This window comes from Ailuropoda melanoleuca, chromosome 7, assembly GCF_002007445.2.
Source record: "Ailuropoda melanoleuca isolate Jingjing chromosome 7, ASM200744v2, whole genome shotgun sequence".
Lineage (NCBI taxonomy): Eukaryota > Metazoa > Chordata > Mammalia > Carnivora > Ursidae > Ailuropoda > Ailuropoda melanoleuca.
The window spans coordinates 93,946,359-94,018,447 of NC_048224.1; positions in this window are offsets into that span (position 1 = coordinate 93,946,359).

The window sequence follows — 72,089 nt, forward strand, 5'->3', positions numbered from 1 at the left end:
GGATATTAGTTTCTTAATGCTCCTATAGCAAATGATTATACTCTTAGGAGCTTAAAACAACACAAACTTATTATCTTTCAGTTCTTGAGGTCAGTTATCTGAAATGGGTCTCACAGAAATGTTCATCCCAGTACTTCCACAGTAACACCAAAATGAAAACCACCTAAATATCATTAAATAGATAGTAAGTTATGAGATGTTCATGCAATCAGATGTTATGTTGTAATGAAAAAAAAATCTACAACTCTACAAAGGAATATGATGACTTTCACACATACACAAAATGTAACACAAAGATGACCAGACATAAAAGAATTGCGTACTGTGTGATTCTAATTACGTAATGTTCTGAAAAAGCAAACTATGTGCAATGACGGCAGTCAAAGTCATGATAGTGACTATTGGGAGCATGGAAAGACAGGAAGGGGATACAAGGTTGCTTCTATGGTTCTGTGAATGTTGTTTTTCCTCATCTATGTGCTAGTAAAATTGATCTGTAAACCTTACGATTTGTGGGTATTTCTATTTACAGTTCTATCTCAATCTAAAATGTATAGCGCATTTTAGTCACTGTATAGTTTATAATCTCAACTTCAGTATTTACTTTCCTTTCTGGATTTATTTTTTTCTTCTTACCATTCTCTTTCTGTCATCAGAGGACTGCCTCCATCCAGCACTTGTTTTTATAATCTAATTACGAAGTAGAAGGCATTTCAGTAGAATTACGAATTTGCATGCATTTTTTTTTTCTGATACAGAGACAGTTAAACACATCTTGAGTATCATTGATTAGATGAATGGTTAAACGCGATGTTCCAATCTATGCGAATAGCAAGTATTAAGGTTGAGAGGCAAAAGGAAGTGCAGAGATTTTTGAAAATTCCTGAAAGTTCAGTCACTGGAATACAGATATCAGAGGTAAAAAAAACGAGCGGTAAGAGCAAATTCTCACATTATTTATTGCCAGGAAAAAAAAAATCACGCAGGAGATGGAACACATACTAAGCCGTTTCTATATATTCTAAGAGTAATAAAGGGCTGTGAAATACCAAAAAGAACTAAAAATTCCTATTTTCATCCGTTCTTAATTATTTTCACATACATTTTACTACATCTTCATATGTATCTCCTACTATCATAGTTTCAGTTTCTATTTTATTTTGTTAATGAAATACAAGTGAAAATGTCATTTCTGAGTGGAAGTTGCAAGAGCCATTGCTTACTTTGTCACAGCTTGTCTTCTGGGTAGTGACTGCTCAGTCTGTCTGGCTGTCAGAGTAGGGGTAACAATTCGGTTGCAGAGCCCAGCGGACTGGAACAGGTCCTTACACTGCCAAGGCGTTTCAGCACTTGCAAGATGCCTGTTGAATGTATGTATGATGACAGGCATTTGCAATCTGTATACCACTTGGAAAAATGTGTGCTTCTTGTTTGAGTTAGGCCTCTGGGATTTAGTAAACCCAGCCTTAAGCAATGGGATTAGCGTGACCAAAGTTCATTGTAGAGCAAAGGGAGATCTGCTTCAAACAAGCAAAGGCTCATTATGTGCAGTTATCAGACATTAGCAGCTGTAAAAAAATTTTTATTTATCATAGTTTGTCCCCCCTCTGCATATCCTGTCTCTAAGCTAGTATTGTAAGCCATAAATTTACATAGCAAAACTTGACTAAGCTCCAAATTTAGTACAGAGCACTCCTATGTGAGGTTTGTCTTTGTCTTTTGTTTTGGTCACCTGAATATTCTTAGATCAGTACTGATCCAGAATCCCTCACTTCTTTCCCTACCCCTCAAATTCACTCTCTGTCTCAGGATAAATTGATCCAAGTTTAGAGTGGAAATGAGCAAGTAATTCTTGGTGCTTGTAGATAATTTGAATCTACAAGCTCTATCATCTCTCCAAAATAAAACTGGTGTTGGTTGTAACATAATCCCCGTATGAGGGTTCTCCATAGAAACAGAACCCAAGGATAAATAGATACATACATAAGGAGATTTATTATAAGAATTGGCTCACACAGTTACAGAGGCAAATAAATCCCACAATCTGCTGCCTCAAAGCTAGAGAACCAGGGAAGCTGGAGGTATAATTCAGTCCAAGCCCAAAAGCCTGAGAATCAAGGGGCCCCTGGTGTGAGTCCCAAATTGTTAAGACCTGAGGACCAGGAGCTCAGATGTTCAAGGGCAGGAGAAGATGATTCCAAGTTTAGGAAGAGAGAGAGAAAAAAAAAGAATTTACCCTTCGTGTGTCTCTTTGTTCTACTCAGGTCTTCCACAGATTAGATAATGCCCGTGAGCACAGGAGAGGGCAAATTTTACTCAGTCTGCTAATTCAAATGGCAATCTCTTCTGGAAACACCCTCACAGACACACCCAGAAATCATGTTTTATCAGTTCTCTGATAGGATCTGGAAGTAGTTTATTATCTATAAAGATAGGAGTGGTTAAAAAAACAAAACAAAAAACAGTCCAGTGAGAAGGATGTCAGATTTGATCCTCAAGAAAAAAATTGCAACATGATAGGACTTCACATAACAGAGTGTTAAAAAAGTTAAGAAAGAACTTTCAGCTCCCTGTCTTAGCATGTTCAGGCTGCTTTAACAAAATACCATAGACTAGGGGGCTTATAAACAACAGAAATTTATTTCTCACAGTTCTCGCGCCTGAGAAGTGCAAGATCAAGGCACTAAGGCACTGGTAGATACAGTATCTGGTGAGAGCCCACTTCCTGGTTGATGGAAGCACCTTCGTGCTGTGTCCTCACATGACCAAGGGCTGAGGGATTTGTTTGGGGCTCCTTCGTACGGGCACTAATTTCACTCATGAAGGCTCTACTTTCATGACCTAATCATTTCTCAAAGTCCCCCACTTACAAATATGATCCTCCTATATGTTAGAATTTCAGCATATGAATTTGGAGGGGACACAGACATTCAGATCTTAGCAGCTACCAATGAAGAACATAAATTAGAATGAGACAACTCTTGAGAAGATAATGTTATATGTATTATATATATAGTGACATTGGAGAAAAACAATGAAAGACTGAACTTCAAAGCTGTGATAGAGAAGGGATGGAGTGTCACATTTGTGAAGGAGTGTTGAGAGAATATGCTTATCTCTTAGGATGCTGATTAAGTGAGAGGAAAGGCCCAGAAGAGCCTCTCATTTTTTACTTCATTAATTCAAAGAATGGTGGTTGCCGTGCCTGGGTGGCTCTGTCAGTTTAGTGTCCGTCCGCCTTCGGCTCAGGTCATGATCCCATGGTCCTGGGATTGAGCCCCGCATTCGGGCTCTCTGCTCAGCAGGGAGCCTGCTTCTCCCTCCCTCTCTGCATGCTGCTCTGCCTACTTGTGATGCCTCTCTCTCTCTCTCTCTCTCTCTGTGTCGGATAAATAAATAAAAATAAAATCTTAAAAAAAAAAGTTCAGTGAATGGTGGAACCATCCTCAGTGGAGAACAGCAACAAATGGTGAAGTGAAAGAGAGGAGAGTGATGTCTCCCAATTTAAGCATGTTAAGCACCTTTTCATTTTCTTCCATTCACTATATTTGCAAAATGAGCCTGTTACTTTTTAATTGGAAAAAACAATTCTCATATTTGAGTTTATTTTAAGAGATCTAAATTGGGAGCATATAATTTTTAAAACGGGGGAAAATTATTTTAGAGTTTGAGGAGACTTTGACATTAAATTGAAGATTAACATTCCATGGCATTTCCATGTTCAGAAGTCCAGTCTAGAGATTGAGCTTGAGGCATCAGGTTGCAGGTGGTGAGTGAAGCTAGGTGAGGACGCCATCACTCATTCATTCTCTTCTCTTGGTTTCTTCATTCATGCCATGAATATTTTATGCCATTCATTACAGCATACATTTCAAGTCCTGTGATGGATACCAGAGAAGGCACTGTGCAGAAACAGAGAGAGCGTAGAATAAGAAACAAAATAGCAAAGTGTGTTACTTGAAGGTGAACTGTCCTTTGAATACCAAATAGGAAGAAAAACTGAAGTAGATACAAAGGAGAGGGTAAAGGCATAAGCACAAAAACTAGGGGGGAATTATGTTCCATCTGACAAGAAAATATCAAGACAAAGGAGGGATACTTTTATCTGACTTTGTATTGTTAAAAAAAAAAAACAAAAAACCTCATTTCTTCTTCATTCTCTAAATCAGTGATGCTCAAATTGGTATTAGATATGGAAATATTCCTTAACAATTGCTTAAATGGGAACCTAAGGAACTTACAGGTCAGTGAGCCCTTTCCACTAGCCCAGCCCCATTACTCCCTTATCCCATATTCCCTCAGGCTAATCTGAGGGAACTGAAGAATGGCTAGAAAAAATACTACTCAAACATCATGTCTTAGATAATGCAAATTAATATCCAGTATGTTATTAATAAAATGGTAAGATTTAAAAAGACAGGAAATTACCAGGTACTCTCGGGGGCATGGAACAACTGAGTCTCTAATACTACAAGGGGCCAGTTAAATCAGTATAACTCCGTTAGGAAAACTGATGATATCCACTGAAGCTACATCCATCCATAAAATGGACAGCAAATCTTCTTTAGGTATAAACCTATAAGGAATTTGTCAATATGCTCATCCAAGATATGTGCTAGAATGATTTTGGCAGTACCCTTTGCAATATCTCAAACTGGGAACAACACAAGTGCCAAAAAATAGATGAGAAAAATAATTTTGGGTGTGTTCATTGCAAGGGAGCACTATACAACGCTGAGACTGAAAAATCTAGATCTGAATGCAATGATATATCTAATCTCATAAACTGTGTGTTAAAGTTAACGACTCCAGGTACAAGTGACTCTATGCTGCGTGATTCTATTTACATAACAAATTCAGGCAAATAATAGACAGCGATAAAGGTCATGATAGTGAATATGTTGAGGAATTAATGACGGGAAAGAGACATGAATGAGGATGATGCCTGGTGGGCTGGTAACTCTTCATATGCATGCTGATAATCAGAATGTCTTTAGTTTGTAATAATTAATCTAATTATATGCTTATAATAGGTGTACTTTTTGGCATGGATATTTTGCGTCAATAAAAAGTTTTAAAAATTAAACAGGGGCGCCTGGGTAGTGCAGTCGTTAAGCGTCTGCCTTCGGCTCAGGGCGTGATCCAAGTGTTCTGGGATCGAGCCCCACATCAGGCTCCTCCGCTGGGAGCCTGCTTCTTCCTCTCCCACTCTCCGTGCTTGTATTCCCTCTCTTGCTGGCTCTCTCTCTCTAGCAAATAAATAAATAAAATCTTTTAAAAAAATTAAAAATTAGGCATGTACAAAATTTTCAACACTTACACCAGATTAGATGTTTACTGAGACAAAAGATACATCATTTTCTATTCCATGTCTATCTCCAAACTGTCAGTAGAACTCTTACACTTAGTTCTCAATGAATTCTTATTTAGTACATTTTACTATTGCATATGAATGGAGTCTTGAAAATAACAGATGTGTTTGTTGCTTTTTGAGCAAATAATTATAAATTATTGTGATAAACTTGGAAAATAAATACTTATAATGTAATTGCCGTTTTCTGCTTAGAAAAAAAATACTAGCCATCATCTCTTTTGGTCACTCTTTTGATTTAAACTCTCAACAAATACCTCTTAAGTATTGCAAATGGATGAAACTGGAGACTAGAAATCCTTGCTTAGCACATGCGTCTAATATTTCTTCTTTTAAGAGAGATTTCCATTCTTGTCAAAAGAGGATGTAACATAAAATAACCTTGATAAAGTTCATCTGCCTCTAAAATTGCTTCTCATCTGTGAATTAATACAAATGAAATTGGATGCTTATCATTTCAAGGATCTAGCATGAGCTATCTTGATTCCAGTGATTTACTCAAAAACATACTGCAAATGTTTTGAAAATATTTGTTTTGTCATGGTAGTGTTGCAGATGATATTATCCACCTAAGCAGCATTCCCATATTTAGGCCTTTGTATTGGATCAATAATTATGCTTCGATTATTTTATTCCCATAGCCTTTAAGTAGCATTTTAAAGTGTCACTATTATTAAATAAAATCAGTGAAAATTCTTTATATTTCATATTGTAAAAGGATTATAAAAGAAAACATTTGACTTCGCTGTTAGTTCTAAGTTTATAACTTTTTCCCATTATGTGCACACTTCCTGTCCTTTCTCTCTTTATTTATCCTCAGCATTTATCACTACTTATGGTTCTCTACATTTTATTTTTTATTTCTTATCTCCTTTATTATATAGACATCAGATCATTTAAAGCAATGATTGTTATCTATTTTGTTCTCTGCTGTATACCTGGCATTTTGGAATAATACATGATACATAGTAGATGCTCAACAAATACTTTTGAATGAATGGATGAACTGCATATAATTTAAGTGTTTCAAGATTAAATATTAGAGTAGGCTGAATTCTCAGAAGATACCAAAGCTTTCAGCAAGCTCTGGTTTTTGCTGATGGCTTCTGAAAGAATATGGAAAAGAAGTTATGTTTTAACTCTGAAGCTCTCCTTAGGTGGATATGAAAGCAGTGCAACTCCTTAGATCTCAGGTTTTTAATTCGTACTGGTTATGTTAGAATTAAGAATAACCCTAGTAGGAGGAGGGACCAAAGATCTTCCAGGCCTCTACCCAGCGTTCTTGGATTAACTTTTGCTGATCATTAGTTAAAATACTTTTTGTTAACTGCTTGAAATACTCCATGTAATTGCCGTGTCTTCAAGGGAATATGATAGTCTGGTGATCAGCCCATCTTCTTCTGACTTATCCTAGGCCCAAGCACAAGATTTACTTTATAAAAGGTGCTCCATAATATTTCTAGAATCAGTAAACATGGTATCTCTGCCTTAGAAAGGGTTTAAATATTCTGTGTAACCATTGTTAAGCTCTTGTTCCATGACTAAATATATACTAATATCTAGGCTTAAGGGGGGTCCACAATGCATAGTAGAGGCTCTGTCATTCTGTTAGGAATATACAGATCTGTTGAAGCTGTGGAAAAGCTATGGGAAGGAAGAAACTTGACTCCAAGAATAGATTTTCATTGAGATTTATCATGCCTGTACTTTGAATCCTAGCTCTAAAATATGTTTTCTAAATATGTATTAATATACATTTTTTCTAGGAACTTGAATTTTATCTTTTTTATATGCAGTATAAACAAAGATTCTTAGGTTGTTTATATGCTATCAAGGAAAAACAATAATCAATAAATCTATTAAGTATGAATTTTAATAAAAAGTAGTAAGTGATTTGATAATAGAAAAGACAAGATGAGTGTAGTGAGTTGAATAGCGGCCCCAATATGTTATGTCCCAGTCCTAATCCAGGAACCTGTGAACATGACCTTCTTTGCAAAGAGTCTTTTTTGATGTAATTAAGTAAAGGATCTCAGGAAAAAGTCATCCTGGACTTAGGTTGGGCCCTAACAATAACAGGTGTCCTTGGAGGAGAAGGGCAGAGGGAGATTCGAGACCCAGAGATACACAGAGAAGAAAGCCATGTGAAGACGGACAGATCGGTGCTCTGCAGCCACAAGCCAGTGACCCTCTGGAGTCCCTATAAACTAACAGCCAAAGAAAGGTATTTCCTGCAAGCTCTAGAGGGAGCATACCCCACAAACCCTTTTTTTCCAAATTTGTAGCCTTCACTCCTCTGATAATTTAAATTTCTGTTGTTTTTAAGCCACCGCATCTGTGGTAATTTGTTATGGCAGCTCTCGGGAATAAACAGAGCGAGTAAAGGGGACTGCCGGATTGCCAGAGGTGGGAGGTGCTGGGGCCACATTGAGGAGGTGATGTCCGGGCAAGGCTTCATACTAACACACAGGTTTAATTAAGAGACCAACTTTTTAAGCACAGCCTGCGTATAAATTTAAATTTTGGAGAGGATTATGAAATCAGTTATCCCTTTGGAATCAATTTAACATACATTAGCATGGGCAGGGCAAACATGAGGTGAATAATGAAGAGGCTTTCAGCACTGGCAAAATCTGTCCAAACTCCCAAAGACAAACATACAGTTAGCATGATACAGTGATGATGATAACATACTGCAGGTTCTAAATGGCCTGACTTTGAGTCCGAGTCCCTCATTTACTCTCGATGTGATTTTAGGCATGTTACCCTGGCCCTCAGTTTTCTCATCTGTAATCCAGAAGTAATAAGGTCCTTGTGGAGATGACATGAGTTAAAATACAATTTAAAACAACATGTAACAAACTCCAAATATTAGCTGTTATTTTATAGGGAAGAGAAGTTTCTCAAAAAGTGGTAGCAATTACTGCTTCTCTCTCTCTCCCCCTCTCTTTCTTTCTCTCTCCCCCTCCCCACTGCTCGTTCTCTCTCTCAAATAAATAAATACAATCTTTAAAAAAAAAAGTTGTAGCAATCGGTAATTATCAGAGTAGTCACCTAAGGGAATTAGATCCTTCTGGGGACACGGTCAGAGAAAGGAGAGCTATTTTATACACCATGACTCTTTAGACATAGATCTGGATATTTATCTTATTAGAAAAAAAAAAAAACTGTGGCCTGAGGTAGAAGGAAAGTTTTCATTTTGGGATAAACCAGTATTGCTCAGATTATATTTAATAAGGCAGACAATAGAGATTCAATTTTGTTTATTAATTGAGCATGGCACCTCCTTTAGCTGCAGTTTCTTCCACTGTGTCAGCGATCATATTAATACCTCCTAACAAAAGGTGGAGAATTGAGTGAAGTGGTAAGGCAAATTCTCCCACAGGCTAGTTGTAAATTAGGTATTTCCGAAACCAGATTATGTCTCCTAATACTGGTGTATTAATTTCTGTGGACTGCACAGGACTCTGAGGGAGAAAGAAGAGGGAGTGATTAACACATCTTTGGTAATTGCTCCATGCCAGGCTGTTCTAATCTGCTTATCGACACCCCCTGCTGCTTTCTCCTGCCAGCTCTCATCAGTGTCCCATCAGGGTACAGCTCTGTGGAACAACCCGCTGCCGACTAGGCTTCTGGGCTACAAGTTCTGTCTGTCTGCTACTCTTCAAGAATGACAAGCCTTCCTTAGAACCCTGTTAAAGTCCAGGGGAGAAGCTAAATAGTGACATTGCGCACCCGGCCTTTGCAGTTGCTTCGTGATTCTTTAATGAAGTCTTCATATCCCTCTGTTCCTACCGTGTGGAAATATATTGCATTCCAAGCAACTCTCTACCAACGTGAACTATCAGAATTACCTTTGACAGATTCTTCATCTTTTTGAAGTAAAGATCTCCGTGTTCCCATTCATTTCAATTGACATTGTTTCTGTCTTTAGGTGGAGGTTTTAAATAGGCTTCTCAAGTGTTTGCATATGAGGTAGAGAAAAATGGGATAATTTTCTGGTCTATCCCGTTGTTCGTCTGCCAGTCTTTGTCAAATCACTTGAGAATGTAAAGGAGGAAATTATTCTCACTCTAAGGAAAATAGGCTTCACTGTCAAATTAATTATCCAGGTACAAACTTTTTTACTTACAAATGGTTTCTAGGGCCAATTAATTAATTATGCTCACTTTATTTTACAATGTGTCAAGAGAAAAAAGGATTAGAAAACAATGACCAAGACCAAATTATTTTCCTTGAACAGAGGTCACGTTAGGAGTGTTATTAGATTTCTCTGTGACAAGATCTTGATTATGATTTGTTTATATAAATAAATTGCCACTAATTATATAATCAATTTAAATATTCTAATATATAATTCTATACACCATTATCATCATACTGTTGCCTTATTTCCTATTACTTATTATGTGAAGTCAGATACAATCAAGATGAAGAATATAGTACAATTAGAACATTTTGTTCACCAAAGAACTTTCATCATCATAATCATCACATGCTACAAAATAAAAATTACAATAAGAGTAATTCCTAATATCCTTGTTAGAAACATAGTTTATAAAGTGATATATATACATAAATATATATCCACAGTCCCAATTCCTATATGTGTGTATATACATATACACAATATATATATATATATGTGAATTATTTTAGAGCTATCACGTTCAAAAAATGTAATGGGGGCTTTCTATTAGGTATCACAGTGATTCACTACGCAGTGTCATTTAAAAGGTAATCAATGAACTTTGGGTTCAGATAGTTCTAAACTATCTCCACCACTTAGTTGCTCTTTGACTTGGAATAAGACATTTAGCTTCATTTAGCCACAGTTTTCTTACAAAAAAGTGAGTACGATTAATATGAACCTTTGGGATTACTCGTGGGATTAATTATGATAATTAAATGCAAAATATGTACAGAGGCTACTCCATATGTGCTTGATGCGTAAGTTAACCTTTGTTTAACTAATTAAACCTTGCCCATTATAAAATGGCATATTTTTCAATGAGCATATATATATTTGCAACTGTATTTAACAGTTACACAATATTTTATAGTATACATTATTATTTATTCCTATTATAAGAAAAAAAGTTGATATGAGATACTTTTTCTTTTTTGAAGATTGGAGGAAGTGAGTTCATAGAAAGAATGGAAAGACATCGGTTTCTTTTTCTTTCTTTTTTTTTTTAGAGAGAGAGAGTGTGTGTGTGAGTGGAGGTAGGGGCAAAGGGAGAGGGAGAGGGTGAGACAGAATCTCAAGCAGACTCCCCAGTGAGCATGGAGGTTGACTCGGGGCTTGATCTCAGGACCCCGAGATCATGACCTGAGCGGAAACTAAGGGTCCCACATTCAACCGACTCTGCCATCCAGGCACCCCTGAGATATTTTTAATATTTTAATTAAATATACTAATTGCTGTTCAAGTTATTACCCAGTACCTACCTTATTTCCCAAGAGGAATACCAACCACAAAAAATCTCAGCATAATTACTAAAGCATTTTCAAATAGTTTCAGATATGACAGTGTATGGGAGGAATTGATGTGCTTCTAAAAGTCCTGACTTACTCTAGGAAATTAGTTGAAACAATGGGAAAAAATCTGACTAACAAACAACTAAAATGGTGGATTTCCTCTGCTCAAACTGAATCTGTTGCTTCTCTATATTTGTATTCAGTGAATCTCTTCTTTTCACCTTTGAAAACCCTAGACTAAACCATAGTTCAAGCTCTCCATCCATTCTTTTCCTCACAGGGTGAAGCTGTCCTTTCCCAGCATGAAAGTGTTGGACCATATGTTGCTCTGTTCCTCTTCTACTGTGAAGTTAAGCTCCTACTGTCTCATGGAAAATTGTATCACTAGGAGACCACACATGCGGCATAACAATTTTCTATACTGAACATATAGAAATAAAAATAAAAGTAGAATGACAGAGAAAAATAAAAATAGTGTATTGTAAAATTATTTTGGTACAATTTGTGTATGCAGGTTTCCATAGGAACAGTAACATATATGAAGGGTAGTTTTGTAAACAAACAAAATAATTATATACCTAAAAGAGATATTTGTGCTTTTTAATATAGTAAATAAAACTATTAAAATATAGTTGCTACATCAAGGGATATTGATTAGTTACCTTCAGTTATTTCTAGAGCAAGCAGAATTTATTGAATTAAAGCAGAAATAGATTATTAATATATCCCGAATGCTAATGTTTGAGTAAGACGAAAGATTTTTAAGAAAAGGGGATGGATGGATGTTTTAGAAAATATTCTCAAAAAGGCTTTAAACTAACAAAAATTTTACAGATTTATTATTATTTTCAATTTTGCATGACAATATGTGGGTTTTCTTCTTTCTGAATATACTGCTTTTCCTCATACTACTCTTACACTAATCAGCCATAATTAAGTAAGTTTTTGGCTCATTATTATCCTGAGGGCAAGATAGAGAAATAATGAGAAGTTTAGAAAAGACAACAAAATGAGTACCTGAGGTAAATTTATTCAACTGTCAGCAATGAATAAAATCACATTGGAAACAGTGTTTGTCCAGGAAGTTTGTTAGGGAAGCAAATGAGCAAGGGATGTTTAGCTGTTGTTCATCTTTGTCCAGTTGCTCCTGAGTGTCATTTATCAGAATGCTTTTGTTGCTGTTCAAAGCTAATGTTGGGGCTGGATGGGCAGGATATGTTCAATGTGGTTGAGGGAAAGGAATCTTTTACATGTAGCTAGATATTAGCAGACGTGCTCAAAACTCATCGCTTCATGTATTCAAAACACAATGAAGACTTTGCAGTTTATTTTGTATTGTTCTGTTTTACTGTATTTTTATAATGCCCATGATGACCTACCAATAGCTCATCATCTTTGGTTTGAAGAAAGTTTCGCCCCTGAGTTGTGTAACCTCTCCAGTTTCCCCCAAGGAAACATGCCAATGAGGAGCCATCATAGTTTCGTGTCCAGAGAGCACAGTATCCCTGATGTCCAAGCGAATATTCTACTCTGCCCCTTCCTTGAGAATTCACAGGGGAAAGAAAACCTATCTGATGTCTCTATTTTATAATTTTATCACTTCTTCATATTCTTCACTTTTCTAGTATATGTAGCCAGTTTTTCACTTCCTCCTACTTTTTAAAGGGTTTTCTCCTTTGTCCTGACATCATTTTTCCTGGGCACTGCCATTTTTCCTGAGAGCTTTGCCTGAATATGGAAGGGGCATTCACTCCACACTCTTAATGAAACTTGACAGCATTGATCCAAACCTTTGCTATCACCCCATTGAGAGACAGAATACCCTCCTAACTAATCTTTGTGCTTGTTTGTGTCAATTGCCCACGTTCTGTGCAGAGGTCAGACTGCTCTTTTTGAACTGTCAATCAGATCATGTTATTCACCATGTTCAAATCCACCCCTTGGAACTTAGACCTACCAACCAGTAAGGTTAGGGTAAACAGTGTTCTCATCATTTGGCCCTTCATTATCTCATCTTATAATCCCCAACCCCATGCTCACTGTGCTCCAGCCATATAGGAAGAAGATTGTTCCCACCATAATGCCTTTGTTCTAGATGGTTCCTCTGCAATTTTTAAACCTACATTGTGTGACTCTCTATAGCTTAAATGTAATACTTGTTTCTTCACTACTTCAAATTATTTTAAACTTTGTTTATCCATGAAAATATTTCTCTAACCACGATTTAAATGGAAATCTAATAAACTGCCATGAGAGAGGAAGCCCTTTTCAAGACCACATGCCTCTAATCACTATCTTATCCCGTATTGCCATATTCCCTCAGATGACCTGAAATGGGCTTGTACAACCATTAGAAAAATGCCTTTTTAAAATTTTTTTTAAAGATTTTATTTATTTATATGACAGAGAGACAGCCAGCGAGAGAGGGAACACAGCAGGGAAGTGGGAGAGGAAGAAGCAGGCTCCCAGCAGAAGAGCCCGATGTGGGACTTGATCCCGAAACACCGGGTTCACGCCCTGAGCCGAAGGCAGACGCTTAACGACTGCGCCACCCAGGTGCCCCAGAAAAATGCCTTTTTAAACATTATGCCATAGTGTTTATTATACTATGTCATAATTTCACCACATGTTTATGATACAGTCATTTTATAGGCTAATATTTTGTCTTGAACTCTTCCTCCATTGCCAAGAAATGAATTCATAGTATTAACATATCATTGACCTATGATTAAAATTAGCTTGCTGAAGTTGAGAGCAGAATGGTTCTCAAGTGGATGGAGTTTACTTTGAGCCATTAACTTTTTTCAGATCCTTTTCTTGGGGTTGATATAAGCTTCATCATTAAAGACTTAAATACTAATTTTTGCTTTGTTCTCCTCAGATACTATAAGCTCAGTCACTGGGAAATGTGTTTCTCTCTCATACAGATATACCTGTCTGAATTATAATAAAATCAGACAAAATTGTTGAGTTGAAGGATATGCCTTCTAGTATAACTTTCCTTCCTTGAAAGATTTTTATTGAAATGGTTATCTATATATGCTATCTCATTTTTCATCTTATTGAAATGGTTATCTATATATGCTATCTCATTTCTCATCTTACATTATTTGTTTTGTTTCTCTAAGGAACTTTTTCCTTCCTTTTTAAAAAATTTTTAATTTTAAATTTTTAATTTGTTTTTTAAAGACATTTATTTATTTATTTATTTGAGAAAGAACATGAGAGAGAGCATGTGAGTGGCCATGAGTGAAAAAGGGCAGAGGGAGAGGTAGAATCAGACTCCCTGCTGAGCAAGGAGCCCAATGTGGGGCTCCATCCTAGGGCCCTGGGATCATGACCTGGGCCAAAGGCAAACGCTTAACTGACTGAGCCACCCAGGTACCCCAATTTTTTCTTTAAAAAGATTTATTTATTTATTTATTTATTTATTTATTTGAGAAAGAGAGCCTGGTCAAAGGGGCAGAGGGAGAGAATGTCAAAGCAGACTCCCTCTGAGCAGGGTACCTGATGTGGAATTCAGTCTCACGAGCCATGAGATCAGGACCTAAGTCAAATCCAAGAGTTGGATGCTTAAACTACTGAGCCACCAAGGCACCCCTCACTTCCATTTCTACATCAAAACTATTCTTATCAATATCTCAACACCTCCATATTATTAAATCTAATGATCATATTTCAAAATTCATATTGTTTGACCTATCAATAGTTATTTGAGATAACTGGTCACCTTCTTCCCTAAAATATGTGGTTTTCAGGTCACATGCCTGACTTCTACCACTCAGGCAACTGGTTTTCAATCTCTTTTGCTGGTCTCTTATATCCTAACCACTAAGTATCAGAGTGACTCAGGGCTCTGTCCTTCGGCCTCTCCTCTAGTTATATTTAGTCTTTAGTGGATTACATTCAGCCAGATTTTAATACATGTGAATGATGATGGTTTACAAATTTATATTTTAAAACAAGGCCTTTTACATCAACTGTACTTGGATGTCTAAGAGACAACACAATATTAACAAAATTGAGCCTAGAAAAAAAAATGCTTAGCCAACAGCAGATGCTCAACAAATAACTGCTAAATGAATGAATATGAATTAATAGCTCCCTCTTTTCTCTTAATGTAATCTTTAAAGAATATATATATCTGAATAAAGGGCAAATAGACTCTTCTAACTGCTCAGGCCAAAAAGCATAAGGTTAAAACTGGCGTTTTCTCTTGTACTCCACATCCAATTTGTCAGCAAATATCCTTTGATCTACTCTCAAAATAGATCCATATTCATAACCTGACAAGAAGTCCTCCTTAGACTATAGATGCCTAGAGACTAGTTACTTGTTTCACATATATGCACAATAAAGTGTATCCTATTATTGAGACCCAATGGCTTATACAGAGCCTGGATGGAAAAATTATCAGATTAGAATCAGCCATCTAATCAATAATAGTGAATTTATTATTCACTATGGTGATGAAAAATTTTCAAATTTGAGACAAAAATGTTTTGAACATATACTTTCTTTACCTTGCCAGTCTAATAAAAAGCTGTAACACTAAAATAAAAAAAACATAAGAGATCAGAACACTTACATCTTACCAACTCTTTATGGGGAAGAAAAAAAAAGTATCATTTGAGGACATAATCTGGCACAATGGAAAAGAACCACAAAAAAACAAAATAAGGTGAGCAATCCAACACATCATATACCTGCTCTATATGCTGAATAGAAATTCCAGAATGACAGCTGGACATCAGGTAAGAGTAACAAGCACAACAACAAAGGTTCAAATTGAACAAAGAACTTAAGTGTATTTTATGAAAAATTTATTCAAGAGGTAAGTGTATTCCATTTTAAATATGCTACACCTTTTTTTTTTAAGATTTTATTTATTTATTCGACAGAGATAGAGACAGCCAGCGAGAGAGGGAACACAAGCAGGGGGAGTGGGAGAGGAAGAAGCAGGCTCATAGTGGAGGAGCCTGATGTGGGGCTCGATCCCATAACGCTGGGATCACGCCCTGAGCCGAAGGCAGACGCTTAACTGCTGTGCCACCCAGGTGCCCCATAAATATGCTACAACTTTGAACCTGGAAGATAATGGTATGATGAAGTCCTATACCTTTCCTATGCACAAAAAGAAAAAACATTTAGAAAAATGTGAGAAAGATAACAAAAATATAAAAAAGAAAAAGTTCTCAAGTAATAAAGCAAACTAAAATGTGGTAAAGTTTTGTTGACTAAGAAAAGAAAATCCATTCAACTTTGTGATTTGGATCATTTTTTACCCTACATAGAAATAGTGACTAACATTGAATTTGCTTCCTATTGGTCCAAACAATTGACTTGTTTCTGCAAAAATATCATAAATCCCACTATTGATTTTCAATTTTCAGAAGCAACCTATAAACAAACTTGAAAAATTAAAATTAAAAAAATGACAATATTTGAACGTGCATATCTAAAAATAATAATTAGGGGGTGCCTGGGTGGTTTAGTCATTTGAGCCATCGGACTCTTGATTTCCTCTTAGGTCATGATGTCAGAGTTGTGAGATCGAGCCCCACTTTGGCTTCCATGCCGGGCCTGGAGCCTGCTTGGGATTCTGTCCCTCTCCCTCCGACCTCCCAAGCACATACACTCTCTCTCTCTCTCAAAAATAATAATTAGATTTTTAAAAGTTAAAGTATACAATCATGGCCCAGCTGATAAGCCTTTTAAGGGAAAAAGCATGAAATTAAAGTTTCTAAGAAGGTGATAATTTCCTCATCATACATAGTAGATGAATACTGTACTTTTATTTCTTTTCTATGTTTGCTTATGTAACAAGGTGAAATTCTTAAATATGATTACAATTAGAGACAGCAAAGTAGAAAATATCTAATTATATTCTATATCTTTATATTTAATTTTAATCATATTATAATTCTATAATTGAAAATAGTGTAACTACCATTTCTAGAGTGGTATTTAATAAAATGCTAATTAACATTAGATGATAGAACTACAGATAAATTTCTTCTTTATACTTTTTCATTTTTTAATTAGATTTTTCCATTAGATGGTGTTATTTTAAAATCAGAATAATTAGTAGGGTAAAAAGTAATCTTAATTATATTTTGTTTTCCTCATGTTTCATGTCAAGCCTCCAAAGAAAAATAATTTGAAAATAACTAAGCCCAAGATAGCAACTTCCTTCTTTGTTTTTGCACCTGCTCAGTACTAGGAAATCTTGTAACAGGGTAACCTGTAATTCCTTCCAATTCCGTACACACATGTCACCACTTAGATCAAGTGGCAGAGTCTGAGCCAGCCTTATGTTCAAGAAAATGAAACTAAAGTGATGTTTTGGAATAGCTGAGTTCAAGATTTAAGAGAACTGTGAGCTTCCACCCCTCCATCTTGAAGCCTAGGCATCATGCAGTGAGAAAGTCCATGCCAGGACTAAACTGTTAAGAGGCCACATGGAGCAAGGTGGACATTCCAGCCTCAGCTGGGAATCCAGCTGATTCAATCAAAGTAATCTCATCCTATACAATGTGGAGCAGAAAATCAGACAACCTGAGCTCATTCAGCTCACAGAATCATAAAAAATAGTCACTGTCAATTTAAGTTACTGAGTTTGGGCATGATTTATTATGCAGCCATAGATAACAGATACACTCACTAAAGTATATGTTGTGTTCAAAATATTTGATTGGCTTCCCTTCTCATAATAAAACCTGAAAGTTAGTAAAATAAGATAGTGTTGGGGAGATCATCAAGACAGCTGTGACCATAGGTTGACCCATGAGCTGGACCCCAGCAGTTGGAGGCCCCTTCCTTCCCCATCTTTGAAAATGCATTCTGCTTGCCTTCCCTGCTCCCAGAGGCTGCTCCAAGGACATAGCCTTAAGATAATGCTGTGGTATTGCATCACTTGAGACCTTGAAACTATCCAGACAGTATACATGACTGAACCCAGTTACGGCCACAATGTAAACTTTTAAGATTAAGTGGGTGAGTAGGAGACCTACTCATCTTGTGGCCGCTGTAGCAAACCTCGTATGTAAGTTTTGTTCCTTATTAAATCTGCCACTTACCAATCTCCTTCTTGTCTCTTTCTATCCTCCACCTACAAGGGCTGATTGCAAATTATACCTGGGAGGTTCCTAATGAACTTGCAAACCAACAGATAGATTTTGTTCTGCCTAGAATTCTTTAGGTGATACGCTTATTTTAAACCAAGGAATAAGTTTCATGACCTCTTGAAAAACACTGACCTAACAGAGTTGTGACATATTATCAAACAAACTAGAGCAAATGGTGGTCAAACAATATCTCGAAATCAAGAAATTTTAAATTCTCTAACTGTTGTAGGCAAGGCATATGCAGTAGAATAGCTTCTATGAACACGGACAGATTTTAATTCCTTCCCAGCCTATTAAGGTATCATTTAGTATTCTTCCAGATATAAACCATTCTGGAGAATTGTGTTCTGCTTTCCAAGATGGCCCACTTCAGCAATGGCTTTGCAATATATCTCCAGGGCATCCACTACTTGGGGAGGGTGGAGGAATGTTTTGATTTTGTAATGGCTTAAAGTCATTTGAAGATATCATATAATTTTTTCATCACCTTTATACATAAAAAATTAGATTGACCTAAGTTTAGCTCTTTGGAGAATTGGCTTTCAGATTTAACCTTGACCAGTTATACATTCAAATGATTTTATCTTTTTCACTCCATGCAAAATGTTTTCCCCCCTAGTTCGGGAAGCAAATTTCACCTTTTTTCCTGACAGTGTCATATGTCATTCATGGAAAAAGTCATCTAAAGCATCTGTTCTGCCATTTAACGGTGTTTCCATATCATAACAAATTGTCAACATATTTCACCAACATATCTTGAAATCCTTAATAACTAATTGTTGTAAAGGTTATAATTATATTTATTTTGCCTCTCACCATGACCTTCAGATAGTTTTTATTTATATAATCAATCAATAAGTATAATGTATATATAAATGATTTTGGTTATTCTTATTACATTAAGGTATAAGTATTTTAATGTATAATAACTTAAAAGTATAATTTGCTCCTGTTTGCATTATATGTAAGAATAAGAAAAATCTATCAATCTAATATTCTAAAAGCCAGCAATTTATTCTTGTTCATTATCTGATTCACTTTTAAATAGAAACATGAAAAATAAACACATCACCACACTTAGCCCTATTGATATTTTAGCATACCATGGTCTTGCCTATATTTAACAGCTTTTTTATGCTATTGACTGATAAATTAATAATTAATTTTTAAATATGCATTCTAGTGGTCCTACTGAAATTCATAATATTATAAACCCAGTAAGCACTAACCTAATGGTCACAATACATTATGAAGTAGGAATTATTATTTTGGAGATGAGAAAAATAAAACCCAGAAAGAGTATGCACTAAAATATCTAAAGGCCATTTGTTTTGTATGTTGTTTTGGTTTACTACAATATTAGAATTATACTTAATACTTAACTCACTTTATAATTTTGGGCATTAATCTTTAAAACATTCTAAAAATAAAGCAATTGGTCAGCTTTGGTTATGACCACTATTTTCTTCATACAAAATTGTCTTTTCATGGTTTTAATTTATACTATTTTACATTGCTTTTTCCTTTAAGCATTTATTTAAAAATTTTAAATCACCATTAATATTGAAGTATTGTTTTTAAAAATATTAAAACCTATTCCTTGGTAATATTTTTTTTTCAGTTCGGTGAATTCTGGTCAAAGAAAAATATTTACCCCCTGATATTTACATTCAAGTATATAATACTAAAAATAATAATAAATAATAATGACCAACTTTTTAAACATTAGAAATAAAATTCTAAGTTGAATGGTTATATAAATGCAAATACTATTGACTTGAAATGGCAAAGAAAATATTTAACTTTGTATTCACCCATTTTTGCTCAAAATAATCTATAAAATTACTTTTACTGAATAGCTTCATGAGATATAAAGAAAAAATAAAGACTTAAGGTTATGTTTTATGAATCTGAACTTTTTCATTATACTGGCTAAGAGATCTTGAGCAAGTCACTTTAATTTTCTGAGCCATAGTTTGCCTGTCTATGAATTATGAAAAAATACATTTCCACTATTATTAGTATTTAATATAATTATCCATAAATGCTTTTATAGTTCTTGATAAAATGGGAGCTATTTCATAAAAATACTTAAGAGAGTAAAAACTAGATTGCATAATCCCTTTGAAAGTCTTTTGACATTATAATGCCATATTATAATAGATTTAATGTTTTGTGTAACGGTAAGAAAGGTGGTTGGTTGTCCTTGTATACAATGAACATTATGCTAAAGTCTCAAAGAGATAGATCTAAGGAATTTATTCACTATAGAAAATGGAATAAGAGATTAGCAAGAATATTTGACAGTTTCTATAGGAATAAGAAAATTGAGTTCCAAGAATGAATACTAGAAAAACAGAGAGACAGACAAAAATGAAAAGAAATTGAATCAGAAAAGTATAAAGTACAAAGAAACTTAAGTGAATAAATAGAAAGGAAATTGGTGTTTTCATTAGTGAAGAGTAGAACCAGTAAAAGAGAAAATCAAATAATTGTTATGATGGTTTAACTTGAGTTACTGTCCCAGAAAGGAAAGAAAACAAAACACAAGAAAAAAGTAATTAAAATGGATTAGTAAATGTAAGAAATTTATGGATGATAAAAATTGCAAAATCTAAACCAGAATAATAAGATCCTTCTATAGTTGAAATTAGGACATTGAAGCAGAGAAAATTACCCAGATCAAAATCTATTAAAATGTATCTAAGCTGGAAGATATCCCAAATTTGCAAATTAAAAGAATTAACTCTTTCAGGTGAAAGTAATTAAATCCCCTCAATTCATCACTTTAAATGAAGAGATAAAAATACATGTAATTTATGGAGAAATAAATAAGACCCAACACAGGGACAAAAATAATATCAGCACACTTTTTTCTGATAAACTGAACACCAAAAAGTTAATGTTGCAGTAGCTAAAGAATTGTGAAGGTAAAAAAAAATGTGATTCCAAGCTACTCTGAGAGTAAAATTTTCATTTATGTATGAAGAACACTTACAAAAACACAGATGTCAGAAGTATTTAACATTCTCAGTTAAATGCATCCAACCACAGTTCAAAGGTCAAAATAAATTAAAAGCAGTTGAATTCCAACATCAATAAAAACCCAAGGTTCTGTGCATGAACTATATTCAAATATTAAAAAAAGAAAAGATAAGAAAGAATACAAAATATTATAATAATAAGAATATACTACTGATAGGAAGTTAAATAAATTATAACAGAATTGGATGTACAACTTTAGGGCAACTTTAAGAATCTAGACAAATGGGCAACCCACTTAAAAAAATATTTTACTAAGTTTGTTTCAACTAGGGAGAAGAAAATGTGAATAATTCAATAACCATAAAAGAAATTAAAAATAACCTAGCTTAAAAAAAAATAACTCAAGAGGTCCAGAGTGTCTAAGGGCATATGGCCAATCTCCAAGTGACTCAGATAAAAATTCTATGTTATATTAAAAAAAAGTTTCAGAGGATGGCATAACAGAAACCTGAAAACTCATGAGGTTCATGAGGTTACAGTAACTCAGAATAAAACCAGACAAAGATTTACTTAGCGGATATGCAACCCAGCATTGCTTTGTTTATAATGCTAAGAATAAAAGCTTCTTAAATCTCATCAATATGACAGTGGTTGAATAAAATATGGTATATCCAATCTATGGAAAACTATCACAAGGTTTAGCAGAATGATAGAGACCTATAAATAATAACATGTAACAATTCTCAGGCATATTTTTAAGAGATAAAAGAAAGTCCAAGAACAGCACAGGTAGAATCACAGCATTTATATAAAGAAAAATAATTGTAAGCATCTGTAATATATATATATATATATATATATACACACACACACACATACATACACAGTAAGAGAACTGGAAGGAAGAAGATGACTGGAAAAGGAATGAAGGAGGAATTTCATTTTTTGTTTTGAATTATTATGTATAGCTTGATTCTTTTATAATGACAATATATGTGTTATGTGTACACAAAAGTTGCTGAAAACCAAAGCAAAAGTACCAGTTCTACGTAGAACTATATTACTTATATCAACTTTTCTCAACTGCAATATCTTGGTTTATCCTAATCAGTTTTGAAGTTTATCACAAGATGTTGGTATTATTAAAGAAGAATAATTTTGAATAATCTATTTGTAAAAAAATGAGATTAGGGTCTGGATTTCCTCTGTTGGAACGTTCCTCTTCCTCACACGGATTCAATATTTGTTTTTGAACATGAAAGGAAGTGGTAGAATTATAGCTAGTACATTTAAATGTTGTATGGAATTGGATATGTAAATGGAGTGTGTTTCTAACATCAAAATAGGCTACAGGAGAAAAACCCTCAAAAATATTAGTGGCTTATAATAAGCTCTTTTCCTTTTTTTTTTTTTTTAAAGATTTTATTTATTTATTTAACGCACAGAGAGAGACAGAGAGAGACAGCCAGGGAGAGAGGGAGCACAAGCAGGGGGAGTGGGAGAGGAAGAAGCAGGCTCCCAGCAGAGGAGCCTGATGCGGGGCTCAATCCCAGAATGCCGGGATCACACCCTGAGCCAAAGGCAGACGCCTAACGACTGAGCCACCCAGGCGCCCCTAATAAGCTCTTTTCCTAACTCATGCTAAACTCCTTATGAGGTTTAGAGAGGTTTCTGTTCCATTGCAGTCCCTGTGAAACATGAGCTGATGAAGAAACTATCATCTTGAATGTTGTCAGTCTTGTCTGAAGAGAGCAGCTTACAATGGCACATAAATACTGTAGCCTGGAAATTACTGTTTTTCACAACCACTTGGACATGATTCCATTCAACCATTAAGAGGCCAGGAAGTGCAATTTTATTATGTGCCCAGAAGGAAAATTAGGGATACTTGGCAAATAGCAATAATGACTGCCACAGTGTTGTACTTGGATATTATAATTAGAAGTTGAAAACTGCTGATCTCTGCAATCCATGGATATTCAACAAAATATTTATTGTATATATTTATAGATATAATATTCAATTTAATTATCATATTATGGAATTAGAGATCACAGATATGGAGATTGGCAGATCGTGTTTAGAATCCGTTAGATTAATTTTGTGACCTTGGACATTTTACTTGAACACTATAAATGTAATTATTTCTTCTTTAAAGAGAGGTGATAGTAAGTAAAACAACTGGTTTTTCCTATATGAACTTGATATGATTATCTTTATGAGGTGCTTGTCTGAAGTTGAGCCTTCACTATTAGTGCTAATAGTGACAATGGCATTATTATATGCACAAGTTTTATGACCATCTAATGGTCATGTATATTTTATATTTAGAAAGTTCTTCAAAATATTTTAATTCAGTACTTACCCTCCTGTGAGGTTAAAAACAGATTAGATTACCTACTTTTTATGTATAAGACAATTGAATCTACGGCAAAATTACTCCAGGTCACTTACAGTGACTTCTTCAATGTCTCTAGTCAAGGAAATTGAAGAGCCCAGAATCAAAACCTGACCAACAGACTCTACTACAGATTAAAAAAGGAAGAAGAAAAGGAAAAGGAACCTATGTAAAGCATATATAGCATGTAGCTGAATCTTAAAAGAGGTTGAGGGGCGCCTGGGTGGCACAGCGGTTAAGCATCTGCCTTCGGCTCAGGGCGTGATCCCGGCGTTATGGGATCGAGCCCCACATCAGGCTCCTCCGCTATGAGCCTGTTTCTTCCTCTCCCACTCCCCCTGCTTGTGTTCCCTCTCTCACTGGCTGTCTCTATCTCTGTCAAATAAATAAATAAAATCTTTAGAAAAAAAAAAAAAAAGAGGTTGAAAACACATTTTATTAATCAATATTGAATCAAACAACATTCTTATTCCGTATCAGTAATGCTGTGAAGACAACTAATTGTTTAAGATATGAATTGAGAGGATTCAATATTAACCTTGATTTACATGCAATGCCAAGTGCATTGTCGAGGAAACTTGTCAAAAATAATTAGAAATATCTTAATAAGCAGATAATAATCATAACCCCGTATTTTGCTTATTTTCCTGACTTTCCACATTATAAAAGTATTTCTTAGTACATCAGTTCAACTCTACTTGCATGGTTAATTACACCTCTTCTCAAATAGGCGCTGATAGCTCTTTTTTCAATGCTATTCCTGGACTCGATAACCTTACCCACAAATTGCCTACAGAAATTGCTCTCCACTATGATTTTCTTGGACATAATGGGTCCCAGTGTGCCCACTGCTCATCTCACTAGCTTCCAGAGACGCCCAGAATACGTGTGCCTTCCTTTCTTTAAGGACCCAATGTTCTTGACATGTCACTGTCAGTACTCTCATTTAGATCTCCTGTTACTGCTTCCTTGCCATTTCCTAAGAACATCTTATTAAAGAGACGGTACTCAAAGTTATATGCAGGTTGTTGATCCCAAACCACTGTTGCATGGCATTTCTAGCCTGAGGCAAACGTTCAATCTATTTTTGAATAGCTACCATGTAGCTTCAGGTGGATTCTATATCCATGCATCCCAAACTGAAAATGTAATAATTGAATATTTTAAATGAGTAAGAGTTTGAAGCATATTTAATTAGATCATAGGAAAGACTTATTTAAATAAAATGTTCTGAAGACAGTTAAAAAATTTTATGATAAGAATCAAGACCATGAGATGTCCATGTAGATTTGCAGTTCAGTATAAATTCCGGGTTAATGCAGCTTCACCACAATCAATACTTACAACGCATTTCAGGTAGAACATTCTTACCTCAAACTACGAGAGACGTGCAGCTCTGGGATCCTGTTTCATAGGGAAGGAAAATAAAGCTTATAACATTATGTCATTTCTCCGACATGTGACAAGTTGCAGTCAGGCGGTGTATCTTCAGAGGCACTGATGGTTACTCTCTCAATAGACCATGTTCTTCCTTATATCACAAAATGCTGTAAGATGCAAAATACTATGACTGTGTCTTAGTGGGCTCTAAAGTTTCCTAGCCAAAGCACTATCGACATTTTAGATCAAACATTTGTTCAGGGTTGGGGATCTGCATCTCGGGACATTTAGCAGCATATTTGGCAACTATCCACTGGATGCCAGGAGCACCCTACCCCCAGCTGCGACAACTAACAATATCTACAGACAAAATTGCACTTGGTTGAGAACCACTGGCACTGGTTTAATAAAATCTATTATATCTATTATATTTGCTATTTATATTTATATTAAATATAGATATTTATATTATTTATATTTATATTAAAATCTATTATAATTCAATCCAGACTGGAAATAGTCTATTTCAAGTAAACTATTATTCTTTAAAAGCAATACTATTGTTTAAGGAGGCAATATAACAAAACATTAACAAACGAGTACAGGTACAACCTTTCTGTATGTATTTAAGAGGAATATATAAAGAGAAGAAACTGTGACTCATATTTATTATATATACAAAATAACTTATCAGTTTGTTGCTCCTTTTATTTATTTATTTGAGAGGAAGAGAAAGAGACCGGGGTGGGGAGGGGCCAAGGGAGAGGAGAGAGATAGTCTCAAGCAGACTCCGTGTTGAGCAAGGAGCCCATCTCAGGGCTCCATTCCTAACCTGAGACCAGGGCCCTGAGACCACTACCCGAGCGGAAACCTAGAGTCAGACGCCCAACCAACTGCGCCACTCAGGCACCCCTGTTCCTTTTATTATCGTAGGCAGTGCTAGTGAGTAACCAACTCTTTGACATCTTTTTATTATGGATAACTTTTTTTGTGTGTTAAGATATGTGATTTTGTCAGATTGTTTGTGACCCAGAATCCCTTTGACTTTTGCACATATTATGTGTACAGACCTAGATAACAAAAATAATTATGTTGTATTTATATGTAGTTTATTGAAATTGATACAAACTTAAAATTTTTCTGCTCTAAGTTTTGGTTTCTGAAGATTTTGGTATTTTTTTTAACACACAGGCAAAGTTTTTAGGGAAACAACTGTTTAATAAAAGTTTAACACTGGAGAGCACTATATCACTAGATGTAAAAATTGAAAACTTTTTTTTTTTTACCCTTTGCCACCTGGCAAGTCAACACATTAACATATTTTTGTTTTACACAGATTCCTTCTCATATCTATTTAGAAGTAGTTATTTCAGGTCTTTTCTGAATAGGGATAGAAATATATATAGACATGTGAGTGTTAAACATATACAGAAAAATTGTTGTATGGTTTAAAAAAACTAGAAATGTGGGCAAAATAAGAATGAGAAAATAGAGAAGATAGTCTGAATTCAAACTCCAAACTCTTTGTCTTTCAATTGCTAGCAGCTGGAATCTCTGTATAATTCTTACACCTGTAGCTGGGCTGCTTGGAGCCTACGGCCCACACAGGAGGGTCCAGATTCAGCCAGATATTTGAGTCTATACACAGTTTATATCCTGTCTTTACACAGATGATCAACTCCCTTTCTTGGCTCAGTGCTTTGAAGTTTTTCTACCCTCACTGTCTAAAGACTGTGGGAGCCCTGAACTCTGTATTCCGGTTCAAGATAATAAGACTGTAAGTTTCTTCCTAAATTTTAGTGCTCATGATATCAACTGGCACCTTCAGTCAGGGAAAAACCATAAAAAAGAAAAGAAAAAAACAAAAAACTCACTCAGTGCCTTCACTTCTGCCAGTTTCTACTTATTTGGGTTGCTTTCCATTTCCTTTAAGTACTTTTTGTTTCTGTGTTTTCTTTTTACATGTTTTTCAGTTTCTAGTTGCTATCCAGTGAGGACTAGTCCCATCAAAGTGGTCTGTCCACGGTCGGGAGCCAGTGTGCCAACACCTTCAGGATTCAAGGTGAAGCACAGGCTCCAAATCGGAAGTTTTATAGTTTTCTTCTTCTTCTTTTTTAATCTTGCTGATTTAAGAGCATATTTAACTCTCTTAAATGTACCTACTTTTGACTAATGGAATTGCATGCTTTACTGATCATAAGTTGTAGAGTGTATTTTATTTGTGCTAATTTACATAATTTGCTGATTAAACTACATATTTAATCTATTGACCTTTACACATATCTTACTTACACAGGCTTATAATCAAAGCATATACTTAGCTGGATGGTGTTTATATCTTATAAATTTATTTATCCCTTATCAACCTCTGAATTACTAGAGACAAGGGCCACATGGTCTCGGGTAAGCAGGAGTCTAATATTTTCTTCTTTCGAAACGCATACTTTTTGTTGTATTTGGTAAATACCTCTGCTCTTTTCCTTAAGTTCTATTGCATTAATTTGCCTTTTTATGTTACTATTTTTTCTCCCTTCTGTTTTCATTGGCTTTATTTCTTTATGGCTGTCTCTATGCCACATTCTGATCAATCATAAATATATTCTTGATAAGCTCCAAGATACATGGAGCTAAAATTTTGCCCCCGGAAATTTTAATGAAAACACGATCTTGCATAGATTGGTTGTCTTGCTTTGTCCAGTCTTTCCTCTGAGAACTGCCTTTTAAAATATATTTTTATATTCACTAAACATTCTTGAATTTGGTACATGTTCTAGTAGGGGAAGAGAGGGAAGGAAAGAAACAATTGTAGTATGGTAAACTAAATGCTATGCGCTTAATGTGCTGTGGTTTGCACATAGGAGGGACAATTAACCCCTAGTTGCATGGGAAAAATATATTTAAAAAAAAAACAACCTGAAGTTGACTTTATAGCTGACTCTTGAAAGATATCTGGTTGTCTTAATAATATAACTTTATTGATATAGCATTTTGGTACTTGACATTTTCTACTGTGGGCTATTCTTTTAAAAAAGAACTGGTAACTAAGTAAAACATAAACTAAAGTAATGTTAAGGGCCTCAGCCATTAGCACATTTTCTTAAAAGATTAAAGATGTGAAATCCAAAGAAGTTAATTGATTGCCCAATGCCAAGAGCTAGGTACTGGCAGATTTGGACTTGGTTTTGAGAATGCATTATTAGACTTTGATGTGACTACACAGAGTTTGTTGCCTAAGAATAAAAATGAAAAATAAATTTCAGAGGCACCTGGCTGGCTCAGTTGGTTAAGCAGCCGACTCTTGCTTTCACCTCAGGTCATGATCTCAGGGTCATGAGATCGAGTCTCATGCATGGCTCTGTGCTTCGTGGGGAGTCTGCTTGAGATTCTTTCCCTCTGCCCATAGCCCTGCTGGTCCACACACATGTTCTCTCTCTTTCTAAAATAAATAAATCTTTTAAAAAATAAATAAGTAAATAAATTTCAAAGATAGATGATGCATTATTAGATGAAACAGCACAAAAAAGAGAAAGGAAGACAAGAGTTGCAAAGTTCTAAATGGGTAAATAGAATTCAAGCACAGAACCTCTGAATGAATCGTGTATTAATTCATGTCAGTGTGCCATGCTGTCAAGCCTATTTTGAAAATCTATTTCTTCACAAACCACAAATCCCCATAATAGTACACTATTTGATGTTTGTATTGTATATCTATTTTTAATAAACTTAGTTTAGCATATTAATCTATTTACAGAACAATTTTGAAGATGGTACACAGTTCCTCGAGCACCGCACACCCAATTTCCACTATTATTAACATCTTACATTAGTATGGTACATTTTTTATAATAATTAACCAATAATTATATATTATTATTAACTAAACTCCTTACTTTACTCAAGTTTTCTTAGTTTTTACTTGTTATCTTTTTCTCTTCTGGGATCCCATCCAGAATACTACATTACATTTAGTCAGCATGTTTCCTTACGCTCCTATACCTATGATAATTTCTCAGATCTTCCTTGTTTTTGATGACTTTTATAGTTTTGAGGAGTATTGGTCCTATCTTTTTTAGAATGTTTCTTAATTAAGATTTGTCTGATAGATTTCTCATGATTGGACATTGAGTGTGTTCTGGGGAGGCAGAGCACCGTAGTGATGTGCCATTATCATCACATCAAGTGTACATACTATCAGCGTAACTTAATCACTGTTAATGTTGCCTTGATGACCTGGCTGAGACGGTGTTTATACGATTTCTCCACTGTAATGTTACTCCTTTCTCCCCCTTTCAGTATTGCACTTATTGAAAGGAAGTTATTATGTGCATTCCACACTCAAACAATGGGGAGTTATATTTCCCCTCCTTGAGGAATGAAGACCTGCATAAATTATTTGAAATTCTCTTGCATAGGTGATTTGTCTAGAATCTTCATTTTATGTTATTAATTCACTTGTTTCTATCAGTATAGACTCATGGATGTTTATTTTATATTTTAGAAAATAAGCTGATACTACGTTATTTATTTTGTTGCTCAAATTGTTCCAGCTTTGGCTATCATGAACTCTTCCAGGGGCTCCTGTATCCCATTTAAAATATCCCCATCATTTGTGTGTGTGTGTGTGTGTGTGTGTGTGTGTGTGTATTGAGCACCTCCTTGCTTTTTGATACCACAAGATGCCCCAGGGTCATCTTGTATATTTCTTGCTTCTGTCCTAGAACAAGCCATTTTTCCAGGGATCCCCACTTTCTTTTACTCAAGAATGATATTATAAACCAATATCTGGATGCTATGTTAGGTATACTTGTTCCTACCAGGCTGTTATTGCTTCTAGGCATAGTCAGCTGATTTAGCAAGGAAGGATATGTGAGTATACTGATCCACGTGTATATACATATCTATAATATTTCTATATGTAACGGTCTGTATCTGCATTAAGCAAAATATGAGTTAATACTGATGTCTTCACTCTGATCCTTTAACATGTAGGTCGCTTTAGCCTCCTCCTTTTATTATCTATATGCCACAACTGTAATAGTTAGAAACTTGGCTCCCACCATCTGCCATCCATTTAATTAATTGTTTGATTCCACTACACATGTATAGCAGTATCAAAATTGTTAACCAAAGTGCATACCCCTGTGGAAACAACTGTATCAACTATGGTTCAGTGCTTATGTTCAGCATAATGTTCACCACTGAAAATATACGGATGACAAATTGCACTTGATCTGCCCTCATGGAAAGATTATTTGCAAAGTACATATCTGATACAGAGAAAGCAGAAACTGACTCATACGGTCATCTGACCTTTTAAAGATGCAAAGGCATCTTTAAATTGAATGTGGAAAGGCTAGCCTTTTCAACAAATGGTGCTATAACTCTTGGTCATCCTCATGTAAAAAAGTAAACGTAGACATAGAACTTTCATAAGACATCCTTTATTATGTATTATAAGTTTATTTCTCTTAGACTTTTTTAAAAATATGAAAATGTATTTATTTTATTTTGAAAGGCACTTTTGTTGGATATAAGATTATTGATAGGGTTTTTGTTTGGGGGTTTGTTTTGCTTTTTACTTTCAACACTTCGAGTATTCTATCTCACTGCTTCATGACTCTAGTTTTCAGATAAGAAGTCAGCTGTTAATTTTATTGTGCTCCTTTTGTACATAAGTCATTTTTCTTTTGCTTTTTTCAAGATTTTGTGTTTGGTTTTTAGTATATTGACCATAATGTCTCTGAGTATGGATCTCTCTGCAACTATCCAATTTGGACTTTCTGGTGGCTTTTTTAGATTAATGTTTTTAACTGTTTGGGAAAGTATTCAGTCATTGTATCTTCAAATAATTTTCTTCTATTTTCTCTTCTCCTGAACTTCCATTACGTATATATTGGAGTACTTAGGGAGTCCCACATTTTTCTGAAAGCTCTGTTCATTTTTCCTCATTCGTTTATTTCTCTGTTCTTCAGATTGCACAGTATGTTTTGATATATCTTCAGGCTCGCTGTATCTCTTCTGTGAACCTAAATGTACTGTTGAGATGTACTGTTGTGAATTTTTCACTTCAGGAATTGTACTTTTCAACTCCAGAATATCTATTTGATTATTTTATAATTTCTATTTCTTTATGGATTTTTTTAAATTTAATGCAACATTGTCATAATACCTTCCTTTAATATTTTAGGGATAGTTTCCTTCAGTTCTTTGAACATATTTATGGAATCTGCTTTACATTCTGTCTGCTAAGTTCACCATCTGGGCTCCTTCAAAGATAGTTTCTAATGCTTGTTTTTTTCTTGTATAAGGATCACACTTTTATGTGACTATATACATCTCATAGTTTTGTAACTTTAATTAAAAACTGGGCATTTTGATAATAATTATAGTAACTGTGTATAATGGTTTTACCTGGTCCTCTTGTTACCTGTGGGAGAGTTTGACTTGTGTGAATGGAAATGTTGGTCCTTGGATTCCCCGCAAGAAGGTTTAGGTGAGGATGGGCATTGTAATGAAGACAGGCAGAAGAAAAGTAGCAAGCACAAAGCAGTTAATAAACATGAAAGTACACTCTCAAGGTGGAAGAGCAGGGCAGGTTCCTGGAGGTGGAACCAGCTCTAGGTTGTTTTGGGATTGGATATTTGTTGCATCTCCCTAGGGTGGGAGGAGCTGTGACATACGGTGGGGTGCTAAAGGAAGCTCCTTCCAATCATTTGGAGAACTCCTCTGACAGTTGGGAAGGCAGAGTTTTTGACCCTACAAGGTATGTACCAGAACTGTCATGGCAGCCTTTTTCTGTGGGGTTGGGATTGGGATGTGGGTAGGGTTTGGGGTGTGTGTAGGAGGCTGTACCTGCAATGCAAATGCATTATAATGAATCTATAAGTCACCCTGGGGCAGAGGCAGAAGAGGCAAACAGTATGTTCTGCACTGGTGGTTCTTGATCTGTCAGCCCCAAGGTCTTGGAAGCCACAAGGTTGGGATGTTGTGCTTTCAGGCTTCTAATATGTAACCCATTTATCACCCATCCTTGTCTCCAGCTCACATCTCTATCATTCTCCTGCAAAGACCTGGGGCCCTTGTCTAGCTTCTACCTAACTCTTTATTTATTTAGTTATTTGGATGATCTAATTCTGTGAAATCTACTTACCTCTGCATTGTACAGCCTCCAGTGTTCTACTAAAGTTCGTTTCTCCTTTCTTTTTTTCTTGCTTTCTTTTTCATTTATTTATTTATGTTTCTTTGTTTGTTAGACTGGATTTCTACAGCTTGCCCCTCAACCAACATAAGACACTTACTGTCAGAAGTTTTGATTAAGGTCTCTTCATCAGTCATATTTTTTCCTTTACCATTTGATTTCTGTAACCCAGAGGCTGCTATATCAGTTTATGGCCATAACTGACAAAAGTAAACACACCTTCTTTTCTGAAAATATTCTGTCTGTATTGTTGATGACTATAGCCTAGATTAGGGAACTGCTGTTCTTAAGCTACAGATGAGAATTTATTTCTTTAGTCCAAGTACTAATGATCTTTATCTATTTCCTATCATTGAATTATAAATATACAGAGAAATGGTATTTTTTTTTCACTATTGTGTCCTCAGGAACTAGGAGACTGTTAGATTCATAACAGATGTTTAATTGTTGTTGAATGACTGGATTAGCATTCTTCACTATCCCTTTCTACACTATTTTAATATTTGGTGACTGTCTCCTTCAATGAAGCCACTTAGTGAAAATTATGATAAAAATTCAGATATTAGTGTGAAATTCTAAATATTAGACTTCAATGTCTTTACCAAGTATAGTTAAAGTATATCATATTTCTGTGACTGCAACGTTTTTTAACTTTTAAAGAAAAGTAACTTGTTATCAAAGGAATCACTTTTTTTAAAATTTTCTTTAAGGTTCTATAAACATGTGAATGTCTTAGCTCTTGCATGGTTGCTTTTTATGTCTTGGAGCTACTGCCACTTGGACTAATATGAGATAAATGTGACAAGGGGTGTAAACTGGTGTAAACTGTGATTTGCCATCTAGAGTCCCCTCTAGGAATGACTGCCTTTAACCTTTACAGAGATTTATTGTACTGAAGAAAATTATCTCAACCAAAGTCATACTTCCTTTCAAGGGGCAACCCACATTCAATAACTGATGAATGTGGGGGTGAAAGTCCTGCTCTCTAACTCCAGGTCAGGACTATTCAGAAGTGCCATTGACTCCCCAAATGTCTCTGTGGGTTTAGGTGAGAACTTCATTTAAAGCACATCACAACTAAGCTTCTCCCTCTCCTAGTCCTGCCCCTTTCTATTACATTCTGTTGGCATTGACTAAGGGAGTCCAAACCTATAAACATCCTGCATATGCATCTGGACCTCAGAGTGTTCAGGGTAACCCAACTCTAACAATGCCCATTTCTATAGTTAAAATTGGTTAGATAAATTTTTATACTTTTACACAATGGAATAGTATGGAAAATTTTAATTATCTGTTTCCCATCTCTATCGCTATATTTATCTATATATCTATATATAATACCTATATCTATATATGTATATATGTGTATTATTTATATCTATATATCAATATTTATTGTCTATAAAAGATAATTCTGGTAAAAAAGGGAAACATTTAGTATGATTATAACATAAATTATGGAACCATTTGTTTAAAGAGAAGGATATGTCAGAATAAATATCAAATAGGTACTGCTGACATTGAGGAATGATATAACATGGAGGTTGTTCTTTTTACATATCTTTTGTTTAACATTTTGTAATGATTATATGCTATTTTAGAATAAGAAAAAAGAGATTCATAAGGCCATAATAATTTTTTAAATGATGATGATGATGATTGTTATGCACTGAAGTGTTGCCCCTCGCCCCCCCCCAACATTCATAAGTTGAAGCCTTAAGCCCCAGTCTAACTGTATTTGGAGATAAGTCCTTTAAGGTGATATAAGGCTAAATGGCATCAAAAGGGTAGAACCTGAATCCAAAAGGACTAGTGTCCTTATAAGAAGAGGAAGAGTACCAGGAGAGTGCATATACTGAGAAAAGGGCCTGTGAGTGCATAGAGAGAAAGCATTGATAGGCTCGCCAGAGAGAGTAGCCTTCCAGAAACCAATTCTGCCAGGATCTTGATCTTAGACTTCCAGTCTCCACGACTGTAAGAAAAAAGTTTCTCTTGTTTAATCCATCCAGTCTGTGGTATTCTGTTATGGCAGGCTTGGTAGATTAATACAATGAAGGTACCCTCTAGGTTAAAAAAATACAATGATGTTGATGATGATGCCATGATGAACAATATTTTATTTAAATTTTGCAAGTGTTCTTGATGAAGTTCTGTGAATGTAACTTCTGAAGAGGCATTTAAAGTTTAAATTCAATTAATGTTTTATTCAGATGACAAATTATCTTCTTGACAAATATGATTCTTCATTTAGGAACATATCTCAGTATTTATTTCAATATGTCTTTATTTCTTTTACCCTCTGCATAAGTTGTAATTCTTCAAAACTATTTTTTGGTTTATTCTTATATATCTGATTTTTTAGAAACCAAAATGAATTTGCTATAAACAACATATTTTATTTTTCATTTTTTATTGTTAATCAATTCTTGCATTGATTATGTGTGAGTCAAACAATAAGAGAATATTAAGATCATAGTACATCATGAAATTAACTTAAATTTTAGGTATTTGCATAACATTGCTGATATAATCTTGTTGTCATGTTAGGTGCCATTATTTTTGTTTTGTTTTTGTTATGGTTGGAATGTGTCTAGTGTTAGTACTGCCCATTGCAAGAGCACTGCTGTTACTAACACTTAGATAAGTTGACAGTGTTCATTGAGTATTTTAAGATTTTCCTCAAAACACTGGAATAAGATATTTCAGTGTTATGACTATGATGGTAATATTACCAAAAGTTTGTTGGTCACATCAGTGTTTTCATGGGTATCATTAAACTATCCTCTAACTTTGCAGTAATATTTTATTTTTTTAAAGATTTATTTATTTATTTTAGAGAGTGCATAGCAGGGGAAGAGGGAGAGAGAGAATCTCAATGGATGCAGGGCTTGATCTCACGATGCCAAGATCATGAGCTGAACTGAAATCAGAAGTTGGACACTTAATTGACTGAGCCACCCACACGCCCAGTTCATAGTAATATTTTACAGGCAGCAAAAGGGGCTTCTGTTTATAATTAAATGTGCAAATGCCAAGAACATGAGTTCTGCTGCACCAGAAATTTACATTCAGTCTGTTATTTCTAACCAATTGTTAATGCATCATCAGAATTGGTTGAGTTGTCAAAACAGATCCAGTAAGTCACAGGTTTTCCCCAACACTGACATTTGCTAATGAATAGTAAAGAATGAAAACAACGAAGAAATAGCCACAAGCTCATCATTATCCTTTAGAAGTTTTAGATTTCCAAAAGTCTCTTTTGGCATTCTGAGATATAGTTTTATTTCAAAGTGACAAATGCCAACTGCATGCAGTACAGCTGAACACAAGGAAGCCAGTTAGTTTTGTGGTCTTTTCAATTTTTAGACCTTGATTGTCATGTAGCTAAAGAGCCTATGCGACTTACCTGTACCAATCACTTGATAATTTTCATTGTTAATCCAGCTGCATCCCATAAATCCAAACCGTGGTTTCATGTGTAGCAACCAATCAAGTTCTATAAGAACTTAGAGAAGAACTTAAAAGCTCCTTAGCATGTTTACAAAGGGCTCTGGTTGGCGGTCAAAAGCTGAGGGACTGCTGTGCAAGTAGGTACCCTAGGAACAGGGCTGAGCCCCAGATGGGCTCCTAGGGGATGAAGCTGGGAAGGAAGGTGAGGCCCAAGGCCAACTGTGGTTCTCTGGCACCTGTCACAAATGCTGCACTATTGGTTCTGAATTTTTTATCTCCAGATTCTAATGTATGCCTATGCAAAAAATTAAATTATGCCTAGGAAAAAATAAAAACAAAAAAACAAAACAAAATAAAGACATAGATTCAGAGGGCAATGCAAGCACAGAAGCAGGCTGTCTTTCTGATTATGTACTAGGATAATTAGGTACTTCCTCCTGAAGGATGAAGGAAGGAATTTAGAGACCCAATGTTAACTATTTTCTTCCAAGTTGCCATGTAGGAAGTTGCTCAGTGGAACTGAATCTCATTTTTTAAGAGAAGAGAGATATTTAGCTTTTTATGTGAAATTCCTATGGATAATACTGGCTGAAATTTTGTGTAGTATTTGGCCCATAAGCTGTCATATTGTTTCTTCTACTGTAGATATAGTGAAGCCTTTTTCCCTCTCTTACTGTTTTCTTGAAACCAATGCAATGATCAAGAAACAATTTGCACATTGAAAAGCCTCACCATGGGGCCATTACTTAACATTTCAATTACCATATTTATCTTCCTTAAGAGAAAGCAGACAAATTGGATAAAATAATAAGGAGATATATTATTACATAGAATAGGAAGTCCAAAGGCAGGGCAATTCAGAGATTGGTTGATTCAGCTGCTTGGCAACATCCTAGTTCCACCTGAACTTGTCTCCTGACTTTTCCCTCTATCTCATGATGTCATGATGAGGGATAAGGCTCCTTAAAGGATAGCCAAAAAAAAAAAAAAAAAAAAAAGCAAAAAAAGGATCATACTGGGTTATGTGAAATAAGAGTGAAAGAAAACTTCTAGGAAGTATCCCAAAGTCTTTCTCTCATTTCTCAATGGCCAGAGTTGTAATGTATGTCTCTGCCTGAATCAATTACTTGATGAGAGGGTTAAGCATACCACAATTGCCTTAGAGTAGTAGTGAGACAATGGTGAGCTTTTGAGGCTATGGAGAGATCCTGCCTCTACTGAAGGACATGCCCCCTCACCAGGGGCAGTGAGTTGGGAGTAAAAAAACAAAACAACAAAAAAGTAAAAAGCACCATCTATTCTATATCCTTCTTACATTAGTTTCAATGCATAAACCTATGTTAAGTTATTTTCTTGTCCAGTCCCACCAAACTTCCAGCTGATGTACTCATTTTTAAAACCTGTGGCTTTCTTCTCCCAAGTTGTCATCATGCTACAATATGTCATCAAATAATTGTCTTGAATAAATTAGAAAAAATTTCCTCTATCTTCATATGTCACAGCAATATTTTTGGAGTAGAATAGATGCCTTGACATTTACCAGCATTATGTTTGCCAATGTACTTTTAAATTATATGATGGTATAGAAATGTGATGGTATCCTCTGCAGCCTTTGGCACAGTATTACAAATAGAAGGGGCCTGACATATATTAATTGTGTAATTTAAGTATCAAATTGTTCACGGTCTGAAATAGGTTTGCTGTTTACATTTGGTATGTGTCCCTTCAAAACCAGTGTCATATAAAGCCAGATATAATAAAACCCTTTTATTCTGCCCCTGTTGGAAATTTACTTTTGGAATACTTCATTTTTAGAATATATCCTCCATGGTTGTTATTTGCCCATATTTTACTCTTTAGTAATGTACTTTAAAATATATAAATGAATTGGTTCACATGGTTGTGGAGACTGACCAGTCCCAAGGTCTGCAATCCCTGCAGTCAACAAGCAAAAGACCCAGGAGATCCAATGGTTTAACACCCTGAATAATATTTGACCAAATATCTAGGTATCTCATGGTCCAATCATGTTGACATATTAAAGTTAACCATCACAATAAGTATATTCCACGATAGTTATGCTCCGAGAGAACACTACAAATTTATTAGGAAAATAGCAGCTGAATCTCTTTCTAGCCAAGAGTTAATCAGACCAATACAAATTTAATTTTGTTAATAAAATTATGAACATAATCTGAAAATAAAGGCAGTGAGTGCTACAGCAGAAGGCATGTATATGAATCAATATTTTAAAATATTTGGCTTAGCTTATTACCCATATTATTCTAAGTATGTCTAATGCAAATTGGCCTATGTGTGTGACTTACTTTTCTTTCAAAAATATCGTCAGGATAAAAGCCTTGGAAGACTCTCTCAGGATATAGTTAGATCTTACAAAATATAGCAAATGATTTATATCACAACTGTCATGACTCATAAATTCAAGTATTCTTTACCATATTTTCTGCCCATTTTCAAATACCAGATTATCTCTTTAGTCCAATTATATTTAGCTGTATGTGGGGGAAGAGGGTAAGGGAGGGGTAAATTATCCACTATGTTATAATTCTGTATTGATATTAAACTAAAATAATACAAGTAACATAGATTTAGTGAAGAAAAATATATATTTTAGAAGGACTTCTCAGAAGACCTAAAATATATTTTACCTGAAAAAGATACGTAAGCATGCATTCCCTCAGACAAAAATTATATATACAATATGGTATTTTAAACAAAACATATATTTATGGAAATACTGCTTGTGCCTATTCTCACAGAGAAAAAATTTGAGTGTAAAACAAAATCAATTTAAAATTATTTCTGGGGCGCCTGGGTGGCTGTCTGTTAAGTATCTGCCTTTGGCTCAGGTCATGATCTCAGAGTCCTGGGATCGAGTCCCATGAAGGGCTCTCTGCTCAAACAGGGAGCCTGCTTCTCTCTCTGCCTGCACTCCCCCTGCTTGTGCGCTCTCTCTCTCTCTCTCTCTGTGTCAAATAAATAAATAAAATCTTTAAAATAAATAAAATAATCATTTCTTTCTGTATTTTCAATGTATTTGATCCCTGGAAATATAACCACACTACATCACAAGTAGGAGTAATGAGGGAGAGAAAAACAAGTAGAAATGCAATAATGATAGCAACATTGCTCAGTAGTTAAATCACAGTTTACTACCAGAAGTAGAGATAGGAAGGTTCCAAGATACTATCTACAGTGATCATGACCAGCAACTTTTTTACAGGTAGTAAAGAAGCTATATAAAAATGTTTCTTCTGCTGATATTGAGCACTACTTTTTCTTTGCTTTTATTTTCCCCCTTTCTACATAAACACAATTATTGTTTTCCTGTTGCCAAATCATATGAAAGTGCCAAGAAGATGTTCATCATATTTGGAATATTTAGATAAAGGCAGATCCAAAGGCATAAATAGAATCCATTTGGGGAAGGACAGAGGGAGCTTCTGAATAAGTTAGCTTCTTCAAACCACCTGAAACTGGGGGTTCCTGGGTGGCTCAGTCGGTAGGCGTCTGCCTTCAGCCCAGGGCGTGATCCTGGCGTTCCGGGATCGAGCCCCATGTCAGGCTCTTCCGCTGGGAGCCTGCTTCTTCCTCTCCCACTCCCCCTGCTTGTGTTCCCTCTCTCACTGGCTGTCTGTCTCCCTCTCTCTCTCTGTTGAATGAATAAATAAAATCTTAAAAAAAACAAAAAACAAAACAAAACAAAAAACACCTGAAACTGTGTTACTTCCAGAGATGCCAATTGTTGATTAAGAAATGTGGAAAATTATGTCACATTCAGTTGTATTCCAGAGGTAGAAGAAACAAATTAATTATTAATATAATCAATAAGTGGTGAAGTTGTGAAGGCTCAGCATTCATTTTTAACTGAGCTGCTTCTCTTTTAAGACATTCCATGTAGGAAACTGAAGATTGAGGAGAAGCAAGAATTGACTGGCTTGATGATGGATAACTATTATTCAGAACAGGAAGGGAGTCAAAATGTATTTGTACTAATGAATTTAACAATCAAATCAGTTATCCTATTCTAATACTTTGTATTTCCCCTGATTTTTCTGGGTTATTATCTCTTCTCCTGCAAAGCTTTGGTTTAGAACATGTTGACATTGGAGAAAAAGTCAGGATAAATTATTTGTCTTCAATAGAAAAAGTTAAAGATGGACAAAAGGAGTTAGTATTATTATATATTTAAATATTTTCCTAAATATAATTCTCTAATGAAAAGTAGAAGGTACTTTTTATAGCAGGACTCCAACTCTTGATACTTTCTTAGTTCTATACCCTTTAAACTGAAATATAAAAACCAGGAACAGGGATTCCTAAATGGTGGCATGTAAATTTAGGAAGAATGATACTTGTTGTAAAACTTAAATTTTAAGTTCATGGCATTGTCAAAATATTTCAAATAATTATATGAATAGCACTGTTGATAATAAATCTGTCTCAAAGCTATGAAATGTAGAAAAATGTAGACAGCAGCATTTAAATGCACATAATAAGAAAACCCTCTTCTTGCCCAGAAATAGTTCAAAATTCCAAAACACTGAGATACTTCTCTCTTTCAGCTTTAGGAGTTTGCGAATTAAATTCAAGAACTATTTAGGTGTTGTATAAAAGCATAGGGAATAAGAAAGAAAGGTCCCTTATTTCTGATTTCTTTGAGGAACATACACAACTTGTTGCAGTCATAATGACATCTTTGTTCTCCCAGGTAATTGAATTTTTTTGACAAATTACATATAAAGTATAACATTATTTTAACATGCCTACAAGATGGAGTAATTTGTCAAATTTGGTATCATGCAATGTGCTCCTTGTAAAATATAGACTTAAAAATGTGTAGTACAAAGTAATAGAGAATGATAGTATTTTTGTGTTTCAAAGAAAGTTTAAAATATTAAAGCAGCATGGAACTCATGCCCATTGAGACAATTTAGACTTTCAACACAGGCACAAAATATGTATAGAAAAGTAACAATGAAACTTTGTGTTGTCCCTTATTTTCTTGTTTATTTTGTGTAAAGGATACAAAATATCAAACTATGAAGTCAGTTATCTCTTAGGTTTTGCACAATTTGATCTGAATATATAACTTTATATACCTTTCATTATCCCTGTTTTTTAGTTTACATTATCAACTGACAGAAGTAAGTAGACTTTCTGTTTAGTTCCTTTAGCCAGGTATGGACAAAACATATAATGTAGATACTTAGTATATAGCACTTGATAAGGAAGGTAATGCTCCAATTTAAAATAGAATATAAAGCATCCCATTCAGGAGTTCCTATTTGCTTTCCCTTTCAAAAAATGACAGTATGACAGTATTTTCTCTTACACTTTATGTGTATATACTCAGTATACACAGAAACTGTAACATATTCTGAATGATGGTACAGAAAATCAAAATTCTCTGCAAAGGATACAGAATGTTATCAAAGTTAGAAAAATCACTGCTGTGCTGTGCTCTACTCCTTAGTATGTTATAAACAGAGACACAGCATTTTTTTTTTCTCAGAGGCAGCCCAAAATGCCAGAGATTCAAAGCAAGGAAATAAGATTTCCTTCAAGTATTTTAGAAAGGTTCTTTCCCTTCAAGTTACCAGCTTCTATGGCTAAGAAGGAAGACAGAGAGCACCAGCAGTCTTTCAAATTATACCAACGTAAAAAAAAAAAGTCTCTAAGTTGAAATTAGGTATGTCTGATTTTTAGGTGGTTGTATTCCCTGCATCTTTTCATTATAGGCAGAATAGAGGTCACAAGAAAATAAGGTGATCTTGAACGAGGAGCTACATACTTTGTCTTTAGGCAATTTTCTATGGTCAGTGTGACACCATGTTGAAAATAACGCAAATGCAGGCAAAGGAAGGAGACTCTTGTAGCAGTTATTAACTATCCTATGGCTAATCAGATATCAATTTAGATAGATAAGCATACTCTAGTATTTTCATAGAACAAGGACTGAAAGTGCCTGTGCTTTGATTTTTCAGATAAATTACTTCAAGTATTTTGCATATTTTTTTGATGCATACAATTGTATAATCTTAGTGAACAGATTATTATGTGTGATGTTAAATATTCTTATTTTTAATAAAATATCTGGTAGATATTGAAATGGCATTTCAAATGCAGTTAAATTTACTTATGTGTTTGAAAATTGTAAGTTAAATTTAATTCGAAATCTATGTGCCTAAAATTTGTAGATAATAAATTATTGATGTACTTTTTTATTACACCCAAATGGCAACTTCTTATAAATGATAGCACTCTTCAAAAGCCTAATAGTTTTCTTTTATGGGAGATTTAATTAGTAGACTCTCAATTCAGTGATATATAGCCACCAAATCTGTTCTCTTATTGAATCTCTACAGGCCTCCTGGGTTCTACAGATGCCCAGATTAATCTAGATCCTTCAGGGGAAATTGTGTAACAGATTTCCTCATTTCTGATTGAAGAATACCATGAAAACCACTGCAGTTTGTGTCTTTTGACCTGATTATTGTTGAAGTCACGTGGTTAGTATTCTTGATGTGGACTCTAAAGGATTATACCCAAAAGACATTTAGTATTTATTCAAGTAACAGTCATGATCCAGCTTGACTGTGGTGAAAGCTACAGAGCTGAAGAGGGGAAGGGACCTGTCCACTTATGTGTTTCTCACTTTCCTATTTTCATGGGAAAGTGCAACTGAACTTTTGTAACTGAGATCCACTTTTAGCTACTAAAATGAAATTAACTTGATTATCAAAGAAAAGTAGTTGAATGGCTAGAGAAGAAATTACCCACATAATGTTTTATCATGTATATTTGGCTTTTGTAAAAATGTACATTATACATCAAACATATGTATATATATATTTTTTCCCCAAACTAGTAAAATTGGTTGTGCATTATCACTAAAAATATCTATGTGGCTCTTCCTATCCATTTATCCTCTCTGACCTCCTATCCTATAAATTTTGGTTGAATTTCATGATGTTTTAGAGCCAACAAGGCGCCGATGACTTTATGAAAAGGCTTCTATACACCTGACATGGAGGCTGGCTTTCAAGGACAAATCTTCATTTTTTAGCTTCAGGTTTTAACTTCTTTTAGAAAGCAAAGGTTCAGGGGGCCCAAAGAAATTAAAGTTTACTCAAGCTCTTACATCTTATTGTAAGTTACAGAAGATACTGTGTGCTTAATCAGTGCGGAAAAAGGGAAGCAGAATAGAGAGGGTGGGGTTGGTGTCGGGCATAGGGAAACACAGAGGTAATTCTATCAATATATTCTGTTTTGACCAGGGATGGCTGGAATTTTAGGTAGTATCAAGTTTTACAGAATTGGAATCACAGATAAAAGGTTAAAACTCTAAAATGACCAAATAGACTGATTTTATTCTGAAACCAAATCTTCTCCTTTCATCCAACAGTGTGTCTGTTTATGTCAAAGGTTAAGCCCAGTGCTGAAAGTCACCCAGAATGCATCAGACAGCCAAATGTTTATTTATAATGTTAACTACAGGCCCACATGCTGTGCCAGCTATGAAATATTTCTGATATCAAGTTTATGTACAGATATAATTGACCTTTTATTGATAGCTTTATAGAACTCCATTTTGTAGGTCTTCTTTATTAATTTAATCAATACAAAATTGTTGGCTCCATAATTTTCCAAAATGGGAAATCCTATGTTAAGCAATCTTTATAACATATCTTAGCATACTTGATTCATAGCTTCTTGGGATAGTTATCAGAAGTGGAGCTAGTGACTCAAATTTTGATACCTATTGTCAGAATGTACTCCAAAAAAAAAGTAGTTCTAATTTACATGTCTTGAAAGATTGTATGAGATTAACTCTTTTCCTTAATCCCTGGGAGGACTGGAAGGCAATACATATTTTGATTTCACATTTTTTCTCTTTTCTTTCTTTTTATTTTTTTTCAAGCTCTCGGTCATATATTTCTTTACTTTTCTTAAAATAAGCATGTACTACTTTGAAAAATCATACATGCACAAATGGTTAAGAGTTTTTATAAAGAGTAACTCCACTGTAGAACTCCTTACTACAGAAGTGATAAAAAGCCCAAGCCATTGGCATTGATAATCAAATGGACAGACATCCAAGATGGATGGTGCCACTGCCAGTCAGACCAGGCACACGCTGAAACTGACCACAGAGCCAAATCTCTAGAAATCTCTAAATCTCAAGAAATCACTGTACCAGTCTCCTCAACCAATTCTATCCCCAGTAGATCCATCTGGCCAATCATTGACAATTTCCTCTAATGGCAACATTTACTTTCTTTACTGATGGGGACTGAAGAAAGAAAAGACACACTCAAAAGCCAGCAGGAAATTAAGCTAAAAGGCAAGCTTGGATTTAATGAAAATGTACATTACAGGGAATCACTTTCATTCTTCTGGAAATTTGCTGCTAATGACCCATAGTATTACTATAAAAATACAAGGAACTGGGGAAGGAGGCAAAAGTTGGTAGTGAATTATTAAAATTCTTTGCAGGACCATGATCACATTACTTTTGTTTTGCATTTCTGGACTTCAAAATATTTTTCTCCTTTAGCACAATTTTTGTACATTTTTACATTAGCTTGCTCATTTTTTCTTATTTCTCTGGTTTTAGAACGTTTGCACGTTGGGGTGTGTGTGTGTGTGTGTGTAGATTGTTATTAAACTCCTTATTTTTCTTTTCCTACTTTGTGTTTCTCAGATTTTATTTTTTAGAACAGTTTTAGGTTCACAGCAAAATTGTGAGGAAAGCACAGGGAGTTCCCATATACCATCTGTCCCCACATGTACCCAAGTCTCCCCACTATTAAAACACCACACCAGAGTTCATTTGTTACAATTAATGAATCTACACTGACACATCATTATCACCCAAAGTCCAGAGTTTATACTAGGGTTCACTCTTGGGGTTGCACATTCTATACATGTGGACAAATGTATAATGACATGTATCCACCACTGTAGTGTCCTACGGTATAGTGTCAGTACCCTAAGAATCCTCCATGTTTTGCTTATTTATCCCTCCTTTCTCCTCACCCCTGCAATCACGATCCTTTTACTGTCTTCATAGTTTTGCTTTTGTCAGAGTGTGATATAGTTGGAATCATACAATATGTGGTCTTTTTAGTGTGGCTTCTTTGACTCAGTAATAATCATTCAAGGTTACTTCCACATCTTTACATGACTTGGTAGATCATTTATTTTTTTTAAGTATTTTTATTTATTTATTTTTGAGAGAGAGAAAGAGAACGAGCAGGGAGGAGGGGCAGAAAGAGAAGCAGGCTCCTCAGTGAGCAGGGAGCCTGATGAGGGACTCAATCCAAGGTCCCTGGGGTCATGACCTGAGCCAAAGGCAGACACTTAACCGACAAAGCCACCCAGGTGGCCGATAGCTCATTTATTTTTAATGTTGAATAATATTACATTTTCCAGATATACCATGGTTTATTTACCAATTCACCTACTGAGGGACATTTTGGTTTCCAAGTTTTGGCAATTATGAAAAAAGCTACTATAAAAACTAATATGCAAGTTTTTGTGTGGATATGTTGTTAACTCCTTTGGGTAAATACCAAAGAGCATGATTGATGGATCATATGGCAAGTGTATGTTTAGTTTTGCAAGAAACAGCTAAACTGTCTTCCAAAGCAGCTGTGCCATTTTTGCATTTCTACCAGCAACAGATGAGAGTTCTTATTTCATATCCTTACCAGCACTTGATATTGTCAATGTTTTTGTTTTGGGCCGTTCTCATGGGTATATAGCAGTATCTTATTATTGTTTTAATTTATAATCTCCTAATGACCTATGATGTTGAGCATCTTCTTGTAAGCTATATATCTTCTTTGGTGAGGTGTCCAGGTCTTTTGCCTATTTTTTTTTTAAATTGAGCTGTTCCTTTTCCTATCACTCAGTTTTATGAGTTCTTTGTGTATTTCAGGTAATAGTCCTTTGTCAGATGTGTCTTTTGCAAATATTTTTCTCCCAGTCTGTAGCTAGTCTTTTCATTCTTTTGACAATATCTTTTGCAGAGAAGAACTTTTAAATATCATTAATGAAGTGAAGTTTATCAATTATTTCTTTCATGGACCATGACTTTGGTATTGTGGCTAAGAAGTTTTAACTGTGCTTTGATTTACAAATATTTAAAATATTTAACTAGTCAAATCTATCATTTGAAAGAAGACCATCAGGTCTGTCTCATTCTTTAATACGCCTTCACTACCCAAACTCTATAAAAAATATGCACACATATTTTCTGTTAGCGTGTTACAAATACCAAACCATTAAACAAAAGAGCAAAAAAAAAATGAAATTGTAGAATCAGAATCAAAATATATCTTTAAGGAAATTCATGCAATATCTACACATTTTAATTCACTAAAAATATTTACTGAGTGCCTAATATATGTGGGCATTAATTTTGGTACTAAGGATATAACTACAAATAAAATAAATCCCTCTTATTCACACAATTTACAATTAAAAGAATAAAAATAGGGGTGCCTGGGTGGCTCAGTCAGTTAAGCATCTGACCCTGATTTTGGTTCAGGTCATGATCTCAGGGTTGTAAGATCAAGCCACACATCAGGCTCTGTGCTGGGCATGGAACCTGCTTAAGATTCTCTTTCTTCTTTCCCCTCTGCCCCTCCCATCTCACTCACTGGCTTGCTCTCAAATAAATAAATAAATAAATAATAAATAAAAGAAAAAGAAAGTATGGTGAGGTAAATGGAAAGCACATGGTAGGGTGGGTTTGTGAGGAGCCCTCAATATTAAGGTGAGAACGAAACAGAAATATGAAGGCAGTAGCCATAAACATTGGAGGAAGAGTCTTCTCTGCAGAGGTATACAAAGGTCATAGGCTACAGGAGAGAAATGTACTTGTTGTATTCAATGAAAAATTAAGGAGGCTAATGTGAGGACAGTGGAAATTTAGTCAGAGGGAAAGGAGAGTTGGGGAAGATCCATTATGACCTTGCTGGTCTTTGTAAAGATTTTGGATTTTACTTTAAGTTAGGTAATAAAACACTGGAAGATTTTTGAGCTGAGAAGAGACATGGTTTAAGTTATATTTTTAAGCACGCACCCAGCCAACCATGTTGAGAAGATTATGTATGTATATGGTAGTGGGGGAAAAAGATGTCCTAAAAAGTACTAGAAGGAACCTGGTAAACATCCTAAGTCATAACTCAATATTACAGAGCTGTTAGGACAAAAAAACAAAAAAGAATTGACCTCAAGATGTCAAACATGAATTTGTAAAAGCATTTATGTTGATTAAATTTAAAATATCTTTCCTATTTTTCATTTTATGTATATCACTTGTGTAAAATAGTGTTGCTTTGTCTTTTCTTTTTCTTTTTGCTTTTTACCATCTCAAATGGATTGAAGTGGTAGAGAACTTCCATAAAATTGATTCAAGTCTCCATTCAGATTGTTATATATTCACATCAGAAACTTTCAGGAGTAAATTTACATAGAATTCTGGGGTTTTTCCATGAACCACATGCCTTTGCTGTACCATGTATATGACCTAAATAGGAATGATGAAAATGTCATGGTGAGGTGGAAGGAGTGGGATGGCTGGGGAATGGTGGGACACATGGGTATGGGGGAACCTGATGGACTCTGCAGTTCCAATTGCAGTCTTTTCATTTTCTCTCAATGACTGTCCCACCCACTATGGATGTGAGGACTCAGAGCCAGGAGCATGTCTTAATCTTCCTCAGAGAAGGATTATATTTCATGTATTCTGAATGACAACTTTTGTTATTTTCTTAATAAATTTAATTTCCTTGTTTCTTCCTATAATATTCATGGTCAATTTAACTCTACAATGTTATAGTTTCTTTCATAAAAGTACATTTCTTCTAATTTCAATAATAACCCAAAATGGAGGAGTGATTGAAATGTATACTTAGTCTACTTGATGCAAGTAGAAACCTAGTTCTTGCTCACACTGTGTTTTTACTGTGCCTATATGCAAATGAACAGGTTTCCACAAACAGATTATGGAGCAAAACTTATGACACAGATACATACATGGTTCAAGAGAAAGAAAAATACTGGGTTGAAAATACGATGTTAATAGTATTAAATTGTCATTTTTCAAGGTTGGAATCATCTGATGAATAGGCTGCTACTGAAATAATTAAATTATAAGAGCTGAATGTCTCTTTTGACAGCATTAAAATCTATTGGTCTAACTCATGAAATCAGGCAGAATATTGAATCATTTTTGTTAACTTAAATTGTTCAGTATATTAAGTCAAATATACTTCATGGAATTTTACTTACCAAAGCACGTGTTAAAATAGTAAATATGTAAATATTCATGCATATAAAAGTAAAGCAAATAAATGTTAATGTTCTCAGACAAGCAAAGGGAAAAGATAAATTAATATCAAAATGGCTATATTTAAGATTACCAGTTAAAGTGCACTTGTCAAATTAAAAGCTCAATGATTAAAAGAATCCTTAAAAATTACTTGAAAATCTTACTATTAAATATCTGTAGCTTTTCCTAGGTCCTTTTATTTATCTACTAAATTCCCTTTTTTCCCCTCTCCCTCTTCTTAAAAATGTACAATTAAAGTGAAAACAACACTTCGTTGACACAGACCTCAAAAACCTGAAAATAATATGAAATTGAATTAATAATTATGATAATAAGCAGCAACTTTTTTCAAATAAATACCAGCAGACTCACATAATACTATATAGTTCAGACAGTTTATAGACCAAAATTTCTGCATTGTGCTTTAAAAAATTATATTACTATTTCTTCTAGCAGACCTCAATGGGGTGGGAATGAAAATGCCTTTTTTTTTTTTTGCAAAACAATCAGTGTGTGATTGATTATGCCTGTCCATACACATGTCTGATGGATTTAAAAGTGATAGTATCTCTAATTGCAAATCCAATACCTGATTAATGTTGTTCTGAAGTTTAGTGACCTTTTAAAATAGAAAAGTATTTCACATCAATCACTGTATTGTTATTCATCAGAATATCCATTTCACTCATTTGGATATGTGCTGCTATTGGGCAATGTGCCATTACTCCTTAACAACTGAGGCTTAAACTACTAAATTGCTTTCATATAGGCAAAAAGAAATGCAGATGTAAGCCATGTAGACTCCTCTGATTCACAATATTCATTACAAGGAGAATGTTCCTCTGGAAAAGAGAAATCTGAGCAGAGCAGTCTATAATGGGTTTTGGTTCACAGTGAGCTACAAAAAGCCCTAGACCTTAGCAACATCTCTGGATAAAATAAAAAAAAAAATTCAAAGGTGTATTAGTGATATGCACACAATAGGAATTCAGTAACAATTGTGTATGAACAACTATAAAACTGACATTTTATGCAACCATGCAAATTTATGCAGTAGTGTCAGAATAACAAACTAAATTATACAGGTAGACTACTTAACTACAATGATTAATAAGCAATTTCAAGCATTTAGGTTGTTTTTAAGTAAATGTTATGCAAATATGCTTGAATCAAGAATTAAAAGCTAAACAAACATGCTAAACTTTCAAGTAACTGCTAACATAAATGTTAATCTGACACAAATACTCGTTTGTTATTTATTTCACTTGTCAGACACTCTGTGACCTATGTTAAGTAGAAATCACTTGTGTGCTCACATATTACAAAGAGAATAAATCTACATAATTTTAGTTCTTGTTTTTAAAGAAGTAAAATGGAATATAACTAAACTCACATGTTGAAACTATATGTATCTTCTAAAATTTTTTACTTTATTGACTTATAATTGATATACATAAATTCAATAAAGTTTATGATTTGATGTTTTGATATCCGTATACAACCATAAATACATCACAATGGTAAAGAACATATGCATCACCCTCAAAAGTTTCCTTATACCCTTTTTTAGTCTAGTTTGTCTCCATCTCCCTCCTTCCCCCCAACCCTTCATCTTCCCCAGGTAATCAATCCCTAATCTACTTAATGTTCCTATAGATTGATTTGCATTATACAGATTTCAGATAAATTCCAGAAATTACAAAGGATGTACTTTGTTTTTAGGTTCCTATAAATCTTTTTTCCCCAGTTTTACTGACAAATAATTGACATATGTCACTGTGTAAGTTAAAGGCATAAAGCATGATTATTTGAATTACATATATTATGAAATGATTACCACAATAGGTTCACCTAATACCCATCTTTTCAAATAAATACAATAAAAACAATTTTTTTTCTTGTGATGAGAACTCTTAACAACTTTCTTATATATCATATAGCAGTGTTAGCTATAGTCATCATGTTGTACATTACAATCCCTAGTACTTATTTATCTTATAATTGGAAGTTTGAACCTTTTGACCACCTTCCTCAAATTCCTCCTCTTCTCCAACCCTCCACCTCTGGAACTGCAAACCTGGTCTCTTTTCCTATGAGGAGTTTTTTTGTTGGTTGGTTTTTTAAATTCCACATATAAGTGAGATCATACACTATTTGTTTTTCTCTGTCTCACTTATTCCTCACTTATTTCATTCTGACTGATTTCCAATATCCCATCCTCCAGGGTGCTGATTCTTTCTTCTGCATGGTTGAGTCTACTTTTGAAACTCTCCTGAATTCTTCAGTTTAGTTATTGTATTTTTCAACTCTAGGATTTCTGGGTGGGTTTTTTTTTTTTCTTTCTCTGTCTTTTTTTTTTTTTTTTTTTTTTTGGGGTTNTTTTTTGGTGATTGGTATTTCTTTGTTGAACTTCTTTTTTTGTTCATGCACTGACAGAATATTCCTCCATATAGTATCTAAAGGAAATTTTACCAAAATTAATGAAAGGTAGGCTCTGAAGAAAGTTTCCACCAGTTACAAAAGAATAAATCATGTATCTAGAAAAATTATTATATCTATTTAGTTGGAATAATAACCTTTTTTAATTAAAAAATGAGAATTATAAAATGTTTTAACTACATAAAAATGAAACATAGCATATCAAAAAGTGTGGAAGGCAGTGAAAACTGTGTTTACAAAGAAATCTTCAGATTTAGATTCAAGTATTAGGAAAGAAGAAAGGCTGAAAATTCAATAACATAAGCACACTTCTCAACTAGTTAGGAAAAAATCACAGAAAATTATACCCCCAAAAAAAGTGAATAAAGAAAATGAAAATTCCTATAAACAGAAAACTATATTATTCAGACTAATTAAATATCTAAATATGTAACTTCTAAAAGCCACAGATTTGTGGAAGCTATTTACAACTGCATCCATCTGCAAATGATTTCTATCCAGAATAGATTAGAGTGAACCTATGAAAATGATTTGCATTTATTTTTAAAATAATTTTCTAGTCTCCAACCTAATATTAAGTGCTCAGAAAATCAACAATAAATGTACAAATAATACAAAATAAAAATTGACAAAATATGTTTATAGGAATATCACAAAAAATGATATGAAAAAAATATATGAAAGGAGCACAATCTTTAGTCATCAGGAAGAGCCAGGATTGTTGTTGGGGGTTTAATTGGTACTACAATGGAAAATTCTTTGCAATATATAATAAAGTTCAACACATGCTTATATTTTGAACCAGCAATTCTACTCATGGATATATACAAAATGGTGTGTTGTGTGTGTGTGTGTGTGTGTGTGTGTGTGTGTGTGACAGAGAGAGAGAGAGAGAGAGAAAGAGACAGGCAGACATGTTTAAGTATTTTCATCTATAACGGCCCCAAACCAGAAGAAACCCAAAGCTACTGTGACTGTGTATGGATAATAATGTATGTTATATTTTAAAACTGAATATTATAAGGCAACGAACAGATGACTGCTACATGCAACAAAATAGATGAACTTATATATATTAAGCAAAATAAGCAAAATACAAAAGGCAACATACTTCATGATTCCATTACTGTAAAGTTTAAAAACAGGCAAAATTAATGAATAGTGACATAAGTTCAGCTAAGAGCTAACTTTGGGAAGTGAAAAGAGGAAAGACTGGGAGAAGGGGAGGATGTTGAGTGCTGATTAATATCTGACTTCTGGTTCTGTGTGGTGTTCAAAAAGATGTTGATTTTGAAATAAAAAAAAATTGAACCATACAATGCCTTCACTTTTAATAAATATATTTCCAAGAAATAGACTTAAAAATAACTATTACTACCTTTCTTCCCTTTCTGTCTCCTTCGATCACTAATATACATGCAGCCCTGCCCCTTCATTACTCTGACCTCTGTGAAAAAAGTATGGCACTTTAATGCTACAGGAAAGAAGTTCAAATGCATAGAAGAGAGAGGTGAAATCTTTTCCACTGAAAAGGAACAAAATCTCCGAAAGAAAATCTTTCCAATTTGCCTCTGTTATTCTTTTAAACTCCATATAAGAAAGGATGGATGGAAAGGGGACAAAAGAGAGAAGACCAGACAGGAGGAATACAAGAAAGAAAGGGAATGTAAAAGAGAATGGCTGTGAGCTGAGAGTAGGACAATTAATGGAACTGAGAGTGCACCAAAGGACAAAAGAAATGAGAAAGGGAAACCAAAAAAGCTTTCTTTTCAGTCTTTTCACTAATATTAAATACTATTGTAATTTTGATAGTTATTTTTTTCTATATTTTTTTTATTATATTATGTTAGTCACCATCCCTGGTTTTTGATGTAAAGTTCGATGATTCATTAGTTGTGTATAGCACCCAGTGCACCATGCAATATGTGCCCTCCTTAATACCCATCACCAGTCTATCCCATTCCCCCACCCCCTCCCCTCTGAATCCCTCAGTTTCTTTCTCAGAGTCCATAGTCTCTCATGCTTCATTCCTCCTTCTGATTACCCCCCATTCTTTATCCCTTTCTTCTTCTACCGATCTTCCTAGTTCTTATGTTCCATAGATGAGAGAAACCATATGATAATTGTCTTTCTCTGCTTGACTTATTTCACTTAGCATTATCTCCTCCAGAGCCGTCCACGTTGCAGCAAATGTTGAGAATTCGTTCTTTTTTATAGCTGAGTAATATTCCATTGTATATATGGACCACATCTTCTTGACCCAGTCATCTGTTGAAGGGCATCTCGGCTCCTTCCACAATTTAGCTATTGTGGACAATGCTGCTATGAACACTGGGGTGCATATGGCCCTTCTCTTCACTACGTCTGTATCTTTGCACTACTGCATACCCAGTAGTGCAGTGGCTGGATCATAGGGTAGCTCAATTTTTAACTTTTTAAGGGACCTCCACACTGTTTTCCAAAGTGGCTGTACCAACTTGCATTCCCACCAACAATGTAGGAGGGATCCCCTTTCTCCACATCCTCTCCAACAATTGTTGTTTCTTGCCTTGTCTATCTTTGCCATTCTAACTGGCGTAAGGTGGTATCTCAGTGTGGTTTTGATTTGAATTTCCCTGATGGCTAATGATTTTGAACATTTTTTCATGTGTCTGTTACCCATTTGTATGTCTTCATTGGAAAAGTGTCTGTTCATATCTTCTGCCCATTTTATGATTTGTTTATTTNTCTGCCCAATTTATGATTTGTTTATTTGTTTCTTGTGTATTGAGTTTGAGAAGTTCTTTGTAGATCTTGGATACCAGTCTTTTATCTGTAGTGTCCATTTGCAAATATCTTCTCCCATTTCGTGGGCTGCCTCTTAGTTTTTTTGACTGTTTCCTTGGCTGTGCAGAAGCTTTTTATCTTGCTGAAGTACCACAAGTTCATTTTTTCTTTTGTTTCTTTTGCCTTTGGAAATGTGTCATGAAATAGGAAGCAACCTCTATGACATTGGCCACAGCAACCTTTTTCATGGCACATCTCCAAAGGCAAATGTAATTGTGATAGTTATACACATAGCTAAAAACTCTGTCTTGATTGCTGTTTTTCTCGTTTTACAGGCTGCCATGTGAAAATGTTTGCAAGTAAATCTATTAAGTAAATTTTTTTCTGAATTTCATAGTCCTTGGATAGGAATCCTTCCAATGTCTCATTTTCAAGGTAAATCTCTCAGCCCACATTTTAAATTAAAATTTTCCTTTTGGGAGTGCCTGGGTGGCTCAGTTGGTTAAGTGTCAGCCTTCGGCTCACGTCATGATCTCAGTGTCCTGGGATGGAGCCCTGCCTCAGGCTCCCTGCTCAGTGGGGAGCCTGCTTCTCCCTCTCTCTCTGCTCCTCCTGCTTGTGCTCACTCTCTCAAATAAAAATATTAAATAAATAAAATGAAATAAAATTCTCCTCTTGGGGCACCTGGGTAGCTCACTGGGGTGAACATCTGACTCTCACCCTCTGCTCAGGTCTTGACCCCAGGTTCATGAGTTCAAGCCCCATGGTGGGTGTGGAGCCTACTTAAATTTTTTTTCCTTTCATTGGGGTTTATTGCTTACAAAGTTTTAAAATTATACAAAAACTTCTTATAGCTAGATGAGTATAGACATATCTGTCCTTATATTTCAAAGCTGTGGATTTTTAAACCTTTTTATCAGTGCATTAAAAGCTTTAGTTTTGAATATGTTTTATGAAGAGTTGGTATTTTGGGGTGCCTGGTGATGCAGTCGGTTAGGCATCTGCCTTCAGCTTGGGTCATGATTTCAGGGTCCTGGAATAAAGGCCCGCATTGGGCTCCCTGCTCAGTGGGGAGTCTGCTTCTCCCTCTGCTCCTTCCCCTGCTCACGCTCTCTCTCTCTCAAATAAATAAGCAGAATCTTTTATTTTAAAGAGTTGATATCTCTCTAAAAGTGAAAAAACCCTAGCTTATATCTAAATTATTCATTAAATATATTCAAAGAGAAGTTTTAGGTTTTAAAATATACATGAGGTTTATTGGGACAAATTTGCAAGTATAAATGTGTATATATCAAAACATATATAATACTTAGTAGTAACTATATTCTCAGTAACAAAAAGTACCATGATTTAGTAGAAAATAATTAATTTAAGAGTAGAAGCAATTATATCTGTATTCTAGGATAAAACCTTTACCTGAAATATGCAAAAACTTATTTCATTGATTCTAGGTGGATATTTCATTGACACTAAGAAATGTATTTTTGCACATTTTAGTATTAGTAATAGTGGGATGCATCTGACAATTGTTGTCACAATTATTATAGTCTTACAATCACCATAAGACTGTTAGCAGTTATGACAGAACTGTCATTACCTGCCATGTATGACCTTGATCTCAGCTATTCATATTGTAATTACTTCAATTGAATCATGTGCATTATTGGAACTACACATGTCAAGTTTGATTACCATTTTAAATGTCTTTTAAAATGTTCAACTATGTCTCAGCATCGAAACACAAAATGTTATTGTGTATGCAGAGGCACAGAAGCAGAACCGCAGGGCATAAATAAGACATTAGTGAAGCAAATATTCATCGTTGGAGGCATGTGGCTGCAATTTCAAATTTTCGTGAAAGCAACAAGCAAATACTTTATGGGACTTGCGAAAGGAAGACACTCCCAAGTAGGAAAGCTATCTTATTACTCTGAAATATGCAAAAGAATTTCCAATCTCTGGCTGTGGGAAAAAATTGAAACAGGAAATTGTCAAATTTCTAGTAATATCTGAATAAGAGAGAGAGAGACTACTATGAAAAATTATATATTGTCTCGGTTATCAGTTTGTTAGAACTTTCCAATGACTTTGTACCAGTGGCTTACATTCCAGCAATAAGTAATTTTCTTGAGAAAAAAAAACTATGAATATAGTAAAATAAAACATACTTACATAATACCAGCATCTAAATTTGAAAAATGGATTTCAGTGGCTTAGAAGAAAATTCTGTAGACAAAAATTAAGTACTTGTCTGATAAAGCTGGATAACCAATGCTCTTGAGTGCAAAGACTAATGCATTATATGGAAACAAATGAAATTGTTGACTAAGATTAGAAAAATTAATATAGAAGATTTAGGCTATGAATGAGAGGAAATATTTAGCAATTTTTTTTTCTGTGCTCACATATAATACTGTTTACACTTTTTATTTATTTTTAATTTTTTTTATAATAATATTTTTTTATTATGTTAGTCACCATACAGTACATCCCTGGTTTTTGATGTAAAGTTCGAAGATTCATTAGTTGCATATAACACTTTTCATGTATGCATTTTTTATTTGTATGTGCCCTAATTGGTATATGAAAAACATCTATGAAATTTAAAGTAGCTCATTCAATAATTGCAATATTTCTTTCCAAAACAATGGCAAAAATTCACAAAACACATGCACTAACCCTCCTAAAGAAGCATTTATTTATGAAGATTTGCAGAAACAGGAACAGTACTAGAAACATGGACTTCTCTTGACCCATTGTATTTTAGGGCAGAACACAGTGATTTAGGCAAACTGGATGTCAGAGTGTAGAAGAAAGATGCAGATTTTGGTGCTTTTGCTGTATAGTTAAAGAAGCATAGCCCTATTCCTAAAAGAAGCTTATGGGATTCAGTAACGTACGAGATTCAGTAGCACCGGTCCTGTCTTTTGTTTTGTTTTTGCTTGCTAGTATTTATTGTTTTTTTTAAATTATATTTGATTCCAGTATAATTAATGTACAGTGTTATACAAGTTTCAGGTGAACAGTATAGTAATTAGACAATTCTGCATGTTACTCAGTGCTCTTCATGATTCGTATACTCTTAAACCCCTTTCACCTATTTCACCAATCCACCCCCCAGCCACCGTGTCCCCTCTGGTAACCATCAGTTCTCTATATTTCAGAGTGTGTTTTATTTCTCTCATTTTTTTCTTTATCCGTTTGTTTTGTTTCTTAAATTCCACATCTAAATGAACTTATATGGTATTTGTCTTTCTATGACTGACTTATTTCACTTAGTACTATACCCTCTATCTCCACCTCTATTGTTGCAAATGATAAAATTTTTCTTTTTTCTTTTTTTTTGGCTGAGTAATATTCCAGTGTGTGTGTGTGTGTGTGTGTGTGTGTGTGTGTGTGTGTATTCATTAATCTATACTGGACATGTGGGTTGCTCCTTATTTTGGCTATTTTAAATAATGCTGCAATGAACATAAGGGTATAAATAACTTTGCAAATTAGTGTTTCTTATTCTTTGGGTAAATACCTAATAGTAGAATTTATGGATCGTGTGGCAATTCTATTTTCAATTTTTTGAGGAACTTTCATATTATTTTCCATAGTGGCTGCACCAGTTTTCATTCCCACCAACTGTGCACAAGGGCTGCTTTTCCTTCACATCTTTGCCAGCATTTGTTGTTTCCTGTCTTTCTGATTTTAGCCATTCTGACAGGTATAAGGTGATATTTCATTGTGCTTTTGATTTGCATTTGCCTGATGATTAGTGGTTTTGAGCATCTTTTCTTGTGTCTGTTGGCCATCTGAATATCTTTAAAAAATGTCTATGTCTTCTGCTTATGCTTAAATTGTAATTTTTGTTTTTTGGTATTGAGTTGCACAAGTTTTTTTTTTAAATATATTTTAGATACTAACTCTTTATCAGATATGTCATTTGCAACTATCTTCTATTCAGTAGGCTGTCTTTTTGTTTTGTCAATTGTTTTCTTTGCTGTGCAGATTTTTATTTTTATGTAGTCCAAAAAGTGTACTTTTGCTTTTATTTCCCTGGCCTTAGGAGACAGATCTAGAAAAATATTGCTACTGATGATGTCAGAGAAGTTACTGTGTTCTTTTCTAGGATTTCTGGTCTCATATGTTGGTCCTTATCCATTTTGAGTTTTTATTTGTATGATGTAAGAAAGGAGTCCAGTTTCATTTTCTGTATGGGGCTATCCAGTTTTCCCCACATCATTTGTTGAAAAGACTGTCTTTTTTCCCTTTGCATATTCTCGTCTCCTTTATTGAAGATTAATTAAGCATATAGTTGTGAATTTATTTCTGGGTTTTATATTCTGTTTTATTGATCTATGTGTCTATTTTTTTGTGTCAGTATCATACTGTTTTGATTACTACAGTTTTGTAATATAACTTGAAGTCTGGAATTGTGATACTTCCAGCTTTGTCTTTCTTTTTCAAGATTGCTTTTGCTATTCAGGGTCTTTTGTGTTTCCATACAAATTTTTGGATTGTTCTAGTTCTATGAAAATTGCTGTTGGTATTTTGATAGGGATTGCATCAACTGTGTAAATTGCTTTGGGTAGTATTGACGTTTTAACAATATTTGTTATTCCAATCCATAAGCAAGCAAGATCTTTCCATTTGGGGTCCTCAATTTCTTTCATTGATGTTTTATACTTTACAGAGTACAGGTATTTCACCTCTTTCATTAACTTTATTCCTAAGTATTTTATGATTTTGGGTGCAATTATAAATGGGACTGTTTTCTTAATTTCTCTTTCTGCTACTTCATTATTAGTGTATAGAAATTCAACAGATTTCTGTATATTGAATTTGTATCCTGCAATATTACTGGATGCATTTATCAGTTCTAATAGTTGTTTGGTGGAGTCTTTAGGATTTTCTCTATATACTATCATGTCATCTGCGACTAATGAAAGTTTTACTTCTTCTTACCAATGTGGATGCCTTTTATTTCTTTTTGTTGTCTGATTGCTGTGAATATGACTTCAAGTACTACGATGAATAAAGATGGTGAGAGTGGACATCCTTATCTTGCTCCTGACCTTGGGGTGAAAGCTCTCTGTTTCTCTCCATTGAGTATGATGTTAGCTGTGAGTTTTTCATATATAGCCTTTATTATATTGAGGTAAGTTTACTCTAATCCTACTTTGTTGAGGGTTTTAATCATGAATGGATGTTGTACTTTGTCAAATGCTTTTTCTTCATCTATTGAAATGATCATATGACTTTTATCCTTTCTCGTTGCTGTTATGTATCATATTTCATTGATTTGTGAATACTGAACATTGCATTGAATATTGAAAACCAGGGATAAATCCCACTTGATTATGGTGAATTATTTTTTTAATGTGTTTTTGGATTCAGTTTACTAATATTTTGTTGAAGATTTTGCATCTATGTTCTTCAGAAATACTGGCCTGTAGTTCTCTCTCTCTGTTTTTGTTTTGTTTGTTTTGTTTTGCTTTAGCATTTTCAACTCGTTTTGGCATCAGGGTAATGCTGGCCTCATAGAATGAATTGGAATGTTTTCCTTCCTCTTCTATTTGTTGGAATAGTTTGAGAAGAATAGATATTAAGTCTTCTTTAAAAGTTGGTAGAATTCACTTGTGAAGCCATCTGGTCCTGGACTATTGCTTGTTGGGAGTTTATTGATTTTTGATTAAATTTAGTTGCTGGTAATCATTCTGTTTAAATGACCTATTTCTCCTGATTCAGTTTTGGAAGGTTTTATGTTTCTAGAAATTTATCCATTTCTTCTAGTTTGTCTAATTTGTTGGTGCATAATTTTTCATAGTACTCTTAAATCCTTTGTTTTCTGTGCTGTTGATGGTTATTTCTACTCTTTCATTTCTGATTTTATATGAGTCATCTCTTTCTCTGCCTCTCCCTGTTTGTTTTTTTTTCTTTTCTCATTTTTATGAGTCTAACTAAAAGTTTATCAATTTTGTTGATCTTTTCAAAGAATCTGTTCCTGGTTGCATTGATCTGTTCTAGTATTTTTTTTAGTTTATATTTCATTTATTTTTGTTCTAATTTTTATTATGTCTTTCTTTCTACTGGTTTGGGGTGTTTTTTAGCTCTTGCTTTTCCAGCTTCCATAGGCATAAGGTTAGGTTAAAATTTTTCTTGCTTCTTGGGGCGCCTGGGTGGCACAGCAGTTAAGCATCTGCCTTCGGCTCCGGGCGTGATCCCGGCGTTATGGGATCGAGCCCCACATCAGGCTCCTCTGCTATGAGCCTGCTTCTTCCTCTCCCACTCCCCCTGCTTGTGTGCCCTCTCTAGCTGGCTGTCTCTATCTCTGCTGAATAAATAAATAAAATCTTTAAAAAAAAAAAAAGATTTTTCTTGCTTCTTGGGTTAACCTTGTATTGCTATAAACTTCCCTCTTAGAACAGCTTTTGCTGCCATTGTGTTTTCATTTTCATCTGTTCCATGCATTTTTTTAATTTCCTCTTTGATTTCTTGGTTGACCTATTCATTGTTTAGGAGCATGTTATTTAACCTCCATGTATTTGTGTTCTTTCAGTTTTTCTTGTGGCTGATTTCTAGTTTCATAGTGTTTTGGTGGGAAAAGATGCATGATAGGACTTGGATCTTCTGGAATTTGTTGAAACTCATTTTGTGGCCTAACATGTGATCTATTCTGAAAAATGTTCCACATGCACTTGAAAAGAATGTGTATTCCACTGTTTGGGAATGAAATTTCCTGAATATATCTATTAGAACCATCTGGTCCATTGTCTCATTCAAAGCTATAGTTTTCTTGTTGATTTTCTATTTGGATGATCTATCCATTGATGTAAGTGGGGTGTTGAAGTCCCTTACTATTATCGTATTATTATTGATTACTTCCTTTATGTTTATTAATAGCTGCTTATATATTTGGGTGCTCCTGTGTTGTGTGCATAAATATTTACAACTGTTATATCTTATTGTTGGATTATTCTAAGATTTTATAATGTCCTTTTTTGTCTCGTTGGTCTTTAATGTCTATTTTTTCATATAAGTATTGCTACCCCAGCTTTATTTTCACTTACATTTGCATGATAAATGTATTTCCATCTCTTCACTTTCAATCTGCATGTGTCTTTAGGTCTGAAATGAGTCTATTGTTGGTAGCATATAGATGGGTCTTGCTTTTTTATCCATTTCTTTATCCTGTGTCTCTTGATTGAAAAATTTAGTCCATTTATGTTCAAAGTAATTATGGATAGATATGTACTTACTATCATTTTGTTACTTGTTTTACAGTTGTTTTTGTACTTCTTTTTTGTTTCTTTTTTCCCCCCTTTCTTTTCTTTCATAGTTTGCTGGCTTTCTTTAATGATATACTTGGATTCCTTTATTTTTCACATATATTTTACCAGTTTTTGATTTGTGGTTATCATTAATTTTATATGTAACATCCTGTGCATATAGCAGTCTGTGTTAGTTTGATGGTTGCTTAAGTTTGAACCCATTCTAAAGCACTAAATTTTTATTCCTCTGTCCTCCTCCCTCCACATTTTAGGTATATGGTGTCATACTTAGCATTTTTTATTTTATGAATCCCTTGTATATTTTTGTAGATATAGTTAATGTTGGTGTTTTGTGCTTCCTACTTTTCTTACTCCTACTTATGTCTTTCCTTTCCATTCAGAGTCCCCTTTAAGATTTTTTGCCGGGAATAGCCAGCAATCCCTGCACCAATGGATGAAGGATTACTCCAGTCTTTGCTGTGAAAGAGAGAAGAAGGCAAGGGGGTCAATGCTCAGAAATGAAGACGCTTTGCTCTTCTTTGCTCTCATCTTTATTTGTGCTTCAGGATCATCATAAATCTTTATTACTCTGTTTCTCAAGCAAGTGATGTGTGGCAAGGGTTCATACAGAAAATAGAATAGTCTGCATATGGGAAAGATACAATATGCTGATCAGCTTGTTCTATAAGTTCCGCTAAACATAGCTTTAGGAGACAATGCTTATATGTCTTAGATCACACGGCCACTGTTTGGGCTAAGAAAGCTTCAGAGAAGGTAACTCCCCATGGCATTCCTCTGGCAGAGTGGTTGCACAGGCCTCAGCATTCCAAAGGCCTACGCCCTTCTCCAAAACCTTCCATTGCCCCCAGCAGCCTCCACGGTTACATTTTAGCAAGCCAGGTATTACGGATGATTTCATACTCTACATTAACCCCAACATCTTCTTGTATGGCTGGCTTGGTGGTGATAGATTCTAACTTTTATTTGGGAAACACTTTATCTCTCCTTGTATTCTGAATGATAGCCCTGCTGGATAGAGTAGTCTTGGTTGCAGGTTTTTGTTTTTGTTTTTTTTCTTTCAGCACCTTGAATATATCATGACACTTTCAGTCTACAAAATTTCTGCAGAAAAATCAGCTAATAGACTTATGGGGTTTCCCTTGTATGTAACTGATTTCTTTAGCTTCTCTTAAAATTTTTCCTTTATCTGTTCTTCATGCCATTTTAATTACTATGCATCGTGGTGTGGACCTCCTTGGATTGATTTTTTTTGGAGGATCTCTTTGCCTCCTGGAACTGGATTTCTTGCCCAGATTCAGAAAGTTTTCAACTATTATTTCTTCAAATAAATTGTCCACTCCCTTTTCTCTTTCTACTCCTTCTCAGTTGCCTATAATGTGAATGTTATTACAATTGGTGGTGTCATTGAGTTCCCCCAATCTATTCTCATTTTATTATTTTTTATCCTTTTTATTGCTTGATTGCTCTCCATTCTCTGTCCTCTAGGTCACTGATCAGTTCTTCTCCTTCCTCTAGTCTATCCATTCCCTCTAGTGTATTTTTAATTTGTTATTGAGTTCTTCATCTCTCATTGGTTCTTTCTTGTGTTTTATATCCCTTTGTTGAGGGTCTCAATGAGATCTTCCACTCTTTTCTCAAATCTAGTGAGTATCTTTATGAACATTACTTTAAATTCTCTATCAGGGTGTTACCTATCTCTGTTTAACCTAGTTCTCTTGCTGTAATTTTGTCTTGTTCTTTCATTTGGGACATTTTCCTGTGTCTCATTTTGTTTCTTTGTGTCTACTTCTCTGTGTTAGGAAAGTCAGCTACATCTCTTGCTCTTGAAAGTAGTGGCTTAATGAAGAAAAGTTCCTGTGGTACCCCGTAGTGCAGTGTTCCCTGTTTAACAGAACTGAACGTGGTGCTTCAGGGGTGTCTCTTATGTGTATTATGTGTTCCCTGCTGTTATGTCTGAGCTGTGTTTGCCCCAGTCCAGTCATCTGCAGTGGCTCTCTTTGCCTATTTTGGGCAGATTTTGTCCGATTCAACTCAAGCCCAAGGTGACCCTGTGTTTTTAGTGAGCCAGTCTGGGGCTGCGCTGGGCTTGAGCTGAGTCAGACCAGGCATTTGCCAGAGCTGTGGCCACACCAAACTGCAGGATGCTTTCCCTTAGTTGTTTCCTAAGTGGCTTTTCATGGGTTGGTTGGTCCTGCAATCAGACCTGATGTCTCCCTCCACCCCACTGCTGGGGCTACACTTGGACTGTGTGTATGGTTATCTTCCCTTTCCCTTGGGCAGAAGTCATTTATCAGTGGTTCTGGCCTTTGTGGTGGCTTTTGGCACAATGCCAAGCTTGTGGTGCTGCTTTACATGGACTCCTACCAAAGGCAGGTTGGATTGAGCAGTTCTGCGGGAAAGCATGGGGGCAGGTCACATGGTGTTAATGTTTGTGCAGGTCTGCTGTGGGAGCAGACCTGGAGCTGCTTTGGAAAACTGAGATGGCATGTTAGCAGGAAGATGTGGGGGCATGAGGCACTATTAGCAAGATGGTTGTATTCACATGAGTTCCAGCAATTGTATCTAGGTTGGGCACTGGGAGAGAGAAATGGCTCTTTTGTTCTTAGAGAAATCTAAAGATCCTTGCCTCTCCTGCACATGTTTTGACACTAGTAAATAAATCTTGCCATATACCCCAGGTGTTTTTCAAACTGCTATTTCTATGTTGTATCACAGTGGGGTTGTTTATTATGCTGTCTTTTTAAGGTCAGATACTCAGTTTCCCATTGTCCTCTGGCTATCCCGGAGCCAAGTGCGCTGATTTTTATATTTCCAGGTGTTAAGTCCCACTAATTGTGTGAACTCAAGAAGTTAGACCCTCTGGATTTCAAAGCCAAATGTTATAAGGAATGCTTTTCCCAGTGCAGGTCCCCCATGCCTGTGGTGCCTAATATGAGGTCCCCTCCTCTCTCTGCTCTATGTTTGCAAAGGTCCTCCCTCCTGGGGATAGACTCCTGAGTCAGTTTGGTTCCTGACATCTCTGCCCTTCCTACTGTTTTCATTGTGGCCTCTTCTTTATGTTTGGCTGTGGAGTCTGTTCTGCCAGTCTTTGGGTGGGTCATTTTCTGGGTTAATTATACTAATGTGGGTATTATGTGCATCTATGGGTTAAGATGAGCTTAGGATGCTTCTACTCTATCTTCCCTGGAGGTCCAACACAGGTTCAGTTCTATATTGAAATCTCAATATTCATGGTTTGAGGAATATCAGTTTGTCTCCTGCATGATCATAAACCTGGGATCTATGCCTTGGGATTATAGCAGGAAAAAACATGACAAACTTGTCATCAGCATTCATGAGGAAAAAGAAACAATTGGATTATAGTTTCATTTGCATTATTCTCATACATAGTAGTAAATTTATAGAAAGGAGCATTTTATGATTAAATGTGTCTTAGAATTGATAAAATGTGGTAAATGAAGCAATTATCCATTTTGTTCCTCCATTGAAGAAAACTGATAGTTGTATGGCTTCTGTTTCAAATACTGATTTATACTAATAGATATAATATGTCTGCAGTACTCTAAACTTGATCCAGAAAATAGTAAGAGATGTAAAGGAGAATACATAACACTCTTTTTCCCTTCATATATTACTGCATATATACAATGAAGGAGAGAATTTGAGCAACCTTGGCTATCTTTTGGCTATCTTGGCTTATACACTTTTAAATAAAACAGAGCATGACTTGAACATACCACTAATAACATTAAATGTAATATTTATTAAATCATTGCATATATTATCTCCAATGCTTCCCTCCTATGCTCTGTATGAGCTTTCTAGTAAAATATTTTATTCCTTTTATCATTTTAAAGGTAATTTTATTACATTATATTGACATCTTTAAATCTGGTAATAAAGTCCTTACAGTAATGTAATGTGATTATGTAATGTTTTCTTTCTGATAATAAATAAAGATGTGTTTAATAAGGTATGCCTAAGTAAAATCACAAACATTACATTACATTTTTATCAGTGAAACAGTGTCATTTTAGGAGGCAGGATCAAAGATGTTCTGGAAATATAAGTGATGTAATTTCTGGGTTCTCACCTAAACTGAAATACTGCATAAAAGAATATATTCTCTTTGAAATTACCATTATTGCTTCAAATAAATGGTGACTGAGAATGTCTGAATACTTTTCTCAAAGTTATCACTTTAGCTCTGATATGATACACTGTTGGTCAGATGAGAGGGCTGTAGAACTTTTTAAGCATCCAGTAGTCTATTGAATTTGGATATAATATAATTCTTTTAAAGTTTAGTACATTCTTTAAAATTTAAACAGATGAAGTCTTTCCATACTATTCAGCCTTATGCATTACTAATATTTTGGTGCTCTCTGTTGCTAATTTAACAGATCCAATTTGATCATTATTGTATGCCCTCTGTTGCTAATTTAACAGATCCAATTTGATCATTATTGTATGCCCTTCAGGGTTCTTTTGGTAGATACCAATATCAACAATCTCACACAATTAAAGGTAGGTTTGGGCATGGTTCCTTTTCCTCACAACTGAGATATCAGGTTGTTCTATTACAATAAATGCAGATCTTATATTAAATTCTACCACAAAAATAAAAGCAGGCAGTGACAGTTTGATACCAAAAAAAATCATATAACTTTTTCTTGGAGATTTGATAAAACACAACTATCTACCCTGACAAATATTCTTAGAGTTGACTGTAGACAGATGTGATAATATTGTATTTTAGGATTCAAGTATTATTCCAGTCAAGCCATGTGATAGAATCCCCTGTCCATGGTAGAATGTGGGAGTGGTCAGTGTTCTAGGCCTTTTATACAACCCGAATGGGTGAGAATAGTTCAGTATTTATATATTTTCTACTATGCTCAGTTTTTAAAACTTTGTGAATTACATCAACCATTTGGGAGAGGACCTCACATGGATATTACTAATCAGTTTCATAATTTTACAGAGCAATGATCTTTGTCAAACCATTAACAGGTTTATATTGGGACAATCAGAGTGTCAATCTAAATTTACTTGATGAAATATTCCTGAAGGACCTTCAAAATCACACTTACTCACATTAGGTTAGACCAGCACTTCCAGTATGCTAGGTTAGGAAAACTGTCTCCTTTAGGTACAAAAGGACTTAAGTTAATAGATCTCCCATTTAGTAGGTTGTCTTTTTGTTTTGTTGATTGTTTTCTTTGCTGTGCAGAAACTTTTTATTCTGATGTAGTCCCAAGAGTTGATTTTTGCTTTTGTTTCCCTTGCCTTAAGAGACACATGCTTCCTGTGTTCCCTCCTAGGATTTTTATAGTGTCAGGTCTCACATTTAGGTTTTTAATCTGTTTTGAGTTTATTTTTGTGTATGGTGTTAAAAAGTGGTCCAGTTTCATTCTTTTACATATAGTTGTCCAATTTTCCCAGTATCATATATTGAAAAGACTGTATTTTCCCATTGCATATTCTTGCCTTTGTCATAAATTGGCCATATAATCATGGATCCATTTATGAGCTCTCTGTTCTGTTCTAGTGACCTATGTATCTAGTTTTGTGCCAGTATGATACCGTTTTGATTACTACAGCTTTGTAGTATATCTTGTAATATGGAATTGTAATACCTCCAGTTTTGTTTTTCTTTCTCCAGATTGCTTTGACTATTTGGGACTTTTAGTGGTTCTATACAAATTTTAGGATTATTTGTTCTAGTATTGTGAAAAATGTTGCTGGTATTTTGATAGGGATTGCATTGAATCTGTAGGTATTTTTGGTAATATGGATATTTTAACAATTAAAATAATTTGAGAACAGTCTAAATTGTCTATCACAAAGCAGAAATAAAGAAAAATATTTTTTAAAAAATATGATTACTAGGTAACAGTTCTGGAGGAACTCTAAAGAACTGATCATTGCCATTCCTGTCTGGTACAAATTCCATCCCCATATAAATGAATAGTTCTGCACAATCAGAAGTCTACTTTAGAGATAAAAGCTAATCACTATAGATTAAATTATAGATTTCTTTTAAAAATCACTATGTCTCAGGGCACCTGGGTGGCTTAGTTGGTTAAGTAGGCTTCCCTGCCCTATAGAGTCCTGGAATCAAGCCCCTCATGGGGCTCCCTGCTCAGTGAGGAGCCTGCTTCTCCTTCTCCTCCCCACTCATGCTCTTTCTCACTACCTCTGTCTCTCTCTCAAATAAATAAAATCTTTTAAAAAAATCACTATATCTCAACTTCTGAAATGATCATTAACTTAGGCAAATGGCACTGGCAATTGTTGGGTGAGGAGAGAGAGGGGTGTTGAATATTCATGTGATGCTAAGGTATGTTTTGATAACAAAAGGAAAAACAATACATGAAGAAGGAAGAACAATACATGTCACTATTTAATAAATTGCCCAGTCTCAGCGTCACTCATATTGGGGTGACTAAATATAATTTAACATTTAATGGAAAAATAAGCATTAAATATCATACATATACAATTAAATAATATGATTTTAAGAAAACTTGACTTGAATCTAGTAAAGCCCTTTGTTTTGACTTCCCAATTTATAAGAATTATAGGGAATTGGGGTAATTCAATCTTCACCAAAATAGGACAGTCAGATGCATCTGCTCTCTTCAACAACTGATATTTTTAACGAAAAGGACTGTTAGAAAATGTAGAGTCTGGAAACATCTAACAATCAAATGTGATTGGTCCTAAATTAGATCTTGATACAGAAAATGAGTTGTAAAGATAATTTTGGGAGAAAACTATAGGTTGGAATATTTAATGAATTATTAAATCACCACTAAGTTTGTGAGAATGTAATCCTCACCATATAAGGGGATGTTTAAATTTTCTAGAGAATCATACTGAAACAGTTAGGGGGTTAAAACTATATTGTTTGAAATTTTCTTTTTGAAGTGTTAGTATTAGCTGTAGGTATATATGGAAGTAAATTAGTTTCAATGTACAAACTAGAGTTAGGTAGTTCATATTTGAAGTAAACTTAAGAAGAAGTATATATTCTAGGCATTTTTAGTTAGGATTGAAAGACTTGAGTCGGTCATATCTCAACTATCTTTATCTCTGACCGATAATATAGAATTTCTTAATTAACATAATTCATAGTATACATTTTTTTTCTCAATTTAAATAGTGTTCAAGGAATGTGGTTTGAAGGAAAATATTGTTCAAGCACCATTATCTTCCATGGATAATATTTAAAGACTTTAAGAATTAGAAGCTGGCCCTTCAGAATGATACCCTGGGCCTAGACTCCCATCAATTATGTACGTTTAGCCAGTAAGATGATTTTCACATAGATTAAAATGCTAGCTAAAGTTGGTGTCTGCAATATTGTCATAATAATCTCAAACCTTCCATAACGGTGCTTTTCAGTGTGATGAAATGACAGAGGTGGGGTTTGATCAAAATTACAGGTTATATGGTAGATTTTGTTTTTGCCTTCTTGCTAAATACATGTTGCTGTGTGTCAAAACCTCATTCTAGATTTGCTTCCAGTTGAAAGAAGGTTTAAGTAGGGGGAGAGAAGATAATTTTATCCTTCACTTGTCTCTATTTAATTTTATTGATATCTGACAAAAGAAAGTGATAAACGTAATTACCAAAATTGGCTTACCTCAGTTTGCAATATTCTCAAACCGTAAATGTGATTTATTTCCTTGTTATTCCCTTCATATTTTAGTGCTCTAAAGTTTCCAGCTCTTTGTTAGGCAAACTTCCTACAGTCTTGCCTTACTATTATAACAATATATTTTGTTAGAGAAACTTTCTTTAAATGATCCAGTCACAGCTTATTATTTTTTTTACTATAACAAAGACTTGCTTCCTTAATTGTTTCACAGCTATATACACTGAAATTAAATCTAAAAGTAAACACTAGTGAAAATACTAATTCTGTGTATTACCTATGTAGCACAAAATAGGGCTATATTATCTATTAAATTCATGGAAGGTAGATTTCTTGATTACTTACAACTATTACAGTGATTTATGTGTATTAGATGGACAATATGTAGGTGGAAAAATATGAAGGGCATCTATGAAATATCTATTTCTAAAATCTAGCCTATTACATTTTAAAGTTATTTATTTATTTGGGAGAGAGAGAGAACAAGTTGGGGGACAGAGAGGGACAAGCGGACTCTGTTTTGAGCACGGAGCCCAATGCAGGGCTTGGTCCCAACACCCTGAGATCACGACCGGAGCCGAAATCAAGAGTCTGACACTTAAGCACCTAAGCCACACAGGTACCCCTAGCCTATTAACTTTTAAAGCAGTGAAAATACTCAACCTTAACAAGAGTAGGGTGTATATTAGTATTCTTTTTTAGATAAAGTTTATTCCATCTGTTAACTTAAATATGAAGGATGTGAGTAAATCAGTTTCAATGTTGGTTCAAATGTTGTGGTTTAAGTAAATGGGGTATTTGTAAGCTGATGTCACAACTATATTGGGGATGTCTTGCCAGTGTGATAAGCTCAGCTCAGTCAGTTGAAGTCTAAGCCTGATAGTAATTCCTTCATTCCCAGGAAAACAAATCATACTTCTGGGAATCACATCTCATTTTCAGCCAATGTTGAGTGGCTATTAGGGTTGTGTATCATTTTTTCCAGACTGAATAAAATTTTTCTTCCTAATTAATCATCTAAATGAATGCCCAGGTTTCTTCACCTTCAGTTCTGAATATGAATCAATTTCAAACAGAAGCATAATGAGAAAGAGGGCAAGTAAAGTTTTGCCTTGGAAAAAAAGTGATGTACAAAGGGTCAAAATACTCAATCAGCACTGTCCTCATTAGGAGCATTTGCATAAATGAAGACTAAATACTTTTTACACTAAAAAGAGAAGTTTAGTATTCCATCCATTAGCCTGTTTTGCTTTGTGCATTCTAATTATTAAAAATTAATACCTCACTTATTCATATGCAGAGATAACTGTTGCTAGTCTTCTAGATTACTTTTTTATTTGTGACGATTACAAGAGTACTAATATTTGTGGTATAATTTATGGCCATACTTCTATTTGTGCAAAAAAACCCCAAAATTAGTAAACTTTGTGCTTTAATCAGACTCATCATTCTCAGGATTTGATCCAGAGACATGTCTAGTCATCTTTCCCACTTCCACCAAAAAAATTAGGACAATATCTATTAGAAAGAATTTAGCTTCCAAATAGTGTAACCTCAGTATTGGATTTCAGTTCATATTTTTATTAATATAGTCCTTTCCACCATTCTTGGAGGTAACTAGGGAAGTTTCTACTTAACATTGATGAAAATTTTGATGAACATGGGGTTCAGACTGGTTACATCTTTAGCAAATGATCACATAATATGTTAGTGGCAATTCCAAGACCTCAACTTAGAATTTTTTGACTCCTATCTAGTGCTTTTCAAATTATAATATACTGGCTTAAATTTGATGCATTTTGACTTGAGAATTAACTTAATTCCAAATCTAAAAGAACTTAGTAAAAACTGTCATCACTGAACACCCATTAAGGCCAAATACTCTTTAAGAGTTATACTTTGTCCTATTGATAATCAAATTTTTACTGCTAATCATGTTTTACAATAACCATATATATTTATTCCTCCAAATATTTATGTAAATATTTTCAGTTAAACTTAACAGTGACACTAAGATGATGGTAAAAATATCACTTCTGATTTGAAAATGAGAGAACTGAGGTTTAGAAAAGTTGTAACTTGCTCAAGTTTACATGGCTAGGAGGTTGTAGAACAACATCATGAATGGTGTTCTACATTTGAGAATTTATGTTTATAATGATGGCAACAATGATAGTTGTATGATAATGTAATGAATCCAATGACTATGAGACAATACCAATGACATTAAAAAAGATAATTAGGATGTTGATGAACAGATAGGTATGGTGATATTAGAAAGGATAATAGTTGTTTAGATATATTTTGGATTTGGAGGTCAGTTTGTCTATATTTAAACATGAGCATGGCCACCTGTTTCTTTTCTGACCATGAAAAAATTACTGAAGCTTTAATTTCCTTAGCTTAAATGTGGGTAAAATAACAATAACTCAAGGGATGTTGCTGTCAGGGTTTGCATAGGTTAACCATGTAATCCTACCACCACCCAATGAGGCAATTTTACAAATGGTTAAAAAAGTAAATCTTGAGAAATTTAGTTAATAAATTTGCCCATGCTTTCACAGCAAGTATGTGAACAAATCTGGATTCATACCTGACACAAAGTTCATGTTCTTTCCACTGGGCCACATAGTTTTCCTAACAGCGTATTTAATAAAACACAATATCACAAATGATACATTTGTAGAATCTTTGAATGAAATTTCAGTGCTGATCATTTTTAGCCAACTATATAAATACAGAAATTACTCTGCCAGAAAGCAATGTGTAACCAATTCAAGTGATACTGATGGTTTTTAGAAATTGTGCACAAAAGCCTTTTCACAAAACGGTTGATTTTCCCCAATACACACATCTGGCTATCTCACAGCCTTTTTAAATAAAGAAACATAATTTTCAGAAATGTAGGTTTACAAAGCATGGTGGTCATGAACTCTTCTCTGTATTTCAAAACTGGGCAGCCAGACACAGAGCTTCTTTGGGCGACTGGCCCAGTAAATCATGTCACAAATACAGAACTGGCCGAAAGTACTGAGTGCCAAACTAAACTCCTAATGTTCTATTTCAATCCAGCAGATTCTATTGTGGCTGATTTTGGAAGAAGGACAGTTGGGCTTACTTCCATATTTCTCACTCAACCCTGCATTGAAGGCAAAGAGCCAGATTTGAGAGAAATCTGTGAGCGTTTTTTTTTTTTATTCCTTTCTCCTATGTAATTACATATATTAATTGAACCCCACTGATAGTTGGGAAAACAGTTCAACAAAGGGATCCTGGTGTGTCTTGACTATGTGAACTCAAGATGGAAACTCGTTCACATTTTGAATAATTATGACCAGTTGATTTAAATAATCTATGGGGAATATGAGTGAGGAGGCACTGGCTCCCTAAATTTAAGTGGGAAGAAACACAACTGAAAAGGCAATAGCAGCCAATTGGATTAAAATATTTATAACAGGATCAGAAATTCCAAGAATAATTAGTTACTTATGTATACCCCTAGGTCTAAATCCAAGAATACAGCCTAAGCTGAAGTCAATAAATTGGTAGTTGGTGGCGTTATCAAATGGAAATGTGATGAGAAAATGCGGGTACCTCCACCATCAGCATAGGAATAATGATTCATTTTGAGTCTCTGTATAGAATTGCTGTAGTGATGTAGTTGACTTAGGTCACATCTCCCTCTAATTTACTATTGTCTCCAAATTTTTCTTAAATTTTTTATTTAAATTCAATTTAGTTAACATTTAGTTTCAGGGGTAGAATTTAGTGATTCATCAGTTACATATAACATCCAATGCTCATTATTTCAAGTGCCCTCCTTAATGCCCATCACGCAGTTACCACGTCCCTCCACCCACCTCCCCTCCAACAACCCTCAGTTTGTTTCATATAGTTAAGAGTCTCTAATGGTTTGCCTCCCTTTCGCTTTATATCTATTTTTCCTTCCCTTTTCCTATGTTTATCTGTTTTGTCTAAACTTAATAATCACAGCACACCGAAAACGTGGGGCCAACACACAAGCAAAAGTTTAATTATTCTCTCACTCATTTTTTAATCTCCCTCAATTTATGTCTCAAATTACATAACTGAGAAGTATCTTTAAGCTTATACAAAGGAAAGAATGTTATAAACAGTGATATTTTTCTGATTACCAAAGCTCTATTTTCCTGAAAATTAGGTTA